The 72,089-nt window shown below is 42.2% G+C and overlaps 2 protein-coding genes across 2 annotated transcripts; one reads left to right on the forward strand and one right to left on the reverse strand.

The window, feature by feature from the left end:
* Positions 1-410: 410 nt before the first annotated feature.
* On the reverse strand, positions 411-7,479 carry ttll3 (tubulin tyrosine ligase-like family, member 3; the record flags this gene model as incomplete). Its single annotated transcript, XM_083888301.1, has 12 exons — positions 411-429; positions 1,747-2,060; positions 2,637-3,072; positions 3,230-3,473; positions 3,571-3,719; positions 4,080-4,431; positions 5,228-5,342; positions 5,427-5,555; positions 5,637-5,692; positions 6,916-7,084; positions 7,233-7,354; positions 7,464-7,479. 12 exons carry the CDS (start codon positions 7,477-7,479, stop codon positions 411-413), a joined length of 2,121 nt encoding a protein of 706 aa, XP_083744427.1.
* A 3,161-nt stretch (positions 7,480-10,640) lies between these two features.
* slc4a8 (solute carrier family 4 member 8) lies at positions 10,641-47,030 on the forward strand (the record flags this gene model as incomplete). The annotated part of the gene is made up of 25 exons (XM_083888302.1): positions 10,641-10,679; positions 30,032-30,113; positions 33,487-33,639; positions 34,101-34,236; positions 34,872-35,032; positions 36,992-37,168; positions 37,911-37,993; positions 39,638-39,795; positions 40,504-40,591; positions 40,693-40,839; positions 40,941-41,041; positions 42,344-42,518; positions 42,618-42,751; positions 42,849-43,094; positions 43,306-43,411; positions 43,787-43,948; positions 44,046-44,159; positions 44,248-44,409; positions 44,508-44,759; positions 44,860-44,928; positions 45,669-45,842; positions 45,939-46,070; positions 46,154-46,257; positions 46,761-46,866; positions 47,025-47,030. The coding sequence occupies 25 exons, from the start codon at positions 10,641-10,643 to the stop codon at positions 47,028-47,030; spliced, it is 3,267 nt and encodes a 1,088-aa protein (XP_083744428.1).
* Between the last annotated feature and the right edge of the window lie 25,059 nt (positions 47,031-72,089).

A 72,089-nucleotide genomic window follows, 5' to 3' on the forward strand; every position in this document is an offset into this window, starting at 1 on the left:
GTACTAGATGTATGATTAATGATGATGTATGATCTGTATTTCTACTCCAGCTCTATAATCTGCACGCTGCTCACAGAAGCTTATCAAAAGTATAGCATAACACATTTTATCTCTTTCTTCAACTATGAACATGTACATGTCGACTCAGCACAACAACATATTTAAACTACTTTTAAAATATTTTAATGGTAATTTTGTGGCATTCTACATTTAGTTTGTTTCTACAAACCAAGGTCGAAGAACACGGCCTGCCGTCTACATGTCATTAGTTCCTTCTGAACAGAGAGGCCTGTTGTAGGGAGTTGCATGTTTGGATGCTGTCATGAGATTCTATTTGCAAGCTGATGTTTGTGGTGTAACTCACCCATTTTCTGCCAATTTAGCAATTTTTCAGTTAAGGTTTAGATTTCTCAGTAGCCTACTTGGTTCCTGGAAGACACATGGTTAAAATGATTGCCTTATAACCACAACCTCTCCACTGATGCATGAGATACACATCCCTCCTTATTTCCCCCCCTCTGCTTCTGTCTGTCTCTGCAATTAATGGCAAAAATGTCACGTTCTGTTTGCAGCCTTCGCTTTAGCTACACATTCCAGGCTGATACCCAGAATAATACAATTGTTGAAACATAAATAACTGAATCCATTTAGCCAAATATGTGGTCATTATGTGTATCTAAATCACCCAGGGAAGCTATGTTTTCTAAGCAATTTCAAATATTTTCCATGAACACAGATGATGTTACAGCTCTGACTTTTACGGCATATTTAGATTGCAAATATTTGTTTTTATTAAAAGGCTGGAACAGGAACTATGCCATCTTCTAAGTAGGGGCTGCAAATTATTTCCTGCCCTTTTTTCTTTTTTTCCTTTCTCCCCCACCAAAGCTTTCCCATTAAATACTTTTTCAGTTTTTAACATTTAATGCCATCTACTGGAAACATATAATACATTGCAAGCATTGCAACAACTGAATATGAATATCTCTGGAGAACAGTTTCATTTGCACATTTCGAACATCAAAGTTGGCAGTTGTTTTACTCAGGACAGGACACAAATGTTTTGATGGGTAGTTCCTCACAATAATTAATTCCAGGGTTGTTTCATAAAATCCCTGTGTGTATAATTCAGTAATCCATTCATCAAACAAAACTTATTACGATCAGAAAATTAAAAAGTCCCTCAGCTTTAATGTTAACTCCTTCATAATTACAATCAAAAAAAGTATAAAACAATGCTTGTCAAAACCTCCCTAACTTCCCACTCTTTGCTTTCCGTCTTCTGAACACTCAATAACACTAGTGTTTGTGTCCCTCACTATAGTCTTTGTGTTTTGCCATGTTTTGCCTGTGAGAACAGAGGAACGAGTGATGCCTGTGGAAGCTGCGGCGAGAGGACAAAGTCAGGTTACTACTTTGGAACTATTTCCAGTCGAATTGTTTGGTTTCAAGCTAAAGATCTCCAGAGTAGGGAGGGGACCCTGGAGTGAAGGAAACACCTGGGTGGAAGTCTTGTGCTGGGCCTCAGAAACTGTCTGGGGAAGAAAGAACCTAGTAATATGGGATTCCTGTCCTCGGCCGGGCTGAGATTTACAGTGCAGCATGCTGTGAGGGGAACTGAGGGAAAAAGAAAGACTCCGTGGGGCGAGAATGGCTCTGTTTGCACAAAGACGCGACCGTTGCACTTTTCTCTGAGGTTTGGTGTGTGCCGCCAATGGCTGATCAGACACACAAGTGTGACAGGACCGGCAGACACAGGAGGGATTCTGGGTAATCTGAATGTCCCTTCTCCTTTCGTATCTTTTCTTTGGAGATGTTGATGTCAGCTGCCTCTTTTTGTCTTCAGCAGTTTGGTTCTCTTTGCCTGGATGGTGAGAAGAAGCAACTGCATGGGTCTTCTGAAATGATGATTTATGTCTTGTTTTAACCTCTTCTGGAAGTGTCTGGTCTGAGGAGAACTGAATAGCAGGAGATGCACGAAGGAGAGGTCTGGATCGCCTGACAGCAGCTCCTTCCACCAGAAGGTTCATGCCCACATAGTGAGGAACTTCAACTGCAGTCTGGGAGGGCAATAAAGCAAAAACAAAAATACATAGCATCTGTCATTTAGTGGAAATCTTCTTTTAACATCCATAATAAGCCTCTGGAAGATCTGGATCCATTATCAAGATTATTACAAACATGTACAGGTCACATTAAATTAGAACTAAAGTGATGCCAAGTAGAGACTGGCTCCCAAAGAGATTGTGGTCAAGCTTGTGGTTCAAAGCAGAGTGTGTGACCCCACAGATTACATACATGTTATGTAATCTATCTGTTAATGTTATAAAACTGATAAATTAGCAGCCTTTCTGCATGGAGTTTGCATGTTATCCCAGTGTGCGTGATTTGGGAATTAGGGAAATGCAAATTTGGGAATTAGGCAAATTGGACACTCTAAAATTGAGTGAGTGTGTGATTGAATGGTTGTTTGTCTCGATGTGGCCCTTTGATGAATTGACGACTTGTCCAAGGTGTAAACGCCTTCTACCCTATTACAGCCGTGACCCTCATGTGGAGATAGAGCCGATGGATGGAAAACAACATCAACACATAACCCTATCCATCTACTGCATTGGGTTTTATTGTATTCCCACCTGTTTGTAGATTATATGGAATCCTCCTGTGTAAGCACTAGAATCAGCCCTCCAGTCGAGCACAACCCTCAGCGTGTCCAGCTGCACAGCATGGCAGAGGCGGGCAGTCACAGCAGTGGAGCAGGCCATAGTCGGACTGGCATTGATCTCCAGGAGCCAGGGCCTCAGATCTCTGCCCAACATAAAGTCTGCTCCATAGAGCTCAAAGCTGGCCTTGCGGTGTTCGACAAGGTCCTGGGCTGTTTGCAGGGCATGGACCACTGCTTGCTGCATTCCTGGGACCACCACTGTCTCCCAATTTGCCCCACGGCCCTGCTGCTGCAGAAAAGCCTTGAACTGAGAGCAGGACCACATGTTGTCCAGAGGCAAAGCCGGATGGCGATCACGAGACGGCTGGAAGTGCTTCTGGATGGAGTTGTTGCACAGGTGAACGGAGCTGAGGAAAATAACGCACAAGATCTATGTCCAGGATTTAAATAAGGTTAAGTAAGTTGTTTTTATGGTTAATAAACCCTACAAAATGCTACTCAGTGAACCTTTAGGTAAGTTAAGCCCAAAAAACAGTATCAAACTTCTTTGTCTGATCCTCTAACCTGTCAAGATTTTTTGTTGAGTAGGGCTGAGTGGAGAACCGCAGGTAACACTCTTTGTAGAACCACACAGTCAAAGGGTTCCAGTCCGTTACGAGGAACCACTGACGGAGGTCAAACTTGGTGCCGTGGACCAGCAGAGGACGCTCCAGGTATTTCTGAACCACCCACTTACTCTCCTTAGTCATGGCTCTGTCTGTGTCTATTAGTGCCAAAATATCCTCCAGGCGGTTCATACACATAATGCCTGCATTATTGGTTGGTATGACAGGAAAGAGAAAAACAAAAATGAGCTACGGTAGATTTACAGTATAAATGTTATGTTGCTGAGGAGAAATCCTCACCGCGTCCTCTTGACTTGGCACCCGGTTTGATAATCCAGATGTTACTCAGTCCATCTGTGTCCAGCTGAGGACAACACTCCTGCAGTCTGTTCAACATTGCCTGGCAACGGCCCACAAATGCACCGCTGCCACTGATCATGGCACCTTCACTACATAAACAAATTTATTAGCTTTATAGATTGACATATTATCATTCATCACATCTATTATCATACTATATGACCTCGCTGTGTCCAGTTCCATTCATTTTTAAAATAGGACTTAGGCAGTTTAGCTCTAATCATTTTTAACTAAATTAATTCCAAAGGCCTAACATGAACTCTGGTTAGTGTAAAGAACATATACATACAATATATGTCTATTGTTTACTGACAATTGACTGTGATTATCACTGCTAACTCCTGTTTAGGGTGAGTCAGTGTTATATTATGACCAAATAAGTAGAATTGATGCAAATGCAAGCGAGAAGCATGCTGAAAAATGAACAAAAAAAACAACAACATACTCACTGAACAACCATGTAGTAGTTCTGCAGAAACTCTGTCCACTGTTGTCTCTCCACTGTTGGGGTCGTATCCACAGTTACATCAATGTCACCATGCTCTGAAATGCTAAGAAACTCTTCACACACGCGCAACGCTGTGTCAATCATCTGTGGCTCTAACTCTTTGAAAAGAAAGAATGGATTTGTTACATTATATACTCCATACTTCATATGATGCCATGCTGTGCATTTGTACTTATTTTTACTTTCAGCGGTGCTGGTTTTGGCTTTTTGTTCCCCAACCTCTGGTCCCTGTCTGCTCCATGTTTCCACCACATGCTGCAGCAGGCTGGTGCAAGCTGTCCTCCTGAAGTCCTCTTAGTTTTCATATAATTCAGAGACAGAATGGAATAATGGTGAACATAATGTAACAGGAAGGGTGACAGATTATCTTAAAGGTCCAGTATGTCACATTTAGGAGGGTTTATTGGCAGAAATTGAATAAACAACCCTTAACTATGTTTGAATAAGTGTGTAATACCTTTTTTTTTGTTTTCCGTAGCCTTAGAATAAGCAAGGGCCTTACTTTACGGAGGCTGTCATCTTGTGCTGTCTTGTTTCTCCCACAGTGTCCTGTAGTACCTCGCTTCACCATCGCATAGCAGTACAGGTCTGGACGCAGGGAATAGGACGCATTCCTATTTCCTACCAAAGAAGAAGAGAACGATGCTGCAGCTTCTTCGGACACGTCTGCTTCAAGTATCTCATCAGTTGAAAGGTCTGTGGGGCAGGGCAGTTCGAGGGTCGCCAGGTCGAGGCTTGGATGACTTTCCTTGGCGACTACCTCTTCTGTTGTCTAAATGTTTTTTTCTGCCTGGGCTGCAGCCTGTGTGTTGCACGTTGATGATGCAAATCACGTCATTGGGTCCACTCGCGCTGTGTGCGGCAGTATACCAGGGCCTTAACCGATTAAAGAAAAAGCAGGTATGCAAAGGCCACTGAAGCTCCATGAGCTGAGGATTTCTCCATTTGTTACAATCTGCAATCTCACCAATCACCAATTCTCACATACTGGACCTTTAAATTAATTAAAAATGTCATTATACAAACATTTATCTCCCTATGTTCCATATCCATGCACACACACGTCTATGATTTAAAATAAGAAGAAACCTTTGAATGCATGCTTTTCGTCTTCAGCTCCGAGTCTGTAGCATCTGGGGAAGAAGGTGTCAGGATCTGCAGCATCAAACCACTGAAGGTTACGAAGGTTCACACAGAGCCCCACCTGAAAGACACATAGAACAAGTTCAACTATGGCCACAGTTGAACAACTTTCAGTCAATCATTAGAAACTCTTAAGAGATGTGACCTTGGTGGTGAAAGTTCCCACGTTTGCATAGTGATTGGTCACTTGGTCGTTGCGTAAGCTGCGACAGTCGATGTAATCTCGGCGCATTGTCCAGTGAAAATGTGGAGTTTCATTTCGAACCAGACGCGACTAAAACAGTGAAAGGCAACGTTTACTGCACAGTTTTCATCTCACGATAACATGCTGACCTTCACGAGAATGTTCTCTTACCATGAGCTCATACATGTCATCAAAGTTCTCCTCTTTCTCACATTCATCCACTCTCTCTGGAATCAGATAAGAGCACAGTGTGTGTTCATGTGTGTGTATGTGTGTGACAGGCAGGGGTCTGTGTGGTGAGGTCCATCATTTATTATTTATAAGGGGGATGGGGTTTATTTGGTGCTTACTAGTGCTTCAGTTACATAAAGCTGAACTCCTGCACTTTTAGCTTTTACACAATAATATTTCTAATCTGTCTTCAGCAGAGGTGGAAAGTCATGAATTACATGAATTTACTAGTGTTACTGTAATTTAGTACTTTTAAAAAGTAATTTTTAGTCATTTTACTTTCACTTAAGTATGTTTTGTGCTGTACTTCACTATGTTCACATACATCACTATCATATCCATTACTGCATAAAACATATTGGACTGAATTAAAAATAAATACATTCATGCACAGGTGAATGATGGTCACAGGTGAATGAATGATGAGGACAGGTAAAAGATGAGGACAGGTAAAAGATGAGGACAGGTAAAAGATGAGGACAGGTAAACGATGAGGACAGGTGAATGATGAGGACAGGTGAACGATGAGGACAGGTGAATGATGAGGACAGGTAAATGAATGATGAGGACAGGTAAAAGATGAGGACAGGTAAACGATGAGGACAGGTGAATGATGAGGACAGGTGAACGATGAGGACAGGTGAATGATGAGGACAGGTGAACGATGAGGACAGGTGAATGATGAGGACAGGTGAATGATGAAGACAGCTGAACGACGAGGACAGGTGAACGACGAAGACAGCTGAATGACGAGGACAGGTGAATGATGAGGACAGGTGAATGTCGAGGACAGGTGAATTGTGAGGACAGATACATTTTAAACAAGCTACCTTTTTTTACTTGAACTTGAGTACATTTTTAGACCAGAACTTTAACTTCTATATTTCAGTACACTTTCCACCTCTGGTCTTTTGGATGGATGGAGACACAAATATGGATGATTGAAATAAATATGTTTTGACTGGATAACTCTTAACATTTCAGTACATTAACAACTCAAGTTGGTAATACTAAGGTAATCATGTTGTACTAGGGAGGTAATATCATGAGATTTATTTCTTGGCAATAACAAGAGTAATAGTGCAGTAAGTAAGTAGACGTTATCAATGGTATATTAGCTTTTATTCAGACGACTGGACTCACTTGAGTTAACTTTGAAACATTAAGTTTGAAACTTTTCAAATTTCACTTTGACTTTCACTTCAGCTCATTTTCTTACCAGTAACATCAGTGCAGACATCCCCATCATCACCATCCTCCTCCTCATCACCATGGTAATGAGGTGGCCTCTGAACTGGATGGGGCAAACGTCGTTCCACCCACCCTCTGGCCCATAAGGCAGTGCGAATAACAGGATAGGGCCCCTGCACTGAAAACACTCTCCTCAACTGAGAATGAATGGAAAGGTAGATTTTACTCTACAGAGGACACACATGCTGCGTTGATACAGTTCATTTTATTTATTTATTATTTTTTTTTTTAAATTATATTTATTTATTTATTTATTTATTTATTTATTCATTCATATACAATCACCTTGACTGCTTTCTCCACAAGCGTCTTGGCTGTTTTCAGCCTGTCTGGCCTGATTGCAGGTAAACTGGGCACAATTCTGCGGTTTAACCTCCCTTCCACTGGAGCCACAGAGGACTGTAAAACTGAGGGAAAAAATATGTGTTAAAAAATTGTGTATATGAAATATATTTTCGTAATCGTAAATATATATACGATATATATATGTACTGTATATAGAGTATATGCTCTTACCTGGCATTTGCTGCATTTTAATTGCTGAGGTTTTCCAGATGTATTCCTTGGTTCTTTGTCAGCAGAAGCATGAAGTTATTTCTGCAAAAGCAATATTAATACCATTATATACCACTAATGTATAATTATGATTATCATTGTATCTTAGCATTAATATTAGTATTATTAATCATACTGCTACTACTACTACTACTAATAATAATAATCAAAAATATTTAAACAGTTTTGCTATCAACATAGATGCCACCATGTTCTCTTCTGTAGTTAAACATTTGAATTGATCAAAGTGGCACGTGGCAAACACGTCTTCACTGCTTCTGAAGAGGGATGTAAATCGGGTCAAGCAGGGAACTAAATCTGGACAGAGCTGACTGAGCTCTATGGCTTCTTACTGGCATAACCCATGCGCAATAACGCAAAGTGCCTACACACACACGCATACACGGCCAGCAGAGAACATTATACACCGCAGTTTCGTGCGTAAAAATGAAGCTGATTTCATCAACTGTCTCTCTAACAGCATTCAAACAAAGAGCTGAGCCTAAATATATATATTTGAAACATACAAACCTATAACGCTGTGGCCCGTCCACTCGCTCCTGCGCCCTTCCTCACGTTCCCACATACACAGTTCCCATAACAACCACACATACTCCCGCAATATGTTTATAGTTACCATGGCAACCGCGCCGGAAGAAACAGGACGCCATGCGTCAGGTCGTTGAAAAAAAAAACACATTTGGTCACGCGCTGACGAAAGTGGATCACCTGCCTGATGCTATCAGTTGCAGTGTGACTTACACGTGATGGTGACAACAACACAACTTCACACTGACTGTGGTCATATCACTTTAGTTTACACAACTAAACTTTAAAACTTTATCTCATGCCGATATTGATTTTCCATCACTTCAAAAATATAGACGTGTGCAAATAACCTTCAGGTGTGCCCTGAAATCCCCAAAAAACAACAAACTCTGCTGATCACAAATCATCCAGACTTTCATCAGCACCACATCCAAACAACACAACAACATCCTAATTTTCAGACTGGAAAAATCAATTTAAAATTCAAATTGCATACTTGACCTTATTTAAAGCAGACAATTATCTCCACACTTTGAGAAGCACAACGCAGAGTCTGATCCTGATTAGACGCAGAAGAGGCATATACACATGGCTGTGAATGTGGTAGAGACAGAGACATAGAAGCATTTCCTCCATTTCTGCATAAAAACTACATAGAAAAAACAAAAGCCCCTGGCATTTACCCCAGAAAAGAGACTAGATATTGTACTTGGTGAAGAGACGAAAGCTGCTCTGTTATATATCTGCCAAACCCACTGCACTGATGCAGTAGATTGACAACATTTGTAATACTGTATATGAATAATTCAATATGTACAATTAAATTTACAACTGGCAGATATGTGCGTTTCCTTAATGTCAATAGAGTAATTTAAATTAGAAAATTGAATGTGATCCGAGAACACGTGCTAAGCCCACACTGTTCACTATTGTCTTTGTCTTATGTGTGTGCACATGAGCTTAATGCCATGTGTGTGGATTACAATATTTATCGTGCACTCTGTGTCAATGCCTTAATTTACCACAAGGTGGCACCCAAGGCTTTGTAGTAGCCCTCTGTGCTCAATAAGATCCATAAAGTGTTACTTTAATCTCATTTGCTCAATGCTGACTTTTCATTCATGTTCTATGAAATCATGATCATGATTACATTATTGATGATTTTACTTTATACACATTACTACCACGCACGCCTACCACATATTAAGACACTATGGCTTAAGTTGCTTTACATTATTTACAATGGACCCATGTTTCCAATCCAACTAAGTAGTAATACTACAGCTGCATTCAGTCAAAATGCTTCATCAAAATGTGGCTGCTAGGACAAGCAAGGTTTGTGGATATGTCTTCATATGTGAACAATCTCTTTATTATAGAGCAAATGAGCATTTCTATACTTACATTGTATTTGTGTATTGTTAGCTATATTATGTGCCTAAGAATGGATGTATTATGGTATACAGCATTTATAAATAAACCCATGACCAGTGCTGGCCCAAGCATTTATGGGGCCCTAAACTGAACCTGATTATGCCCCCCCTTCAAAACTTCAACATTAACAACAAAATAAAACCTAATAACTGAAGCTCAATACTATTAAGATTTCTAAATATATCTAAAGATATATATTTCTTTAATATGTTAACATGTTTTTCTCACTACACACCATTGGCACAGATGCAGTTGCTTAGCTTAGTTCACTTTTGCCCAACAGCTCTCAAATGGCAACAATCAGATGGCACCATTACACATGAACAATCAATAAAATATATCAAACAAATAAATCAATAAATAAGTAGCTCAGTCAAAATTTGCTTAAGTGCTAGTTACATCACCCAAGAGAAAATAAAATATGCTAACAAATAGATTTTTACTGTACTGCATTAAGCCTACTGTATAATTGAATAGTGGTCGTATGTTAGTATGTAAATAGAAGAAGTAGGCTTCATTTTATACCAGTGGACTATTAAAGAAAAATAAATAAACATGTAAAATAACCAAGAATAAACAAACTTGTAGTTTGGCTTGGATTGTAACATCTTTTATTCAATGTTATGGTTTGGAACTGAGATAGATAGATAGATAGATAGATAGATAGATAGATAGATAGATAGATAGATAGATAGATAGATAGATAGATAGTCCAGTGTGTAAAGTTTAATATTTACTGTATATGTTGGTCTTTCTGTGCCGGATGTACAGCAGCAGTGCGTCTCAGCACCTCGTTGCGCACCTGTGCGCTCTGATTGGCTGAGGCTGCAGTGATGCTGCCTGCATCCTGCTCCCACGGCCAGGAGCCAGGACACGAGGGGAGGGGGAGCAGCAGCAGCAGCAGTAAGTGTGGCCGGGATATCATCATAACACTCGGGCACAAAATGATCCCCTTCACTGTGTTCTTCACCAGGAAAGAGCCGCTCACTCCCTCACTCATCATCAGCTGTGGCCAGCTCGTGACTTGTGCCTCTTCAAATCACAAACAAACAAACAAACACCACCTGAAAACGCCGCGGCAAAGAAGGGACTCATCACACCGCGTGAACGTCTCACGTTTCCAGCCCGTGGGGAATGAACAGATTATTCGCCAACATGCCCGTCAACGACCCTGAGAGCATTCTGAGCTACCAGGTAAAGTGTCCTTTAAGATATTCTATACATGGCGCGTTGCTTTGAGGCGGAGCTGTGGCACAGAGCAGAGCAGAGAGAACAGCAAGCTCCAACAACTGTTTGAAACCCTCAGCTCTGAAAGAAACTCAGAATCTGCTGGTGGCAGAACGTGTTTTATATGTAGTTTGGTGATGTCGCGTCTCCCTGCAGATCTGCACCCCTATCTGCAGTGTTTTACATTTTGGAGACATTCCACTATATATATATAGATATATATATCTATATATATATATGCATTTATATATATATATATATATATATATATATATATATATATATACATATATATATATATGTCATGTAGGATGCTGTTCCTGCAGGATGCTGCTGCTGCTGTGCATGAGTACAGGATGTTGTTGATTATGTTATTGTGAGGCGCAAACACGTGCAGTCGTTGCTGTCACTTGCGCTGATATGTCTTATTAATGATGATTCAAGTCCACCAGGGCGCCACATATATCAGCCCGGTGTTCACACATTTGGGGATTTTCTCACGTGACACTGGCGAGGACGGCGCGTTACTCTCAAATGACCTTGACACCATGCGCCACACAGCGCTCATGTGTTGTGTTTGAGCCAATCATGGTGAGGGGGGCAGACAGAGGACCATTGAACACATAATGTCCAGCTGGTCTCTTTACATACTAGTTTAATAACATAGCATAGCCAACCCTAATACAGTCATGTCACCCTGGTGAGTTTTGATAACATCCTGTCTGTGAGGGCAGGAGACAGATGGACCAGGACCTGGGAAGTCTGGTTTGATTAAATCTTACTCACACACAGATGTGATTACCAAAGAGCCTCACCCTCCAAACTTGAGGGCTACTGTGTTTGTCTTCCCTCATATGTATGACAGTCTGTCCAGTCATCATCCAGCGGTGTCTTTGTCGTTTCTAAAATCTGTTTATAATTTTACAATTTAGAGTGTCCAATTTACTTAATCTCCACATTGTATGTTTTTGGACCGTGGGAGGAAGCCGGAGAACCCAGAGAAAACCCACGCTCAACCAGGGAGAATGCAAACAGAAAGGCCAGAAAGAACCCGGTTCTTCATGCTGCAAAGGCAAGGATGCTAACCACTACATGTTAGGGCTAAACAATATTACGATCATTTTGATAGGAATTGCGATTGCTATATGACTCCCTTGAAAAAGAGGTTCTTAATCTCAATGGGATTTTCCTGGGTAAATGCAGGTTAAATTAAAATGTGTGATATCAGAGTGAATTGTAATTTTTACATCATCATTCTCACTTTCATTCAAAAAACATATTTAAAATGAATTAAAATTTTATTTTGACACAATTTGGCTTTAACTGTACAATTGTACTGCAAACAATTTGATTAATTGTTGGTCAATAGTGATTGTGGACAATATAGGTAATTGTGATGTTGCAATAAAAAAAGGTTAAAGCTTTAATAATTCCATAATTATTTTGATAAATATCAGATAACCAAAAACAAAAAACAGACTAATATTTCATGAACCTGAGGGAAAACATTCTCAAAATTTGTCAAAGAGCACAATTTATGTAAAATCAATTACATTGAGCCTTTATTATATTGTTATGAAGAAAATTATACTTCCATATACTGTATATTGTTATTGAATTTTTGCTTAGCCTCATGTAGCAGAGCAGAGCTGCTGAAGTGCTCAAAAACAAGGTTTAAAGAGTGTTTCCATGGCTGAGGTGTGTAAATTATTGGTGACAGAAAACACAATACAAGATAAGTTTTAACTGGTGCTATCCAAGGTGACAGTCAATATAGTACAATGTCTTGAGTTGATAATTGGACCACAGAGAACCAGAACCAAAACATCATGTTTGAGACATGCAGAGATGGTCGGAAATCAATCACCTCTGGTAAAACAAACCACAAAAGCCAAGCATGTCCACATAGTCGTGTAGTTCAGTGAAATAAAATACTTTCCTGTTGCTGAGCGACAGAACCGATACACAGTATGCAGTATACTGGCATAAACATGCTGGTGTGAGGGTCACTTTTATGAAACATACGGGAAATAAATTACATTTGTACTACATCATTACATCATCTAGTACTTTGTTGTTATTTATAACATCATAAATCTGTCTGAGGTTTAAGTCCCAACATTGCAAAATGGTCACAGTTCCTTCCTCCCCAACCTTTCATTTTAATCAGTTTGTTGGCGTCGTCCATTTAGCGAGCATGGTCCACAGTCAACTCACTGCTGTGTTACACTTTGGCAGAAATTGCCCAAGACATAGGTCAAATCTGATTTGTAAACTCCTACAGAGTTATCTGTAGGAGGAAATCTCTCAATACCTCAAAACCACATACTTCACATTTGAAAGTACTCAGAGACCACATCATGCTTGGAAACACTCAGAGGTTTGAGCTGTTCAATCACAAGGGTGATTGACAGGAAATCCAAGGGTAGAAGCTCGTCCACATTAATGATGACATATGATATGATTGCACATTTTTATAAAAAGCACTCACAATTAGATAAACATGTTACATTTCCTTTACTGGGATTATCACGAATGAATGGGAAAGTCACTGACATATCATGTGTGTGAAAAGTGTGAGTGATCAGTGAGTGAATTTTGTAACATAAAACATTTTGTTGTGTTGTTTTTCCAGAACAGTAGGAAGATTAACTTCCTTACGGCAAAGTTGCTGGTTTGCGTCCTGGTCTGGGCAGTTCTGGGCAGAGTTTACATGTTCTCCCTGTGTGCATGTGGATTTTATCTGGTTTCTTCCCACATGTCCAAAGAAATGGGAGATTATTTGGACACTGTAAATTTACCATATGTGTTAGTGAATGGTTGTTCATTTCTATCATTATTATGTTGTCCCTGTGATGGACTGTTGACCTGTCCACGGTGTGACCCCACCTTTCACCCTATGTCAGCCTTCACGATACTCCTGCGGAGGATAAAGCAATAGACGATGGATGGATAGAAAATGATCTGTAAGATTATGGATACAAAGCAAATGAAGGTAGATTATGAACAGAAGAAAAATTATCGCAATCACATCCTGAATAACACTTATTTTGGTCAGGATATGTGGGTGAGGAAATGTTCCTTACTGCCCCATGCCTGTAGTTCTACATTCTCAGTTTCTTGTCACACATGTATGCAGTTGTAATTACACTGTTCAGGGTGGACACTGCCTCTCACCTCCACCTGCAGCCCTTAAAGGATAAGTGGTAAAGACAGTAGATAACCTTTGAGTGGGTGGGAGGATGGGGAATGAATTTGCTGCCATCTCTTACCAACAAAAAAAAGCTGCAATGATCTTTTTTGAAAGAAAACTCTCAGTGGGCATTGTGAGGGGAGGCAAAATGAAAAGAGAGGTATTGAATAAGGTGTGTGTGACTCATGCCGCCCCTGTGGGCTGAGGCAGACAAAACAGCCGCTCCTCTCATCCCCTCTCCATCAGCTCGACGCGCCTGTCTCACTTCAACATGACAACCTCCTTCCTGTGAAGCTCCCTCTGAGTGAAGCACAGTCACAGGTGTTTGTACGGCGGATTAGTGATGGTGTAATGGGGCTGCTTTAGCCCTCGGCTGTGGTCAGCCCTGGATGACAGGCAGTCTGGAGGTGACAGACCCAGTTGTCTGAGTCAGGATTTGTGTGTGACGGCTTCATCAGAGGATGAAGAGTGGAGGTTGGAGCAATCCTGAAAGTTTCCTCGGGATAAATGTTTTGTCAGAGTGAAAGGTTTATTGAAACAAGTCAGTAGTGATAGACATATTAATCATGAATGATTAACCTGTCACTTTATCCGGTACATAGAACACCTAATAAAGTTGCAGGAGTCTTGATGTCCAATTCGGACATGTTGCCTGTATCAGATTTTTTTGGAAGGTATTTTGGTATTGGTATTTTTTTAAGGAAGCACAAATCACATTGATGGGAATATTTGATCTGACTTGAGGCCTGAATCTGATCTGTTGATATCTGAATCCATGCTCACACTGTCATGGGGGTCATATCTGATTTGTACCACATGGGAGAAATAGATCAGAATTGGGTCACTTGCATCATGCAGTGTAAATGCAGCCTTCATAGTAGACTTGAGTTATTGTTGTTTCTTCTCTATATTATTGAACCAGTTTGGTCGTTCTCCTCTGACTTCTGGCAATAACAAGGGATTTTATTTTTTTGGAGAACTGCTGATCACACTTTCAAACCATTTCTATGAACCTTAGTGGTGTGATTCAACTTTGTAATTGGTGAGAAAATATTAATACCAATGATTAATTATTTTTAATAATGAATTTTGTCGTCAATTTTCTAAAAAAAACGGGCACCACTCCTCTCAAGACGAGGAGAATGACCGAAGGACTGTCAATTAACGACCTTAAAGTGTCTCTTGACTATCATTTATCACTAATTAATAATAAGTATATTTGTATTAATTAATAATTAACAAGAAGGTGTGAGGTCGTACACTGGCTTCTTTCAATTACCCTTGTCACAAGCAAGCAAGCACAAAAGACAGAAACAGTACTTTTAAAATAAAGGTTTAACATTTATTAAAGTATTAAAGTAATCAATAACAACAACAAACAGCAATCCTCTAATCTAAAATACTACTGATAAAAGGGGTTCAAATGTGCAGGAAAAGGGGCATGGATATGAGTGCAGAAATGGGCAAAAGGGGGGCGTGTCACTTTGGCAGCTGGTAACAGCGTGGGAAACAGGAAGTAAACAAACAAAGCCAAAAGGTAAACAAGAAGGAGGGGTCTCTGACGTGACGGTTGTCACGGCGACACTCCTCCCACTTCCGGTTTACAAAAGGTGGCCGATACGTCATGTAAAAATGGCGTCATTCGCTGTTACCGTGGGGCAACATGAGATGGCGCTCGTGCTTAAATTTCGCCGCTCAGCTCCTCAGTCTTTCACCAGCGGGGGCACTGAGTAAAAGAGGAGAGTTGAAGGAGGAAATGGAGTCAGCGGTGACGCGGAGAATTTAAGGGGAAGTGAGGTAGACAAAGGGGATGTGTCTGATCAGAAAACTCCTGTTAATCACACAGTTTGTCCGGCGATGACCGACTTAAAGGGACACTACGTAGTATTTATTGGTTAATATGACCCAAAATCCACTTTTTTATACATATTATGTGCTCCTGCATTGTCTAGTCGCTGTATAATAGTTTTTGTTTCATTTTTGTAGTGTTTCAAAAAGTCATGTAAAATAACATGGTCCTGGGCCGCGGTTGCATTGCCACTGTTAGCAGCGAGACGCCATGTTTCTACTGGAGCCTGTAAGGACAAACGCGAGAGAACAAATCAAGTGTCGCTTTACTTGTAGCAGAAGTCCCGCCTCCACTCTCTCCGCTTCGTCTGCTACGGCCGCGGTAACTCGCCCTCTCCCTCGCCTCACGAACCTCATCTGCTGACACGGAGAAAGACGACGAGGACGACATTTGACCGGCTGAGGATACCGTATCGCTCAGGGAAGGGAGGGGGCGAGCAGAGGAGCAGTTCTTTGTTGTAAATTTCAGCCTCTCCTCTAGATGGCACTATAAACTACTTACTTCACCTTTAACTGTGGTTTTAACGGATCACGGAAGTTTTCTTCTCAATAAGTGATCACGAGCTGTGTTGAAGGCACAGGATCGCGATACACGGGGACAATTCACAGCAACAAAAGGGGAGACACGTGGGAGGAATAGAAGCCTAATTCAACCACACAGATTGGCTGGACCGGTAAATCTGCAGTTTTACCGGTCGAATGGGGACTTCTATTCCGATCACGCTGTCAGTGCGGCGCGAAGCGAAAGACACAGAGAACAGTAAACAATTAAACAGCTGTGCGGGCGGCGCCTCGGGTTAACATCAGTGGTACCGTTATACAGTCCGCTAGTTTTAGCTTACAAATACTATTCTAAACAAGTTACAGCCGTGTGTGAGACGCACACTATGACGTTGAAAGAAAAGAAAAGCACATCAAACTATCGGGTGTTCACTACCCGTTTATAATAATCCCTAAATAAGCTATTTGCCCAGACACAATCGCCGCTTACTGTGAGTCGTCTTCTGGCGAGTAAGGGGGGTTCTGGTGTTGCCGCTTCACGCGGTTCGAATCCGTCCTTCGGTCAGTACCGGTATCGGAGAAGAGAGCGGGCGTCTCGTTGCGCGGCTCTGGAGCTGTGTAATACGTGGTCCACCGACTCACGACAGGGACAGCTGGTTGACGGTAGTTAGGACCGTGTGCAAATCACAGTCCTCTTCTGCAGGAATAACGGGGAATAACTCGCAGGGAGTTATTCACTGAGTCTCTGATCAAAAATAAAAGAAAACAAAAAGGGGAAAAAACAAATGGGGTAGGAATGGACAAAGAAGAATCTTCACAGCTCTGCCAGCAAGGATGTAGATCTTCAGGGTGTTCCTCTCCTTAAACACATACGTCCGCTCATGCTAAGAAATATGGTGGAAGAGGCAGAGGAGGAGCCAGTTTGAGGTTTTAAAGGCTTCTCCTGTGGGGTACGACCCCCAAGAATCTCACCAATGGGTGAACGGCTGCCTGCCGTGGACGTCATATGCCGCAATGGTTTGTGGGGAGTGAGTCAATCACAGGCCACACCCTGGTGGTGTGGGCTCTTTTCTTTGTTCTCAACCATGAGACCTTTTATGACCCCAGACCTTTCACCAGGCTTTATGACTTCCCAGTAGGCCTCAACAGATGACAATGGCTAGGCCCAACACTTAGGGCGTGATTTACTAAGATTCCAAATAGCGAGCGCTAAATTGCTTGCGCGAGCAGAAAGACTGCGCCCGCTACTGGATTACGTTTTGCGGGTGAACTACTAAGATTGCGGCCGCAATTGACTACAGGCGCAGAAGTGGTTAAGACCGCCCTATTTAAATGAGGATTTTGCGCGAGTCAAGAGTTGTCAACATGGAGAAAGAGCAGACTCAACGGAAGTGCAGAATTAAATTTGAAGCTACTGAACAGAAAGTGACGTTCTGCGATGAGCAGATAACTGGGATCGAGGCATATATGACATATTGTTCCCCGGGTCCATAGGACCTTTTTATATTATTATTATTATTATTATAATCCTGCGTCGGTATTTTGGACAGCTCCATCATTACCTGACGTATCAAACAAAGAAAACTACGAACTATGGATGTTGCCGTAAAAAAAAAGAAGGTGCTGCGCTCTCCTCCTGACTCACCTGCAGCTCACTGACAGCTGCCAGGGAGCGAGTTCTGCTGTTTCTATGGATCTAATGGATGAGTGACTTTCTTGTCAATAAGTAAATAAATAAATAAAGCGGATCATCACAACGGCTTTTTAGTCCCAGTCCGTCCCTGGTTTCATCTGTGTTAATTCAGTCAGGCTGAGTTTCCATTACGCGTGCCAACAGCCTTTGATCTGACGTCAGAGGCGACGGGACAATCAATATAGATGATATATCTATAGCTGATTCAGATAATTACATTAAATAGTGATTGTTGTGATTATTTATTGCATTTAAATGTGCCTTGAACTGGAAGGGTTAGGGTTAGGGTAACCTGCCTGTGAGGTTTTGGTGACGTTTGCGCACTGTGCCGCCTGCGCTTCGCTGTGCACTGAGAGTAGATCAGGTTAGAGCTGGACCCGTTAAGGTAAAGCGGGGTCTTAACCGGGTAACATAGGTACGACCCCTCCTTGAACCACAAACTGCAGACCAAGGTAAGCCCATACCAGTACAAACACGCATTTCTCCTCTGAATATCTATGTTTAATTTATTCAGATATACCAAATAAGAAATGAATGTGCGTCTTCTGTGAAAGCGTAGTTGAACATGCTCTGGAAAAGCGTAATTTCCTGATTTACAAATATATATAACTATAAATAACCGCAGCAGTGTGCGCGCCGCGCACCGCTGTGCCAGTTAAGACCTGCCTTTCAAACGTGCTAAACGACGCAAAAATAAACACCGCAATCAGTTTCAGGTTTGATAAATCACTTTGCGCGTGCTAAAATAACATATTACATTTTCCCCTCCCATCACACGCAAAATAGCGTGTAAACGCCCCATATTGCATATGCATTAAGGCAAGAACGCTAAATCGGTTGCGGGTGCTATTTTGCCCGTCTGAGGGATGCGCTCCTCGTTGCGCTCTGTTAGTAGATCAGCATTCACGCTAATCTAACGTTTTTGCACGCGCAAACCTTTAGTAAATCAGGCCCTTAGTGATGGTTGTGTGTGAAAATCCCAGTAGATCAGCAGTTTCTGAAATACTCAGAACAGCACCATCAAACCTGCCACATTTAGAGTCACTTGCTCAGTTTGAACTTAAGAAAGTTGTCCTGACAATGTCTGCCTTATTGCACTGAAGTCATATGATGGTGAGTGCTTATCTGTGGTGATGTGGTTATTATCCTCATATGGAGTGGAAATCTCCGTGGATGACTTTGCTCTAATAACAAACAATATGCACTTATAAGAAATCATTTTAAAAGGTTGAAATGGACTTATCATGTTTGACCTGTGGCGACCTGTCTACCCCACCTTTCTCCCTATGTTAGCTGGGATTGGCACCAGTGCAACCCTCATTGGGAGGTCCATCATTTTTTTAAATATATAACACACTGAATAGTCCCCCAACTTTAACCCTTTAACACCTAACCTTCAAAATGGATGCCTAGACTGTTTTTTGTTGCTTATTTTAACCATGAAATTACCAGAGAATGTCCTGTAACTAAGCGCTTTTGCCCATTTTTCCAGAATAACTTCCAATATCTGGCAGTTATTTACAATTTACTGCATGTTTAAATTCTGTTGTAACAATTTAAAATGAAGAAAAACTCTGCAGTTGTACACAAACAACAGATTTTGAGTGTTAAATTAAATTGTTTCTTTGTCTCTCAATGTGCAAAAACAGGCAAAAAAAAAGGAAAATATGTATTTATCTTCCCATTCTCTCCTATCTAGCGACAAAGACGATGATTATCCAGCTTCCTGAACCAGCGTAAGTGAAATTACCATAATAACCACACATTGGCATCGATGGGCAACTTTGCAAAACTTTACTTTCTCTAACCGTTGCACTTCTTCCGATAGCACAAAACATTGTATAATTACAGTAATGCAAGTGCGCTTGCGCTTAAAATTTCAAAAATGATATTGCTTATTAACTCAGTTGCAATGTCTGTTATAGGAATGTTACAATCAGATATGTTCCAAAAATCATTCAGCCCTACAGTCACTGCATTTCAAAAGTCTTTAGTAAGCAACAGGCCTCATTCATCTGTAGCTGGTTACACTCTGTCCCCATGGAGTTTGAGGGCACATTGATTGACCCGCTGGCAGGAGACATGGATTCTAATCATTGCTGCTCTATTTGTTCAGCATGATAACTAGTTCAATGTTTTTCACTGACGCTGACCAGAAAAAAAAAACATCTGAGAAGGGCTAAGATTACAAAACAGTTCACCAACAAAATGCTTCTCTGTAGACTTCAAAGTCCTGAACCCTGTACATGAATGAACAATATTAAGCCTTTAATTCAGGAAATTAATAAATAAGTACAAAGCAAAAAAGCATCAGCCTCGTGATTATTTCTTTATTTCTTTTAGCAGCATTATAATTATAGCCAGAACACTGTGAGCCTGTTCTATTCACATCTGCTGTGAGAATTTCTGGGGCAATGTTCCTCACCAGCAAGTGGATCTTGAGACACCAGATGAGGCTGTCTAAGGTATTTATGATGTAAGGGGAACAGGAAAGGAAGTGGCAAAACACACACACACAAAAACAGGTTAGGCAACGGGTTAGTTTATGTGAGAGCTGGATTTCTGTGTCAATAGCAAAATGAGTCACTCTCTTAAAAACTTTATTTATATAGCACATTTCTGAACAAAAGCCTAATCAAATATTAGACAAAAAAGGGAAAAAAGGAAGAAACCTCTGGCAGAACCAGACTCAAAGAAATGCAACCATCTGCCTCGGCCGGTTGGGGTGAAAGGAAAATAAGGGATAGAGTAGGAGTAACAAAGAGAGATGATATGTGAAGTTCTCTGGTTTCCTGCCACAGTCCAAAAACATGCACATTTGGGGATTAGGTAAATTGGACACTCTAAATTGACCATAGGTGTGAGTGGGAGAGTGAATGATTGTTTTCCAGAGGTGGTTGACACTACATGCAACCAAAGGACAGGAATTGAAGGAGAGGCAGCCATTTTGGTGTTCACCGTTCTGTAACGCGGCGACAGTAAACTTTCTGCAAAATAACTGATAAACCTGTGACTAGAGGAAGGTTACACGTTAAGAAGAAATAATGGTGTAGACACAGGTAGGAAAGCACAAATCATCTGCTCTGTCAGTGGAAAAACAGGCACACATGCACACTTTAAGGGTCACAGGTGTGCTCACCCACAGAGAGAGCAGGCCAAACTGTAAGTGCAATGTGAGCTTTTTAATTATCTGAAGCACTTAAGGCGACACAGGAGAGGTGAGTTGTGAATGACAGGGAGCCATTAACCTGTTAAACAAAACACATACCAGCATGAAGTTGCCATAAGAACACTTCCTCTGTAAACGGTGATCACTGCAGGCGGTGAGTTAAGTTGTGTTATAAAGAGCTGGGACTCAGGAGAGGGAATATTGTAATCGCTGCTGGGATATAAAGTTCGTCTGATGTTGTTGTTATTTGTAACTTTAGATCGGGGCACCACCCTGAAATCAGGGAAAAGCCAATCAATCTATGCCTTTCAAAATCAGTCTAAATAATCACTGTAATTGACTATATCAAAGATATCCCAATTGAACAGTAATGAAGGTATGAATCCGAGCACTGACCCTCGCAACCACCGTTTGTCACAACATTCATGTATAAAAGACACAGACCATTCCTTTAAAGGGACAATATGTAGTATTTATGGGTTTATATTACCCAAAATCCACTTTTGTATACATATTATGTGCTCCTGCATTGTCTAGTCGCTGTATAATATTCTTTGTTTCATTTTCGTAGTGTTTCAAAAAGTCATTTAAAATAACATGGTCGCGGGCCGCGGTTGCATAGCCACTGTTAGCAGCGAGACACCATGTTTCTACCGGAGACTGTAAGGACAAACACGAGAGAACAAAACAAGCGTCTCTTTACTTGTAGTGGAAGTCCCGCCTCCACTCTCTCCGCTTCGTCTGCTACGGCTGCGGTAGCTCGCCCTCTCCCTCACCTCATGAACCTGATCTGCTGACACGGAGAAAGACAACGAGGACGACAATTGACCAGCTGCGGATACCGTAGCGCTCAGGGAAGGGAGGGGGTGAGCAGAGCAGCAGGTCTTTGTTGTAAATTCCAGCCTCTCCTCTAGATGTCACTATAAACTACTTACTTCCCCTTTAAATGAACAAAAGTAACAATTTATTAAATCAAATAACAAGAATCAATTAAACAATTTGATTCATCAACATTAAGTATCCAAGGTAAATTGAATGATCGAAGTCAATGAACATTAAAGCAAAATGATAACTTAGTGATTTGAATCAATAAATCCTACTTGCTAAAGCTAAAATCACACAACTATATACAACACAAACACCAGTGTGTGTGTGTGAACAGGAAGAGATAAGATAAGAGAAGGGAGTGACGCGGTTGATAGTCACTCCCCTTTTGAGGCCAACATGGTGGAGCTTGCGCAGTAGCTGTGACTGTAACACACGCCTCCACCAAAGATGGCACCAAAACACATTAACATCAGGCTGCTGATCTTAGACCGAACACGCGACAGCATGGCTGTAGGAGCGCGTGTTCGACTCAAGATGGCGCCTGTGAGACCTTTCATTCATGAATGAAAGGGAGAGCGTTAGTGAATGAGCGAGAGAGAAAGCGGGAGTACAAGATTCAACACAAAGAAAAGTTAAAGCGGAACTAGACCGGAAGTTCCTATTATCGCTGTTTTTTTTGGTGTGTACCTTGTTTATGAAGCCTGACGGTTCGAAACAAACAGTTCAGCCATTGCTGAGAACGTTGTGTTTTATTGTAATCTCGGGGCTCAACGAGATCACTGAAAATCCCGTAATAGTTACGTAAGCAGCGGTTCTCCTGAACAACCGATCGTCCTGCTCCGGGCGGTAGTCCGGGCACATCCGGTTACGTACATTGAACCGCAGAAGAAGAATAACGTCCGTTGTGGAGGTGTTTCACGAGCAACAGTGTCTTCTGACTCTGGGTCTGACTCCGGTTTAAAGTCATAAAAGGGACTGCGGCGGGGAGTCGTGACAAAGCTATTTTTAAACACTGTTAAAACAATGTTTTGATAATGAGGAGCAGTGCATCCGCCGTTCCGGAGGGGGGCGCTGCGCTTCTGAGAACGGATGTGCTGGATAGTACTGGCCAATCACAAGACTCTGTCTTCTGGGGGTGAAAGTTCACTCTGAAATCTCGCAGCAGAAATACACTGTCAGAAAAGAGGATTTCTATCGGCTAGTTCACAGCAACTAGGAGGTTTTTGACCATAAAAACAAGTTAATGTATGTAAGTAGACCTCCATAACTAACATTTATGTGCAACAGGACCACTCTATGTGACCTTTAACAAACACAGAAATATAACCAAACTCTGCCCAGAACATCAATGCCTCTTACTGTAAGCAGATCTCAGGTTTTGTTGTCTGTCCATGGGTCCGGTCGAGTTTGTTGGAGTCGCGGAGTGTGGACGGGCCGTTATTTAGCTCACAGTGGACAGCTGTTGATCCTCTTTGTCTCTGAGTGGAAGCAGTTCGGGCAGCAGGTATGGAGGGTTGCGCCGGTGCGATCCTCACAGGCGGAGGGATGGAAGCTTGCAGCTTCTTCAAAAGGCATCATTCGTGCCGCGCCGCATGTCGGAGGGCATGGCCGGAGCCGCGTGGCCCGGTGCCCCAGGGGCGCCCCAGCCAGAGAACCAGCAAGAGAGGAACAGGAGCAGCAAGGAGAAGAGCAACCAGGAGAAGAGACCAAGGAAGAGGAGAAGAAGTTCTGTCTTCCAATTTATATGTTTATCAGTCGAGGGTCATAAAATAGAGATGGCCAATGAGATTTAAAGGATTCTGCCCCCCCCCCGGGGGGCTCTTCAATCATAAACCCCAAGGAGTCTTACAAAATGGAGGAGTGTGAAACTCAAATTCAGGCTTCAAATCATGAATACAGGCCTTAGTCAGAGAACAATAGATTACAGCCACATGCTTTAGGTCCCAACAACAGTATATATGTTCTGGTTTCTTTGGCAAAGAAAATAGTCAGTGCTTCATTTAGTTATTGATGAAGCTGCTGCAGCCCTAGTCCACAGCTGCTATGTCTGCTTTATTGTCCTTCTGTAAAAAATTAACTCAAAACCATTGCCAGTGCTGGTTGAGTGCCTTGCTTTGAGGCACTTTGAAATTTTCATCTCAACACACTTTCATCCTCTGTTTAAACATAATTAAAAAAAAACATGAGTCACAGCTAGGGGTGTCACGGTATGAAAATTGAACCTCACGGTTATTGTGACCAAAATTATCGCGGTTTTCGGTATTATCGCGGTATTTTTTAAAAAGTGTGTGAATATGTTCAGAAAGCATTGATAGTCCTAAAATCTATGCATTTTTAATATGCTGGCGGTGGGCACTGCAGCTGTACTATCATGTTAACATTATTGACACAGTATTGTGGGTCTTATAACCATAAACTTTGTGTTTGAATTAAGATCGTTTTATCGCTGTGAATCTCTCCTAGTTTGGGTGTGTCGATTTCACATTCCAGAGCTTTTGTTGCTTTTTCAGCCAATCAGCTGACGATCACGGAGAATACACATGGCTAATTAATATGCAAGCAGAGAGAGCAAGGAGGGGAGAGATAGTGCATAGAACTTTCCTGTGCTTATGTGTGCAGTGTGTGTGTGTGTGCGCGAAATTAAAGCGTGATTGTCATCAAAGCAGTCATCAACAGAAGCTTTGTTTGACAAAGGAAGGCAAGGAGAACATGACACTAATTGTCTGTGGCTGAACATCTTCACAATGACAGCAAAAGCACAGAGACTGCTGGTGTGTGGACTTATAGCATTTTAAGCTAGCGATCTTTATGCTAACGTGTTAGCAGACTTAATCGTCACAAAAACAACAAACAGATGGATTATTCAGCGGCTGAAAGAGAGCAGGACACACACGGTAGTTGTCTGAGATGATGACGTGACGCCAGGACCGCACTATAATGTTATGGGTGAATTTTCTTATACGTATATGTCCTGAAGGCTGTCGTCTCCTCCTTCGGCCATGATTCCAGCTTCGATAAAGTTTGAACATCAGGTTGCAGGCTACAGAGTGCGCCTGCGCGGCAACTTCAGCAGACGGAGACGCTGGAAAGGCTCACGGTGCCTACACCGCGGGCGCGGTTATTCAACGAGATAATAATTTTTTTTGAAATGAAGACGGTAATTATTATCGTCAAAAATGTTATCGCGGTTTACCGTTACACCGTTAACCGTGACATTCCTAGTCACAGCCTCTGTGTTTGGTTTGAGTATGACTTCATAATTGTGTTGCCCCTTTCTCTTTCTAAGTGTCCTGGGATAAAGACATGGAAACAGAGAGCAATCCCATAGCACTGATGTGATGGAGAGAAAAGTCATTGTCACCTGTGAATTAAGTGGGGATGTTAATAAATCTATTTTCAGCTATTGTTTCTATGCTGATATCAGGAGGAAAATAAAAACATAACACAACCTTTTTCAGAGTTTGGAACCATCTCTGAAAAAAACATTGATAAAACAAAGGTTTTATGCAATAAATATGACAACTACCTGGGTGTTTTAGCACAATTTATTGACTGGAAGTTGTGATCCTTTACCTTGGGTGTCAAACCACTGATAGGATGCACACTGATAGTGTCCGTAATATGCTGGCAGCTGCCTGGCAACTTCCATTTGGACACCTACCCTGCATGGCTGACTGTGAATGTGTTGCTTTCAAATAAGTGAATTAAAACTATTTGTTCAGTACTTCCTCCATGACCGGTGCACAGACTCCATCTGACACAGTCACTGGACTGAAATACAGTGGCAGGGTTTGTGATGTGGCTCGTGATCAGCAGTGCTGTCCTAAAACTCACCAGACTGAGTTTTTAGACACCCTGGTAATTGTTGGAGATTAACAGTCTTAATGAATCTATAGTTCAGCATTGTTCGGCTTGATGCTTGTGTCGGACCGTCTTGCTCATGACTCTAAGCAATCAATGGCTGGCAGTCTGGCGACGTCATGTATAGTATCGCCTCAGCTCGCTTGTTACCTCGCCAGGTCCGGGAGTAAAAAAAGTACCACGTACTATCACTCGTGGAAATGCAAAATAAAGTTCAGTGCCGTGAAATCACATAGCTCTGTGTAGTTCTGTATGTATATATATATATTCTCCCTCTCCAGGGGTCAGCACAGCAGATGATCTTCATATTTGATTTGGCAGATATTTTTCTGCCCTTCCTGACTCAATCCCATTTATCTAGGCTTGGGACCGCCACAAGCTGTACACTTGATGTGGCCCCCATGTGGCTTGGGTCAATTTACAACCTGACAACCCTTCACAAGCCAAGTGTCCTTTCCACTTGCCTATGGGCGTCCACCACAGTTATCTGGCTATATACTGCAGTTGAATTTTTTTTATTTTTTTTATCAGCGCATTGGCCCAATTTGCTTTGCCAAACAGTCTGTTTTTTTTATCCTTGATGACCACTAAAGTGCTCTACACTACATACACACATTCATACAGCACAGCTACTGTATATGCAGCATTTCACTCGCCAACAAACCACTCACACATTGCCAGAATACTTTGTGGTTCAGTGTCTTGCCCAAGGACACTTTGAAAATGAACCACTTACCTTTTGGTTCATGGACGACCTGCCATACCCTCTGATCCACAGTCGCCCACAGTTGATTTAGCATCACTCAGAGATTAATGGGAAAAACAGAAGATATAAAATGCCTCCAGTCTTCCGGGTGCATCTAAAATAGAGATAACACTCACATGCACACACACACGCGGCTTTGTCCTCATTTATCACATTTCATAACCACAGGCAGAAACTGGCAACAATTTTGTTTTTTTATGTTAATAAATGATGTGTTGTTAAATCTCCTAAACCCCAAGAGAACAGAGACAAACCACATTTTTTTCACCATAATTAATGAGGAGGCATCTCTGACAGGCTGAGAAAGGAACAAAAAAAAAATTATAATATTTGCACCTCTGTGGTTTTCATGTAGCAGCCCACATACAGGATACTGGACTGACCACAGTGCATGATATCTTCAGTCATGCCTTCAGTTTTCACCATCAGCACTGGACTGCATGCCATCATAAATTAGTGTTTCTATTGATCACACACATTGTGCTAATTAAAATCAAGAAGCCACTATAAAGATGAGATTACTAATTAATTAACTAACAGACAGTTTTATGTAACAGTTTGCCACAGTTCGTCCACTGAGTCATCTCAGATATATATATATTTGTTATCTTCAGTGATTCAGTCTCTCAGGGTTTTTTGGTTCATTTTTTCTCTTAAAGCTGTTCAACATTCTGCACTGTGAGCAGTGTTTTTTTTATAGAGTGGGACGTCACATTGATTAAGATACAGTATGTTCTGCCAGTTCTGCATCCACCACCCTCACACACTCATGGAAACATATCCTCCATTGATCATGTGTTTATCTGAGGGGGCGGAAGCATCTTATGTAGAGAGCGAGATTTACATACCCATATGTGAGTGCTCTTGTGTCTATTGCCTCTTAAGGACATTTTCTGGCATAAACACTGACCTTGTCAGGACCAGGAGGCCTCAAAACCTGCTCCTAATGAGGAGAGCCTAATTTCTGAGGAGCTGGTTTAGTTTAAATCTAAGATTTGACTTATGGCAAAGTCAAGGTTAGGGTTAGGCATTAACCCTTGGTAAAGTGCAGAGGGAATAATGCACAACTCGACTTATATGATCATCCTGGGGTGTGTGAGACATATTCAGGCTTCTTGTGTGTTGTTGAGTCAACGTTATGATTCATTTTATTTTGCCTATTTTCTTTAATGGTACAGAAGTCACAAAATAGACTGTTTTATATCTATTTACAATTTAGACTCTGTATATAGGTTTTAACATAGTCATGGACGAGAAGCAGCTCAATGCTCTGTGTTCTATGTGTTGTTTAAGCAGTCCTTAAAGATTTGTACTGCAGTGGTGCACACTGACTGCTTTTTAACAGCATGATGGAGGCCTTCAGAAACAAGAAATTGAATCTATAATGTTGCATGCACCGGTCATGATAAAAATATTTTATTTTATTTTATTTTATTTTATTTTATTTTATTTTATTTTATTTTATTTTATTTTATTTTATTTTATTTTATTTTATTTTATTTTATTTTTACTCTACTTTATCTTATTTGATTTTATTTTATTAGTGCTTCACAGTTGCACATAGGGGCTTGTTTTGCAATGTCATTTCACTGAGGTGTACTTGTACATCCACATGTGACAAATAAAAATCTTGAATCTTGAATCTTGAATCTTGAATCATGAGGAAGGAAGGGAGATACCGTAAACAGAGACAATGCAGCAGCACAGTCACTCCAGTGCCAGTGTTGGCTCCTGCAGTCCTTGGCCCTTATTAGTGTGCTTGCTGAAAGGCAGCACACTATTGTCCTTCTTAAGTTTTCTCATTCCTGTCAGCCAGATATTTGGTCAGATCCTGCTCCTAGACCTTTTGAGATATCTCCACCGGTTCAATTCTGGAATATCCATCCAGAAACGGTGTAGTGTGGAAATTGAAGATAGTGTTACTGACCCTTGTTGTTCTTCTGCCATATTGGATTGAAAGATAGAAGCGAAGCATATGCCTGTCACAGCCAGAAGAAATCGGCAGTGTAGCCGCCAAACGGCTACACGGAAGTTAGGTCATATATGAGGAACGCTTTCACTTATCGAAAATAAAAATGTTATGGATATTTCACAGACTTATTTATATGACCACACTGCATACATTTGTCACCACCCCTATACTATCTAACTGTTTACTGACACAAGTGCAACTTTGTCTTGCCACGCATCATAGGGATCATGCCATGAGGTTGTATGGGCTTACAGATAACAGTGATGTAGAACCATGTGTTATATAATATATAACACATGGTTTGATTTGCTGGGTATATTATACCCAGCAAATCAAACTTGTTTAATTGTGATGATAGTACAAAGGTTGATAGGAGAGTAATATTCCAATGTTTACACTATAAAAGCATACAAATTAATATATTTACAGAAGATGATGTATTATCGTGCTGCTTTGCTGTGTTTAAAGACTAGTAATGGATTCTGGGTAGGCAGCGGCCATTTCACCGAAGCTGTAACTTAAAATTACCCATACAAACATTATTAAGTTGCTTTGCAACAACTGGGTAAAACAGGCATATTTATATATCCATAGACATCCTTTCGTGTTGGGCAAAATTAGAGATTTTGCCCAACACATTAGAGATTACATGTTGAACCTGTCAGTAGCAAAAAAGAGGTTCATCTCACACTTTTAATGTAAAAGCATTTATACACGAGGTGGCAGTGTTGTGCTACATTTCACATCTAAATTCGGTTAAATCATTACAATTACTGTAGACATTATGGTATACAAATATGTTCTGTGTGTCTGTAAATCGAGAAACAGCTGTCACAAGAATGAGTCGGTAAGTTTAGTCTCTCATTGAATTAAAATATCTAATGGACACCCAGAAGTAGCGAAAGTAAATCACACCAAATACACGGGTGTATTTTTTAAACTGGAGAGACGCCATTTTTTGGTTGACATTCTGAGAGAGCGCTTCTGACACTTTCTGACGATTCAGACTATTTCTACAGTACTTACGCCATCAACAACACCCTATTCTACTAGCTGCTCGCATTAGTGAAATGCACCCGAGCAAGCACACTCTGCAGTTCCCCCGGAAATGCATTCCAGTTTTAAGTGTTTATTTACCTCTGGCATGTTTGTGTATGTGTGTATGTCCTTGTTCTCTCGGTGCATCTGTCCCAGACAGTCTGAAAATAGAGTGTCTGGAATTTGACGCCCATTGTTAAAAAGCTCTCAGTAGTTTGGCCAATTAGTGGTTCTGTTACCGTGTGATAAACTGCTGGTAATGAGACACTTCAGGACCTTTACTTTTCATTTCATTGGACTGACCCTGAAAGGCTGCAGGAGTCCTACAAGTTTGAACTTCTCCTGCTGACGAAAGAGGCTGTTGTAAAGAAACTTCTTGGTTGCACTGAAGGTCACACTGTCATGCTTGACAACATTATCCTTATACATGTGTCTGTGTGTGTTCATTAGAGGCCAGATGAAGAGGTGGTGGTTGACCAGGGAGGCACAAGCTCAGTGTTGAACATCCACTATGAGGAGGAGGAACTAGAAGGTGAGTAACCTGCACAGTCAGAAAATGTTTTGTTTTTCACTCTTGTAACACATTTTATTCTACATCCTGGGAGTCATAAACAAATAAATTTGTCTAGAGGGGAAAAAAGAGAAAACAAACTAATGTGAAGTAGGCATCTGGAAAAGGTCACTATACACTCTTAGAAATAAGGGTTCCAAAAGGGTCCTTCTACAAGGGCTGAGGTTATACCTGGAACCATTTGCTGGAGCCCTAAGGGTTCTTGGTAACACTAATGGTTCCAGTAAGAACCATTTTAATCCAGAGAACCCTTTAAAAACCCTTGAATAAAGGGTTTTAAAAGGGTTCTTGGTGGACCCCTCCAAAAGGGTTCAAAAATGGTTATCCTATGAGGACAAGCCGAAGAAACTTATATGGTTCTACTTAGCACTTTTATTTCCAAGGGTGTAGCAGACTACACAAAAACCATCACACCCTTCCTCCTCGTGTCTGTCCTGACATGAAAACCTTACCCTCATAACACAGAGTACACACACTGGTCAAAGATAAGTGGAGGAGAGAGCACTGGGTGGCCAGCTTTGTTTATACTGACTACATCATGTTTTAGGATAAAAATGATCATAACAATGAACCATGCAGTTAGAGCAGGTAGGTAAACCAGTGAATCAATTAGTTGGGTCCAAACGGCATAAGTGGTTGTGTTTATTGCAGTATTGGGCTACAGACGGTGCATTTGTTATATTTAGACAAAGTTATTTATTAGTGCATTTTAGGACATAAAGAACAGTTTGCCAAAGAAAAGTGTTAGCTTAATAGCTTTAAAGCCCCAACTATACAGGAGCATTTCAAAAGTCTTGAAGGGTTTCCCTAACTAGGGCTGAAACAATTACTCGATTATTAATTGGTCATTGGGGCTATTTCGGTTTGGGGTTGTTTTTTTTCCATTAGTTTTCAGCTTCTTAAATGTTAATATTTACTGGTTTCTTTACACTATATAACAAAGAAATCATGAAAACTGAATCATTTTGGTTTCCACGTTTTAAAAACACAGATCAACATTTTTCAACACTTTCTGGAACAAACAATGACATACTATCCCTAACCATGAATTACAATCTCATCTACAAAGCGAGAGATTGTAGATGAGATGAGATGAGATGTGAATGAGTGAATGTTAAAATTATTATTTTAATGACGTACTTATTAAATGATGGATTGGTCACAACATATGCAGAATGAAAAGTAAATTGAACACTCACTCAGCAATCAGTTAATGAACTTACATCAGCAGTTTGTATGTTGGATGGGATTTTTCATTAATCATACTCAACAGATGTTTTTTTATGTACAGTATAAACCTTTATATATTATGTAATATTTCCCCTCTTGACTGTAGCTAAGAAGAGAATTCATCTAACTAATGCTGTGCTTGAAGATCACACACCGCATCTAATTATCTGACTCAACAGGTGAAATGACCTCACTGCCTTCAGCACATCTCCAAAGACCACTTATGCTCTTATAAATATTTTATTAAAGCCAACAGTAACTGAGTCATTTCCAGTATGTTTTGTAGTTGCACATGCATTATTCGGCTCATTGTTGCCTCCCTGCAGGGATCATTACATAATCAACAAAGAGCTGCTTTGTAATCATTGTGATCTTTGTATATATTTGTGATGCTAATATAATACACACAAGATGTCTGTCTCTTAAAAAAGGTCTTTGAACACTAATTTGCTATTGTTTCATCTTTGGTATTCAAGTTACACAAGCAAGACAGGAAGTAGAATATTGTTCCTACGCCCAAAAAAATCCTCAGCAAAATGGATTTCACTTTCCACGACTTTACCATCTGAAGACCATGTACAAGAATGTACACATTTCCCAATGATGGGGAAATTAGATAAGTGAAATAAAATTTACACGAAGCACCAGCTTTGAAATAGGTCCGATGATCAAACATTTTAAAATGATATATGAAAGACTGTAGTCTTTCATATATAAAAACTACCAGAAAACTAAAACAGTCAGCTTACACATAATAGACAGGTACACTCTTAGAAATAAAATTGCTAAGTAGAACCATATAAGGTTCTTCGGCTTGTCCTCATAGGAGAACCCATTTTGGCTCCAGGTAGAACCTTTTTATAAAGGTTCCACCTGGAACCCTTTTGGAGGGTTCCACCAAGAACCCTTTTAAAACCCTTTATTTAGGAAAGGGGTTTTAAAGGGTTCTCTGGATCAAAATGGTTCTTACTGGAACCATTAGTGTTACCAAGAACCCTTGAAAACCGCTTTCTTTGGGAAAGGCTTTTTCAGAAGCAAATGGTTCCAGGTAGAACCTCAGCCCTTCCGGTACTTTTCGGTGACGCTAACTTTTTCCGATACTTATTCAAATGACAATGTGATGCCGAAAAACTGCACAAAGAAATAATGTCATCACTTTGCAGGCCTTTCTGGGCTTTCAGTAACCCTAACCCTAACCCTTCGCCACCGTTGAAACGCAACACAGATGTTCACTCTTGTCTTGGCTCGCTCTACATCAGCCTTTTTCAGTTGATTAATGCCTCACGATCCAATTAATTAGTTCCGGCTATTCAATATGATTGGATGGTGTTTTTAAAGGCCTGTCTGTTTCACAGCTGACTGACATTTTTTATTTTTCTAACAAAGCATTAATTAATTGGTTACAATCAGGGTGTGAAGAGGATTTTAAGCAATACAGTAAAAAAAATGCTCCAGAAAATGATCTCCCACCCCAACTTTAAATCATACATAATAGATTATACTGATCGATGAATAGATTAAATCAAATGCATTCTGGTTTCAAATCATGTGATGCATTATAAAACTGAAACTGAAGCGCTGACAAGTCTCAAGGTCAAAAGACAAATTGTCTCACCCTTAAGGAAACTGGGCTGAGAAATAAAAGACAAAAAAGTAAACTAAATCATCAATGGTTGATGTCGTTACAAATCTCTGGTGAAATCTACCTTGTCTGTGTGCAAGTGTTTTACAAGTGTTAATGTTGTTTATTGTTTTTAATGTAGTTATGCTGCTGTGTCTCAATGGGACTAACCTGGTTAAATGAAGGTTATTGGATATTTTCCATGTTAGTATTTAAATGCCTGAAGCGCATATGAAGACAACAGACAACATTATTCCTTATTAATTTAGAATTATATAATTAAATACTATTTATTTTATCCTCTGCTGTATCCGCCTCAGATAGTTACTGAAATCCCCAAGGGCAGTTCTGACCAGTTCTTATTTAATTCAATATGAGATGATGTAATTATGTAATTACATTATGTCCACTTGTGACCAAAATGACAACGACTGCATAAAAGCATCACATTAATGAAAATAAAGCTCTCTCTCCTCTGCTCAGGCCATAGGGCTCTGTTTGTGGGGGTGCGGATGCCCAGGCAGAGCCATCGTCACCACAAGCCCCACGGTTCCCGCCACCGCAGGAGAGACAGAAGAGCAGGAAGTAGCTCAGCACAACAAAAGGAGGGCTCGGACACAACACCTTCCAGTCATGGTGATACACCGAAATCAAACAAAACCTCTTTGTAGTGTTTTCTTTTGCATACAGTGTCATGTGTGAGTCTGATACATAGATGCACGTCAAACGGCCACATGTGAGCGAGTAGTTGTTATCAATATTTAAGGCGCTTCAAACATGCACAGACACATGGGCACGGGCAAAGTGCACTCCAGGCTGAAATTGACATGCCCACTAATTGGCTACCAAAGAGCATGAACTCAGTCAGCATATCAGCTTTGTGTGTGTGTGTGTATGTGTGTGTATGTGTGTGTGTGTGTGTGTGTGTGTGTGTGTGTGTGTGTGTGTGTGTGTGTGTGTGTGTGTTTGCATGTTTTTGGAAACAGTGGGTACATGAGAGTGAGTCCTTATGCACGAATGTTTGCTTTGTTTTGTCTCGTGCCAGAAATACTGTAAGAAAACAAAATTTTCATCCTCTCTCACTTTCACATGATCAGACACGCCGTCCCAGAGGGTCCAGTTCATTCTGGGCGGAGAGGGAGACGCTGAACATGTCGCTCACGAGCTTTTCACTGAGCTGGATGAGATCTGTGTGAAGGATGGCAAAGATGCTGAGTGGAAGGAAACAGCCAGGTCAGGATCTGTCCTCTGGGAGCGGGTGGTAAAAAATGCCTGACAGCATATGGCATCTCTGCAGCTGTGCTGCTGTGGAAATCGAAGTGTACAGTGTGTTTACATTTAGTTGATCTTTTGTGGATTGGATAAAGAAAAGAAGCTGCTGTGATCTTTGTCATGATCTGTAAATGCCAGATTTGTTTCTCGGGATGTGAAAACCACAATGATTTGTGCTCGTTTGTTGCAAAAACACATTTCTTATTCAAGTTTAAATCTCTAAGAATTATCTGTTTGGTCTTTGTGACCAGAAATTATATCAAATAACATAGCATTCTTCATCTGAGTATAGGCTCTGTCAAGCAGAACTATCTGAGGGAGCATTTGTGTGTATACAGCTGTGAATCAATGGCATTACCTGAGTAGAATTCCCTCCAACTCATTTAAACCTGAACTCATTTAACAAAGGTTTGAATGTAACGAGCATGTGTTTGTATTCCAAATATGTGCACTAAAATTTTAATCAAATTTTTCTTTTCTTTTTCAGCAACTTCTGTGCATGAAGTGTACATTTAACATTTTACATACAGCTAACAGGACTAGCAAGGCATTATTCAGCGGAATTCTCACAAACATGTGCTTCTATTGTCTTGCAGGTGGCTTAAGTTTGAAGAGGACGTGGAGGATGGCGGCGAGAGGTGGAGTAAACCTTACGTTGCTACTCTGTCACTCCACAGCCTGTTTGAGCTCCGCAGTTGCATCATCAACGGCAGTGTGTTGCTTGACATGCGTGCGGACTCTATTGAGGAGATTGCAGGTGAGAACTTTACAACACCTCAGTAGCAGAGCGCTTTTTTTTATAAAGCCGCATTTTCACCTGAAAAGTATTGTGACCCATAATCTTATTACAACAGATCAAGGTGGGTAAAAAAGTCACAATGGCGTGTCTGAACTATCCTGTGTAAGAAATCCCTTTCTATTATTATGTAAGTAAGTGGTGTTGTGTCTAAAAGGCTCAGTATTTCTGTTACATGTTTATGTGTTCTGATCATAGAGGATATACAGTAAATGTACAGCACAGGTCTGCTGCCATGCAGAAACACACAAAGAGACACAGCAAATACCAGCTTGTAATTCATAGAAGAATCCTCACGATGGTATTAAAAATGTATATCGAACGCTGTATTGTGCCTGAACTTCAGATGAACCTGATTTGCACTGAGTCTATATTTAGACTGCGCCACAGAAAGTGTTTGTATGAAAGTGTGAAATGAACTACACATCTGCTTTTTTCGTGTATGAATGGATAAGCCTTGTTCGCATGCACAGTGCATGTATGAATATTAAAATGAGAACAACCTTCAAAGAAAAACAACAAACATTTTAACATACAGGTTTGCACGGTTTTGGACAGCCTATCTAAAGCCATATACCAAACTTTAACCATAACTAGTTAATGCCAGACCCTAAGCTTAACCTAAACACGATTAAAATCTTAGCCCAAAACTTAACCAGTTCCTAGGAAATCAGGTTCTCTCCCCATGAGGACTACTGGTCCTGACAAGGCTAGTGTTAAAGCCAGAAGACGAGCTAACACACACACACACACGCACACGCACGCACACACACACACACACGCACACACACACACACACACACACACACACACACACACACACACACACACACACACACACACACACACACACACACACACACACACACACACACACACACACACACACACACACACTCTCCCCTCTCTTTGATGTTATTACTGTCAGCAGCACCTGGACAGCAAATTGTAACCAACATTGTTAGACAAAACAGAGTGAAAGGTTTATTTGATTTGTTTTCTCTGTTTGTTTTTTTTAGATGAGGAAAAGTGAAATGAAAATATTACAGTGCATAATCTAATCTTAACTATAACAATATAATACCTTTATGGCAGCAAACCAACATTTTAAAGATGACAGAAATGTATATATTAAAAAAAAAAAGATGCATTCATGTGGTTGTTTTCCTGCTATTTACTTTAAATTCATGTTGGTGTCTCAATAATAATAAAGTCACACCGAAAGTTTTATAAAATCTTTCTAAGGATGTTGAAATTACGTTACTGACTTGATTAAAAGCGCAATTATCTCTCGATTAGCAACAATAATGTGCAGTAGTGACAGTAAGCCTTTCTTCGCCTGCATAACATGATAGTATTAAATGTCTAATTGTGAAATTAAATGAAATCAATTTAAAATGAGTCATTATTATTGATGACTCATTCTTATGACAGACTGGAGTAGGCATAGCTGCTGCTCGCCTTAAATATGATAATTAGATCCATCTCAAACGTGCGATGAGTGGAAGTTATGTTCGCTGTGAGATCTTATTTCAATTCAATTTGAGGCTCAGCTTTATTTCTCTGTCCCATCAACATGGCTGATCACATCATGAGTGCGACATATTACCGCCGACCTTGACGTGTGTTTAGAATGAATGCAGGCACTGCAGTGTTTGTGTGTTTGTGTGTCTGAGTGACTGTGTTGCAGGAAAGGAAGGAAAGAAGGGAAACTTCCGAGTGCTGAGGGACAAGAGATGCTGGTGATTATCTGCAGGCCCACATGACCAGATGTGACAGACACATACTGACCCAAGTGTTTCAACATGCATCTCCTGCCTTTATATGTCAACACGTCTGAGCAATGAATGGAAAACTTGCAGCACTGAGGGTTTTAATGTCATCATACTCACTGTTGATGGCTCTGTCTGTGTGTTGCAGACATGGTGCTGGACCACCAGGAGGCGTCTCATGAGCTGGACGACAGCGTCAGGGTAAAAGTGCGTGAGGCGCTGCTGAAGAGACACCACCACCAGAATGAGAAGAAGAAGAACCTGATTCCTATTGTGCGCTCGTTCACAGAGGGAACCCGCAAACAGTCGGAGCTGCATCTAACAGGTGGGATTCACAGTTTTCCGACAAGGAACTCATAATAATTGTAAGTGTAATAATTGTAATTAAAATAATTGTTAGTATCTCACCGTGTCAGATTATCTTTTATTACAAACACGTTCCAGAAAGACAGTGACTCCAAACCTCTGTCTACTTTTGATCAATTGAACTGTCGCTCCAAAACTCAGTAGCCAATCAGCAGGCCCCGCCCCGCCCCTGATCAAAACTGCACACAAAAAGCCAGGGAGCGCAAAGAACAAGTTTGCAGCACAAACACAAAAGAGTCAGAGCAAGCAAAATTCTGATCACTGCTAACAAAAAGTGTATTTTCAAACAAATGCAATACAATCATTTTGAATAATTAATTCCATATTTTATTTGCAATATGTGTATTTTATTTTTGTTTGCTAACTTCATAAAGTGATTTAAAAATGTTCTTAAAAAATGTTGCTTACTTTGTGAAAAGTGTTGTTTGATAATATTGACATAAATCTAAGTCCATATCAAAGAAGATGGGAAAAATGAAAGCAACAAATCTAAGGAGTAGACAGAAACTGAAAAAACCTCAGTCAACAGCAACAATCACACACTGAATCCAGGGACAGACAAATGATATACATATGAGCAGCACTGCCTTCATCATTTGATGATGATTACATGCAACGACCTCTCTCTCTCTCTCTCTCTCTCTCTCTCTCTCTCTCTCTCTCTCTCTCTCTCTCTCTCACACACACTTTTGTTGTCACAGCCTCGACTCCACAGCCTCCTCCAACCCCAGAACCAGCTAAGAACGGTGCTGGACAGGACAGCAATCAGGTGGACCTCAGCAAGGTAAACATGCACACTGTGTTCTCCTTTACCAACAACAGTTGTTATGTGTTGATCACGTGTACATGTGGATGACTAAAACAATCTCAACAACAGTTGGATTACATGTCCTTTCCATTCACTGTTGCAACAGCTCTGTGCATGTAGCTGTAGAAGAATAGTGTAATCAGTGTTTGATGTGCTAACAACAATATCACAAAATTACCAGGTCATATAGTGCCCCCTAGGAAATAACAGGGAACTACAGAATGTCAACCTGTACCCCATTCCCCACTGGTCACAAACCCTGTTAAATCCATCCATCCAACCATTTCCTACCACTTTATCCTCCACATGAGGGTCATGGGGGTGCTATGCCAATCTCAGCTGACAGAGGGCAATAGGCGGGGTACTTTATGGACAGTTCACCAGTCCATCACATGGCCACATATAGAGACAAACAACCATTCACTCTCATTCTCACGGTCAATATAGTGTCAAAATTGCCTAATCCCCATATTGCATGTTTTTGGACTGTGGGAGGAAAGCCCATGCACATACAGGGAGAACATGCAAACTCCATGCAGAAAGGCCCTTGTTCTTCTTGCTGCAAAGGCAAAAGTGCTAACCAGTACACCAACTGTGTGGCCCTCCTGTTAAATCATGGGTTGAAATTATATGTAATTGGCTTCACTCCCAGTTCAAATGCCTCTTCAGTGCATGCAGGTTTTTATCAGCTCCAGCTGGGAAAGTTGTAATGCACCAATTCCGGTTCAGCGCTACACCATGCATTCATCTTCTTGTTCTTAGCTTTGCAGATACCATTTGTAGCAAACTTTTTAAAACTTAGGACTGCACACAATGTAATAATGCTATCAAACAGATAATTTAAAGCAGGGGTGGGCAAGAACATTTTTTCTGACAAATTGAATATCAGGTCAAAACATATCTACATCAGGCAAAACCAAATTTTTTTCTTTCCTCTACTTAAGTTTTTTCTTCTAATTTTAATAATAAAATAATTAATTCTTGTGGAAAAAAAACGACAAATTAAAGAGATGTGTTGGTTTAAAAAAGTAACTTGAGTTCGCCACTAGACATGTGTCTGTTACACATGTCTTAAAACAGATCGTTGACTTTGATCGACATGACTCCGTCATATTTGTGAAGACAGATCATTTAATCATTCAGGGTTGTTTTAAAGAGAAGATGCAAAATAGTCAACACTGTAACAGTAACACTGTTGCTCTCTATGTTGGTGTTGTATGTTGTTTTTTCCTTTCCCTAACTCATTTCCTTCACTTTCATCTCATTCCAGTTGACACATGAGTAAGGGAGGGGGAAATTAACACCAAAGGGCTAAACAACCACCGGCAGTGGGAATGGTGTTTGTCACCTTTTTGTTTAAAAATCCCAGGTATACTTGCTAATTTTAGTGTTAACTAGGCTCTAGAGAAGGCAGAGTCCCTCCGCAGTGGAGGTATTAATTTGCATCAGGGATTGTGAGTGCATCTGTCTGTTACACTGAAAAGCCAGCGTGTTTCTCTGGCCTTAATCTGACACCAGCAGAGGGAGAGTTACATTAAGCATTAGACCAGTGATTCCCAAAGTGACTAATGATATTTCTATTGTAGTAATAATAATTAGTAATTTTTGTTGTCTCACCAGGTTGACATGCACTTCATGAAGAAAATCCCAGAGGGCGCAGAGGCCTCTAATGTGTTAGTGGGAGAGCTGGACTTCCTTGAGAGATCCATTGTGGCATTTGTGCGCCTCTCTCCTGCTGTGCTGCTCACTGGCCTCACTGAGGTGCCCATACCTACCAGGTAGACGGCCACTGCTCTATAAACAACCCTTTATATGATGAAATATGTAATACCAGGTATTCAATGTGAAGCAATTGTTGCAAATTCTTTGGTTCTGGTGAGAGAATTTCAAAGGAAGTTGTTGTCACAGGCTTGCAACCAAAGATAACCTGTGGAAATCTAATGACAGAAATGTAAGATAAAAGAAAGACTGTAATATAATGTTATAATAATTGTGGAATATGTAATAATATTTTATTTTCTTTTTTATCTCTTTCCATATGGAATGGGAGGGATATAATATGCATCTTAAATTAAAGTGCTTCATTTTAGAGGGAAAAGTGAGTTTAAGTGTAATAACACATTATCGCACATGCAATTTATGTGCCTTTCTTGGACCTTTGGTACAATGAAGAGTAAAAGAGCTGTGCTTGTTTAAAGACAACGTGACAATTATTATCTATATTTTTATGTCCCAGTCACGATAAAATGGTCCAGATTTGGACTGTGGTCTTTTAGTGAGCATTGTTCTTTACTAACTTGAATGGTAACCGATTCAGTACGTATCATTATCGTACTACACACATCATACTTGTTCCTTAGTTATTTAGATTCAGGTTGCACACTTTGATTTGTCATCATCTTATATGATTGCTGACATTGTGCAGTTATCAGAGGCTTTTCAATAATCCAGTCGTGATTACATACATGACATTTTTCTGCCGACAGATTTCTCTTCATTCTGCTGGGTCCCGATGGAAAGGCTCAACAATACCATGAAATTGGACGTTCAATGTCGACCATCATGACAGATGAGGTCAGAGCTCTGTCATATGAAATATAGCTTTAGGCACCTTCAGCGTACAAATGTAATATCAACATTTGTCTGTGCTTCACTGCTCCCTCTCTCGACTCCAGATCTTCCATGATGTTGCTTACAAGGCTAAGGACAAAGGTGACCTTCTAGCAGGCATAGATGAATTCCTTGATCAGGTGACTGTGCTGCCACCAGGGGAGTGGGATCCCTCCATCCGTATTGAGCCGCCTAAGAATGTCCCCTCTCAGGTACACGGCTACGATGACATTCAGAGCGAGCGTCTTCTGGTTTCTAGTTGGTAATGTGAGCAGCTATTGTTTGATTTCTGTCTGTTTTTGGGTGTCTGAAGGAGAAGAGAAAGCTGCCAGGAGTTCCTAATGGCACAGCGTGCCAGGTAGAGGAAGAACTACATGCTGAGCACCATGGGCCGGAGCTGCAGAGAACTGGAAGGTAACCGGTCACGTCAGATCATTGCACAGGCAATGATGTTATAATGCATGATTAGAACTAAAGAGCATGATTAGAACCAAATTCAAATGTCAAAATGTATGATATAAAAATAGAAATTGTGGATTCTTGTAGGCTTTATGAGGATCTGTTGCTGAGTTTAGTGTGCAACAAATTAGCCAGTTACTAGTTGGCAGCAGTTGTGCACGGCTAGGACAAGTCTGTGGGGAAAAAATATGTAATTTATTTAGGTTTATTAAAGAGTAGCATCCCCTGAGTATCATTCATGCTGGTCCTCAGGTGTGTAATTACTCACCTTTTGGCAGTGATGGAGACATTTAGAATCTGAAAAACAGGTTTGAAACATGTACCAAGACTGACAGCAGTCAAACTGGTGTGAAGTGGCCATTAAGATAACTCAGTTTCAGGGAGATTCTGCAGTGCAGAGAAATATATTAGGATTTACGATATCATTAATATGTGCTAGAGGAGAGTCAGGGAGATGTCACAGAGATGTCTGTGCATGCCCACACAGAGTAATGGCCAAAATATGATAATGTAAGTATTGACACATGTGCTGTATGTATGTGGTAGATCTTTACTATGTGGGGTCATTGTCCTCTTAGTGCAGAGATGTCAAACTGCCAGCCCACGGACCACATGTGGGCCACCAATTGATTACATGTGACCCACCATCATGTTATAATAAGAAAAAAATGGCCGGCAACCTCCTCTTTTCTCAAACACAGCGAGTGTTGACTGAGGCAAAACAAGCACTTTTACTTTAAAATTCTGTGAAACATCATCATAAATATCTTTATTGTGATATCACAATAGAATAAATGGTTATCATTTTAAGCTCATATTGTCCACCAGCTACTGAATAGTTGTTTTTTTTACCACTTTTTTTCTCCTCTTGACCAGAGCCTCAAGGCCATTATCTTAGCTTGGTATGAAGAGTGGATGAAAACACCTATTTGGGAATTTAAGTATCAAAAACACAAATGAAATGAGTGAAAGCACTCAGAGAGGCCACTCAGGCTCCCACAGCATCAGTTAACTAAAACATATTTGGATCCCCAACAACAAAATCTAATTTATTTCTTTGATCACAACCTAGATCTCTTTTGAGATATGTTACAGCAGTTATTTAGCAATTTTTCCTAAATACAATCATAGGATTGCTCTAAGATCTAGTGAAAACATCCTTCAAGTAAGCCAGTTTCACATAATCATGTAAAATATCATGTGCCAACGACATGACACTATTCTGTCAAAATCTTCTTCCCTGTGTGTTGTGTTCAGGTTGTTTGGGGGTCTGATACTGGACATCAAAAGGAAACTTCCATTCTATTTGAGCGACTATAAGGATGGTCTGAATCTCCAGTGTGTGGCCTCTTTTCTCTTCCTCTATTGTGCTTGCATGTCGCCCGTCATCACGTTCGGAGGACTGCTAGGGGAGGCCACAGAGGGACGTATTGTAAGAGCAACGATGGCCAGCAAATGCTTTACCTCAATATTGCAGTGTAATGAGATCATTGTGAATTTGTCACTGAAGTCTTGACTATTTCTCATGTAGAGTGCCATAGAGTCTTTACTCGGTGCGTCTATGACTGGAGTAGTTTACTCTCTGTTTGCCGGCCAGCCTCTCACCATTCTTGGCAGCACAGGTCCTGTGCTGGTTTTTGAGAAAATCCTGTTTAAGTTCTGCAAGTATGTTCATTACTGCAACCATTTCTTTGAGATCTGTACTACCAGCGCACCAAGATTCATCTTTGCTGATCAGTCTTCTCTTCTCATCTTCTCTCAGGGACTATAACCTGTCCTATCTGTCGCTGAGGACTTGCATCGGTCTGTGGACAGCCCTGCTGTGTTTGGTGTTGGTTGCCACAGATGCCAGCTCTCTGGTGTGCTACATCACACGGTTTACAGAGGAAGCTTTTGCTGCACTCATCTGCCTCATCTTTATTTTTGAGGCCTTGGAGAAGCTTTTCCACTTGGGAGAAATCTACCCCTTCAACACACATAGCGATCTGGACAAACTCACACTGGCATAGTAAGTGCTTAACAGTCCGAAATTTTCTATTTGTCCTGCTTTTATCTGCACATTCACCCTTGTTCATCAATGTTTCTCTACCCGTGCTCTCATCTAATGCAGTTTCACTTCCTGTTTGGCATGTAAAAGCCCATAATTCTTTTGTCCTCCACTGTGCTCTAATGGTTTTGTGTGTGTGTGTGTGTGTGTGTGTGTGTGTGCTTCTTTGTAGCTGTAGATGTGCAGAACCTAATAATCCCAGTAATAAGACATTAGAGCTGTGGAGTAAGAGCAACATCACAGTGTCCTCTGTGTCCTGGTCCAACCTTACTGTCAAGGTAACTACCTAGAAATAAACACACTCCTCGTGACACCCAGTCACAGAAACTTTCACATGACTGAAAATTTCCCCACTGTCTGAAAATATCCCCACTGCGGGACGAATAAAGGACTTCTTATCTTATCTTATGATAGCGTTTACTGCATGTGTGTGCACTTTTGTTAACATTTAACTAACCCCTCTCTTGAGGACTTTTTCAAACTCTACTGGTGACATATGTCACCAGTAGAAGCCTTTCACTGTTGTGTGCATAACCGAGCAAACCAAGACCTCATCTCTTTTAAAATGTATTATTCGATCTGCCTGCCACATCTTTTAGATAAAACAGTCCTTTGATCTATTTTGTTTTGATGAATCTGATGAATCTCCACAGGAGTGTGTCAGTCTGCAGGGCCAGTTTGTTGGGACGGCGTGTGGGCACCATGGACCCTACACCCCAGATGTTCTCTTCTGGTCCTCCATTTTGTTCTTTTCAACCTTCTTCATGTCTTCTTTTCTGAAACAATTCAAGACGAGCCGTTATTTCCCTACCAAGGTAATCAAACACTGACTGTTCTCCAAGGTAGTTTCACTGACATACAACATTAGTAAGCACTGATTTGTGAGTGTTGTTATTACCTGTGTTATAATAGGTGCGGTCCATGGTCAGTGACTTTGCAGTGTTCCTCACCATCGTCCTCATGGTTCTGCTTGACTATGTCATTGGAGTTCCCTCCCAGAAGTTGAAGGTGCCCAGCAAATTTCAGGTATACAAAAGAGCTAAGGATCAGGTAGACTTTGATGTTAATCTCCAACTGAATCATGAGCACATTCCTCTGTTATGCGTTCATACAGCCCACCAGAGATGACCGAGGCTGGCTGATCAATCCAATAGGACGTAACCCCTGGTGGACAGTCCTGGCTGCTGCTATCCCTGCTCTTCTCTGCACAATTCTTATCTTCATGGACCAGCAAATAACTGCGGTCATCATTAACCGCAAAGAGCACAAACTACTGGTAAAGAACATCTTGTAAATCCAGATCGTTCTGTTTTGTTCTGTTCTGCTTCAGTGACTCTATGAACCAATATATATCCCTGTCTCTGTGTTTTGTAGAAGGGCTGTGGTTACCATATGGACCTACTGATGGTGGGCTTGATGCTGGCAGTGTGCTCCATCATGGGCTTACCGTGGTTTGTCGCAGCCACGGTCCTGTCCATCTCTCACGTCAACAGCCTGAAGCTTGAGTCTGAGAGTTCAGCTCCAGGAGAGCAGCCCCGATTTCTGGGCATTCGAGAGCAGAGACTCACCGGCCTCGTCATCTTCCTGCTCATGGGCTGTTCTGTATTCATGACGGGAGCCCTGCAGGTAAGTCAGATGATTGCTTCCCCCCGTAGTTACCTAATCAGTGAAGCAAGAGTATGAAAAATCGATAATGTTCACTGATGTGTATGTTTTTTTCTTGCAGTTCATTCCTATGCCAGTGCTCTATGGTGTTTTCCTCTACATGGGAGTGTCTTCATTAAAAGGCATCCAGGTAAAATTAATCTGATTTAAATAAATAAACACATTTAGCACAGATATCATCTATTAGTTGTCAAAGGGAAGTCAATGTATTTTTTTTTCAATCAGAAGCTTAAACTTATATTTGAAGTTGTCAACTTTTATTCTTCTTTATAGTTCTGCTGGGATTAAAGGTCCAGTGTGTAACATTTTGTGGGTTTGCTGATTGCTGATGCCATTTTTAATTGCTTCAAAATTAAACTAATTTGTTGTTGTTGTTGTTTTTAAAGCCTTTTAAATGTATGTTAGATGGGAACCTTGCTTTTAAGAGGCCACTATCTTACGCTGCCATGTTTTAGCCTGAATAGATACATTTGCGTTTTGACGCAAAACCTTACTATGCAAATTAAGAAAATTGTCTCATATATCACATAAACCTGAGTAAATTCATAAACCAAAGAAAATTAAGGAATAACCAACAGAGATGGTGGAAGAGTGGAGACATTCTTTCTGGTTTGCAAAAGCTAATGTAGCTCCCTGAAAGAGAACTTGACTCTTGTCTCTTCTGTGTCTTCTCCTAATCTCATTAATTCTGTCACTGTTCAGTAAGACCTAACTGTTAATTGTCCTAACTAAAATTGTCATTAATAATCACATCCTTGCTCTTACCATATTGCCCATCTGTCTTCATGCTCTGCGCTCATTAACTCTCTTCTTTCTCTCTCGCCCTGTCTCTCTGACCTCCCACCTGTTTTAATCTTTATCCCCACACAGTTCTTTGACCGTCTGAAGCTCTTCGGCATGCCAGCAAAGCACCAGCCAGACTTCATCTATCTGCGCCACGTCCCCTTGAGGAAAGTGCACCTTTTCACTCTCACCCAGCTCACCTGTCTCGTGCTGCTCTGGGTCATCAAAACTTCACCTGCTGCTATCGTCTTCCCCATGATGGTGATGTGACCAAAGCCAAATCCTGTCTCAGGTTCACTACCTCCTCCATGGCTTCCACTGACAATAATAGTCTTCTGTTCCCTCCTTTGTCTGCAGGTGCTGGCTCTTGTTTTTATCCGCAAACTCTTGGACTTGTGCTTCTCTAAGCGAGAGCTAAGTTACCTGGATGATTTAATGCCTGAATGGAAGAAAAAAAATCTTGACGACGCCTCCAAAAAGATACAAGAGGTAGTAGTTTATATAGGTAATAGAAATATATGCTCATATTAATAGATTTTTTTACTATAATTGCATGCATGTGTGTCTTTTAGGAATCACAGATAATGCTCGGTGACAAGCAGGAAGATCCAACTTCTGATGAGCTTCAGATGGAGAGCAGAAAACCTGCTCAGACCATAAAAGCACATGACCCCAAGTGAGTAGACGCCTGTACCACTGTGACATTGATACAACATCGTAAAGGTAAGATAAGAGAAATATTTCACCCATGAACTGTGCATAAGAAATTTGTACGGTGCCATTTATACGGTGCTCCTATTGTAGGGTACCAGCTCTCAATCACACTGGTATCCACATATTGTGCTGGCTGTAGTTATCTGTCTATTTTCCTGTCATTTCAAACACAATTTACAAAGTTCACATGTGGTTTTGAGCAAGACATAAAACTAGTGACTGAGATCAACTCCTCAGGAAAATGTTTGCTGATAAATTATAAATCAAATGAGTAGGTTCATTTTGGGCTTTCCTTTTCAAAGTGAAAGACTATAAGCCCAGTTACAGTCTGTGGTTTCATCTTCCTTGTGTTTGTATATGTGTGCTGGCTTTATTTGAGAGACTTCACCCTGAACCCCAACTGTTCCCTTTCTTTCTTTTCATGCTCCCTGATCGTACTGTCCCTCTCCTCTCACTGCTCCTCAGGTGTGACCCCTCTGACATTAACATATCTGATGAAATGTCTAAAACCACCGTGTGGAAATCCCTCAACTCCAATCAAAGGGACACTCGTCCTTTGGCTGCTAAGAAGGCAAGGCCACATCCTTACTCTTTCCTCCTCCTCCTTTTCCTCCTCATGCTTGCATTGTAAAAAAAACATTGTTGTCACTTGCAGTTGATGCTGCTGACTGATTTTTAAACGGTGGTCTTTGTTGTTATAACTCTGGGTTTATGTGTTTCCCTGTGCAGGATTGAAGGGATCATGTTCATAGACGAGTAAAGGACGTCCAGATCGCTGGCAGATTTCACTGCGTCATATGAATGTAGCTCTGGACCTCAGGATGCTGCGGTTTGGCTGAATAGATCAACCGCCACTTCAGAGAAACAAGTCTCAAAGATTTGTACCAGCAACCTGCAAACACAGTCCACACACACACACACACACACACACACACACACACACACACACACACACACACACACACACACACACACACACACACACACACACACACACCACACACCACACACACACACACACACACACACACACACTCAAAGACAGGAGTATATTACATTTGTATAGACGGCGTTATGCATACACTTTGCTTTTGCTTTGTGAGGACTGGACATAAACTACATAAATATTTTATTCCCCTTAGCCAAAGCCCCAAAATGAAAACCTTTCTTAACTGATTATATACTACATTACCAGTTGAAGAATGACCAGGAAATAGCCCTTACCTCAGCTTCCCCGCCCATCATTACCATTATCATTTTAGCTTAAGATGTATATTTATTTTATTTATTTTTTTAAAGATTATTAAGGCCTCATGTAAAAAATAATAAACTAAAAAACCCAGCTTGAATTCTGAGAAAAATTCAGAATTCTGAGAAAAATTAAAAAAAAAAGTCTCAGAATTTTGCCTTTTTTCAGGCCACATGTAAAAAAAAATGAAAGCAAGAAAAAAGAAAACAGCATAAATTCTGAGATTAAAGTCAGAAGTCTGTACATTTCACCAGTCAGCTGAGATAGGCAAAGCACTCCCCGTGACCATCCGGTGGAGGATAAAGCCATAGATAATGGATGGATGGAAGTCAGAAATTCAACTTTTTTTCCTCCGAATTCTGACAGAATTCTAACTTTAATGTCATAATTGATGTTTTATTTTTTCAAATGTAACCCAATACTCTTCCTTAGGTTTCTTATCTTAGTTGTGAGGTCAAAATAAATATAAAAATGAATGACAAAAAACACATTATTTTCGGTAGGAATGTGTTCCTGTGAAACTGTGATATTATGAAACGGCTCCTCTCTTATTTCTTTGAAGGAAGCTGTAGCTGTTGCACTTTTTCAAGGGCTTCTTCCCAAAAAAATCATCCAAGATTTTGAGAGAATAATTGTTCGATATGCTATATAGAAAAATTGGATTATTGGATTATTGAATATTCATTCTGGATTTTATATGACACTCATATAAAAGCCTGAAACTCGTCACAGAAATAAACCAGGAAGGTTCCCCAGTTGCCATTTTCATTTTTATTAAAGTACCAAGCATAAAAACAAAAATGTAATGGCACTGCAATAGATCCATTATTAATGAAACTTCTAATACTTTAAACGTTATTCAGTCAAACCATATTTGTACACATTTTTACTGACACAGATTAATACAGACTACAAACAGGTTATTCAGAATAAATTAAGACAGGAAATCGCTGAAAAGGGTTACAGAGCACACACAAACACATGGACACACAGAGACAGACATTATTATTACTCTTCATTAGATGGGCTATAACGGAGTGCAAATGCTCATTTAAAAACAAATCAGGTTTCTTTTATTATCTTAAATCTACCGAAGTCTATTTTTTTATGTGCCATAGATTTGGTAAAGAAAAGAAAAAAACATTGCATTGGTAGCATTGGTTGAGTAATATATAAAATCCTTTATGGGGGTCATAAGTGTTGTGTCAGTTGTGTGTGATGACTTTGAAAGGGAAAATTGTAAATATTAAAAGACTCACTTTCAGTTCAGGCAGTGGCATCAATAATGTGTTTTTCGAGGTGTAATTATTTCCTTTATGGATGTGGATTGTATAAGATAGAGGTTGTTCGATGGCGTGTTTGTCATTTGTTAGTACGGTGACTTATTTCTATACCTCAGACCGTGTTGTGGATGTTAATGCAAGGCACTTTGGGTGAAGTCAGAAGTCAGAAAAATTATATTTGAGAGACAGAGTGTGTGTGTGTGCCTTTGAGTATGAGGCAGTACAAAGCTTTCTTTCTTTCAAGCAATACTTTTTCCTTCTTCTAATGCAAAACTGACCTGACCACAACTCTTTATTTATCAGGGTTCTTTTGTACCAGTGCAACCTTGTTTATCTGTTCATCTATGGTAGAATAATGGCTCTTCAGGAAAATATAATAATTAAAGCCTAAAAACACTTGTTACATATACCAAAAAAACAACAAAGACATGTCACAATTACACTCCAAGGAAAGACAGTGTTTTTGACGTTATCATTTCCATTCTTTATTCTGATTTTGGAGACGTGGACACGTTTACTGTCAGAGTCATGTGTGATGATTTTAGTTTCACACACTAGTGTCACCTCACAACCTGGAGAGCAGACAGTAATGGTTTTATATTTTAAAGAACAACCCTCCATAACTACCAATATTATTTTTTTATTTTGGCACTTTCTGTAGATAAAGACTTTATTTGCACTAGATCTACTACGAAATTAAACCAATTTACTAACATTCATTTATCACAGTCATTTACTTTTTTACAAATAATGTTCACTTTATGTTTATATACTGAAACAAGCAAAGTGAAGCCAAAAGAATGCAGCACATAAACAACGACGATGAATCAACTTTATATAATGATCACCACAGACGTCAGCAGTTTGTTTACATGCATGGGATCAACACGTACTTTAATGAAGGACTATGAGTATCTTCAAATTTCAAATAGTAATTTTAGTCACACAGTAATTTCTATTTGTTTACTAACACTATACCACAGGACATAAGGCTGCAACCACATAATTGGCCACATTTTTTTTTGTTGCTTATTAATTCAGTTTTAATTATAGTATATTATAATTAATTATTATATTTGATTTTCTTCTCCAAAATCCCACTTTAACTTTAAAAAGACAAAATGATAATATCCATGTATCGATCAACGTGTTTAAAAATCCATCTTGTTTTCCTGTCCAACTCAGTGAGCGAGTTGTTTGAGTTATTCTCCACGGTCTCCATCCCTTCTATTCACTATTCACTATTCATGTGACTTCAAAGCAAAGCACACAGACATCGTCTTCTACCATACTAACATAAGCTGAAGATGTAATTCCTCCTCAAACACGAGTGAACGTTTCATATAAGGGGTTTCTTGTCATGTGCTTATTTGTTGACTCTGACTTTTGAATGTGAATAGTCTACATTTATGTCTGAGGACCCATAAACAAACAGTGGAACGGCATGACTAAATATATATTCAAAGACATAAGAGGGACTGCAAAAAGTAGCCTAAATAAAGGTAATATAAAATAACTTAGTAGGTCACTATTAAATTAACGTTATTGAGCAACATGTGTCTAAAGTTGAGTTGCAATGTGTGGAAAACACTTTTCAATGTAGAATGTGAGTATAAATGTGTGTGTGTTTCCTGACGTGCTGATCATTTGACCTTTCTCAGAAAAAAAACAATCCTTTTAGAAGTCAGTATGGCACAGTGTGTAATAGCTGCAGCCCATTTTTACACAAAAACACAGCAACCCCAATAATACAAATGTCCTCCTTCCCTGCCGACTTCATTTTATGTGTAGATAACAGTGAAAACTGTGTACTTAACTGTAAAAGTGTGTGTCCTTTGAATGAATATAAGCCTGACCTTGAAACAGATACAGGTCGTCACCTGTATCTGTTTCAAGGTCAGGCTGACTGAAGAGAAGGGGGGAGAGAGAATGTGTTCAGACGAGCATCTGCAAACCTTATTCCTGTAGTCATGGAGCCATAGCAAAAGCAATGCCTTGTCTCTTCAAACACTGAATGATTAGTCTGGAACACACAAACACACAAAATAAATCTGTGTTTTATATGTATGTGTAATTTCAGTTTTGATTATGGAAAAAATGGAAAATAAATCAATACAATTGAAATGGATGGCTTTTTGTTATTGCATCATGTTGGATAGTGTTTTTTTGTTGTAAATACTGAGTGGTACTTGAGTTAAATGTTTATGTCTAAGCTACAGTATAATTACACTCAACACAAATCTAAACGCACAAAACAAAACTTGTAGTTATTGTTATGTGACAAAACAGAGTAACTATCCAAAAATAACAGTACAACTTTATCAATAAAGTGGCTTTAATTTGTGAGCATTAGGATCCATTTCTGCTGGGCTGCTGTGAGGTAGAGACCCTGGTGTGGTTGACGTGCTCGGAGATTCACCTCCTACAGGCGGTTCCTGACTGTCTGCGTTGAAATCCACCTGTTGTGCAGACCAACAGTCTCACCAGCAGTTCTGGTCACTGGGCGGAACCGATCACGGAGGTGCTGGAGCCTCATGTACCGGTCCTGAGCGGGCATGGTAACACGTGGCCGGCGGGAATTTGCACGGTTTGCTGTCTTTCCAGTCTCTCTGAAACGAGCCCACAGGCTGCTGACAGTGGAATGATGCACATTCATGTATTCACGTTCACGTGTAACTAGTTGTGTTGCCACAGCTGTAGAACACAGCACTCCAATGGTACGCTCCCTCATGATTTGTGATCTGTGGCATATTGACAAGTGACAAAAGTCCACATTTTGGTGTGCCCTTTTATTGATCAGACTCTGCCATGCTCCATGATTCTCGTGAGTTGAAATACTCAATCTGAGATTGTAGTCAATAGGAGTGGCCAAGTGACAAAACAAATCATTAAATAAACAAATGCATCAAGAATCTGAGCAAATGTCATGACATCTATTTTTGTTCACCATTTCAAATTTGTGCGTTTATATTTTTATTATAGATGAGTATAATTATAATGTTTCTCATCTGTTGTCCCACTAGGCAGCAGCAGTATCACAACTATTTGAACCAGATTCAGTGACCTGACAGTGAACCTGTATTCATGCAGTTTCCTTATTAAAGGCACATTTTCACTGAACTGTCACCTCTGAAAAAAAGTTTCATCTGTCATCTTGACCTCTTGAATTTATTTCCATTTTCAATGGAATCACAAGGTGGAGTGTTTGGTGTGTACATTTTTGGGTGCTTGGGTTGGTGTAACTGTGGAAAATGTTCATCTAATTCACTGGGAACTTAGGACTTGTCTTATTTTTCTGCAAAAAATAGCGTGCAGATTAATGTAATTTGTATTGCATGACGTCTTTGTTACTACAGTATGATGTTTTTTGAAATTTTGGACAACATTCTATACTATGACGTTTTTGTCACATTTTGGACGACTTACTATATTGTGACGTTTTTAATCAAATTTTGGGTGGCATACTATACTATGACGGTTTGACAAATGCTGGACAACATACTATACAATGATGATTTTTTTTACTTTTTGGACTATATATTATCGTATGACTTTTTTGAAAAAATTAGAACGACATAATGTCCATGACTGTTGTGCCGAAATAGATTAGTTGGGAGAGCGTCAGACTGAAGGACACTGGTTCAATCCCAGGTTTCCGCATCTACAAAGGTTTATCCAGCAGCTGCATAAGGGCGTCCAGCACAAAAATCTCTGCCATGCATCTGCTGTTGAGTAGTGTGCAGCCGAAAGACTTGCACAATCCTCTACTTAGATGTTTAGGATGACATACAATACTGAGGCATTTTGTCAAATTTTAGACGTTGACTGTACTATGACGTTTTTGTCACATTTTGGACAACATACTATTGTATGACTTTTTGGTCAAACTTTGGAAGACATACGATACTATGACGTTTTTGTCACATTCTGGACGACACTATACCATGACTTTTTGTCAAATTTACTATACTATACGATGACGTTTTGGTCTATTGTTGGACAACCTACTATACAATTACCTTTTTTGAAATTTTGGAGAACATACTATACTATGACATTTTTGTCAAATTTTGGACGACATACTTTATTATGACGTTTTTGTCAAATTTTAGGCAACGTACTATAGTATGACATTTTGTCAAATTTTGTGCGATAAACTATAGTATGACTTTTTGGTCAAATTTTGGAAGAAAAACTATACTATGACGTTTTGGTCAAGTTTTGGGCAATATACTATACTATGCCGTTTTGGTCAAGTTTTGGAAGACATAATATACTATGACGTTTTTTGAAATGTTGAACGACTTACTATACTATGACGTTTTTGTCACATTTTGCACGACTTACTATATTATGAAGTTTTTATCAAGTTTTGGGTGGCATACTATACTATGACATTTTGGTGAAGTTTTGGAAGACATACTGTACGATGTCGTTTTGACAAATGCTGGACAACATACTATAAGATGACGTTTTTGTCACATTTAGGACGACATACTATCATATGACATTTTGGTCAAATTTTGGACAACACTTTACAATTACTTTTTGTCAGATTTACTATACTATACGATGACATTTTGGTCTATTGTTGGATAAGCTACTATACGATGACTTTTTTGCCAAATTTTGGACGACTTACTATATTATGTCGTTTTTGTCAAATTTTAGGCGACGTACTATAGTATGACTTTTTTGTCAAATTATGGGCGATATACTATAGTATGACTTTTTTGTCAAATTATGGGCGATATACTATAGTATGACTTTTTGGTCAAATTTTGGAAGAAAAACTATACTATGACTATTTGGTCGAGTTTTAATAGACATACTATACTATGACGTTTTTGTCACATTTTGGGCGATATACTATAATATGATTATTGCCAAATTTTAGGCAACGTACTATAGTATGACTTTTTTGTCAAATTTTGGGCGATATACTATAGTATGATGTTTTGATCAAGTTTTGGGCAATATACTATACTATGACGTTTTGGTCAAGTTTTGGAAGACTTACTATACTATGACGCAGAGGCGTCACAAGGTTTTAAGGACAGGGGGAGGCTTAGCCCCCAAGAGACACAGAGATGTGAGCGAACATAGCGCTCAAACACATTTCACAAACAGCTTTATCATTGACACTTTCTTGGCCTGTTCGCTCTTCTTCTTCTCTCTCTCTCTCTCTCTCTTCTCTGCCTCTTGATCCATATCCCCTTCCTCTCTCTGACTTGACCCCGTCTGTTTATCTGCCTGACCCTTCAAGATACATTGAAACAAAATGAGTTGAATTAATAACTGATCAACATAGAGGCTAATGCCATGACTTTAGCTCACAACGAAGTCATTGTTTGCTCCCAAATATTTTGAAGTTGCACAGATTATATTTTGGGCACATATGTAACTAAAATGTTTGCAATGTCAAGCCCTGACGTGCACCTTGACTGAAATGTTTCATATTTCATATTCATTGAGTTCCATAAAATTCCAAGACTGTCTGGATCATAAATTACTCCATCCTGTGAAATCCTTTAGACTCACTTTTCCAGTAGAGGTCTCTCTCCTCTCACTCCCTGTGCTCCTCTGCCCTGACTCCTACAGGTCAATAGTGATTATTATTAGTGTATTATTATTATCCACTGATGATAATCATACATGAATGAGCTCAGCTCCTGACGCACGGTGTGTTGTGATATGTTAAGAGGTAACTAGAGTATCGCCGTAGGCGGAGCAATATGAGATCACAGGCGTGAGCTACGTAATGTACGTGTGTATGTCTATGCTGTGCCAACTCCAACATACCAAGTAAACTAAGTTGAACCATAGAACTAAGCCTCATCATTGACTCCAGGGATAACACAACATGGTGGCAGCGGTAAAGGATCGCCTATAAAAAGAACACCGCTCTTCACACGGAGTGATTCTCAAGATAAGTTGTCCAAGGATAACTTTCTGATCGCCAAAACTACGTGTTGAGTGAGTACCGAGCTAACGCTAAGGGCTACGGGCAAGCTAGCGGGAGCATAACATATGCGATGCCATTTCGTTCTCTCCCTTTACACGGCTGTGTAAAGAGAACGAAATGGCATCGCATATACCAGCGATGAACTGTTCCGAAGCGGAAATGAGTGAAGCTATTTCATTGTTCAAGCAGGAAATGTGTCTTTACCTGGACGATGAGGGAATAACAGATGAAGACAAACGAGCTAGGAAGATCTGCAGAGGCATCGGGGACGAGGGGCTAAGAAGACTGAATGCTAGCGGACTCAGCGATGATGAAAAAAAGAATCCCATGAAGCTGTGGAGTTTTTTTGAAGATCAACTCAAGTTAAATGTAAACTTTAGAATTCACAGGCTCCAATTAATGCAGTTCAGACAGAAGACAGACGAATGCATTGATGACTTTGTGACTAGAGCCAGGACCATGGCACTGAAATGTCAGTTTACAGATGTAGAGCAAAACGAGCGTCTCATTGAGCTCATAATCGCTAGCACCCCTCATGATGCCATAAGAAAAGACTTATATGGGAAACCTCAAGGCTACTCTCTGGCTGTTGTATTAAAAGAAGGAAGGAAATATGAAGCATTAGCAGCGGGAAATGAACAGTTAATACAACTTGGGCTGTCCAACTCTGAAAAAGTGCATGCAATACAGAGGGGTCGGACATGCTATAACTGTAACAGGAACCACCAACCGCGCCAGTGTCCTGCATTCCATGACATCTGCAAAGCATGCGGCGGGAAAGGACATTGGGCAAAGTGTTGTAAGAAAACCAGACTACAACAACAACATAAACAGGACTTTGATGAGAAAAGTCCCGCCCACCCCAAAGCAAGTATGTCAAGCATCAAACATATAAGAAAGGACATAAGACAGTATGAATCCAAAATCGATGCTGTTGACAATTACGACCCAGACGAACATTTATATCAACAGCAATTCCATTCCATTACTATCAGTGAAGAATGCACAGCATAAACAGCAGACCACCCAGAGAAGAGGCATATACTGCACTGAATATCAGACCACCTGATATATAGACACAGGAGCATCAGGGAATACCCTCCCACTGAGGACATACAGACAAATGTATGGTAACGAGGCAGGAGCATACAAGCGACTAAAGAAAAACAACATGAGGTTGTCTTCCTATAGCGGTCATGAGATTTCCTGTTTCGGAACAATAAACATTCCATGTCAATACAAGGGCTCCAAATGGATCAGTGCAAAGTTTTATGTTGTGGATGTGCCACGGCCAGCCGTAATTGGACTACCCACAAGTGAACTATTAAATCTGGTGACATGTAGACAGCATAAAGGATGAAAAGCATGATAAGAAAAAAGACAAACCACAGAAGAAAATGCTGAAAATAACGACTTGTGAGGACCTTAAAAGAGCATATCCAAATCAGTTCGACAAAATAGGTAACTTCACAGGGGCGGCAAAACGCATCCTGAAAGAAGATGCAGAGCCGTTCATAGACGCTCCGCGGAAATGCAGCATCCACATCAAAGATAAACTTCAGGAGGAACTGAATAAACTTGTTGAACAGGATGTACTGCGGAAAGTCGAACAGCACACTGACTGGTGCTCCAGCCTGGCATTCACTACTAAGAAAGACGGGTCCCTACGGATACGTTTAGACCCACAAAAACTGAACTCCAGCCTGAAAAGATGCCCACACAAAATACCTACTGTGCAGGAACTGAACCCAAAGTTTGCAAACGCAAAGATATTCAGCAAGCTGGACGCAAAAGCAGGATACTGGTCAATACACTTGGATGAAGATTCCCAACTGATAACAACATTTCGCACTCCATTCGGCAGATACTGCTGGAAGCGTTTTCCTTTTGGTTTAAGTATCACAAGATTTCTTCCAGGCTAAGATGGACCAGATCCTTGAGGGACTGCACGGCGTAATCAGCATAGCCGATGACATCGCAGTGTGTGGAAAAGATGAGGAAGATCACGACAGAAACCTGATCAACCTGATGGAGCGAGCTGCAGAAGCCGGTATGGTGTTCAACAGTGAAAAATGTGCCATTAAACAGAAAAGTATCTAATTTTTTGGAAACCTGTACACAGACAATGGTATAAAACCTGACTCTGCAAAAATAAGAGACATTCAGAAAATGCCAACCCCCCAAAACAAAGATGAACTGCACAGATTCATGGGGATGCTCACATATCTCGCAGCCTACATACCAAAGTTTGCTGAAAAGGCACACACCTTGAGAGGACTGCTAAAAAACGACTCGCTGTGGATCTGGGAAGCAGATCGTCAGCAATGTTTTGAGGAGCTAAAATCAGTCATTGCAGAGGATGCATGTATGAAATACTATGAAGCAAGCGCACCTCTGACACTCGAAGTGGACGCATCACAAAAAGGTCTAGGGATAGCACTAGTGCAGAACAACAGACCTATTGCCTTTGGATCAAAAACTCTGACAGACTGCCAGTCAAGGTACAGTAACATAGAAAGAGAAATGCTCGCAATAGTGTATGGCATGCAGCGATATCATACTTACCTGTATGGAAAATCATTCACTGTGATAACAGATCACAAACCTCTGGTCACCATCTGTGCGAAGCCTTTGCACGCAGCACCACCTCGTCTCCAACGTATGCTGATCAAGACCCAGGGATACAACTATGAAGTGAGATATAGACCTGGAGCAGACATGGTCTTGGCAGACACTCTCAGCCGTTTGCCAAACCCTGAAAACGACAGCGACGCACAGCTGGACGAGCGCATAGATGGAATCAATGCTGAAATAGAAGACCCAGAGAAACACACCATTGCCGTAGTAAATTTCTGACCTGAGAAACAGGACGCGCTGCGCAAACAGACTGCCGACGACCCGAAACTCAGGGAGCTAGAGAACTTAATACACCAAGGATGGCCAGACAATATAAGGGACCTGCCCACAGACCTGCGTGCATATTGGTCTTTCAGAGATGAACTTGCGATGGAGTCAGGAGTTATATTCAAGGGTAGACAGATACTCATCCCAGATTCTATGTGCAGAGACATCTTGACCCAACTTCATGCAGGCCATCAAGGTATAGAAAAAACACGCAGGCTGGCAAGAGAAAGTGTCTACTGGATAAAAAAAGACTTGTAGGTCATGCAGCGTGCATGCAGAACATCAGGACGCAAATCCAAAAGAACCTCTCACACCACATGACACACCCTCAAAGCCATGGCAGTCAGTAGCCCTCTGACTTATTTGAGATCAATGGTCGTCAGTTTTTGTTGACTGTGGACAGATACTCCAAATATCCACTTGTGGATGAAATACCCACTCCAACATCCAGCCATGCAGTTGCACAGACAATTCAGATGTACATGTCTTTGTTTGGACGTCCAGATGAAATACTGACCGATAATGGACCACAATACACAGGACAAGCTTTCAAAAAATTGATGGCAAAGTGGGGAGTAAGACACATCACCAGCTCACCCCATTATCCGAAAAGTAATGGTTTCATAGAAAGGCATGTAAGACATATCAAAAGCATTGTAAAGAAAACAATCCAAAACAAAGGAGACCTTCACATTGCTTTGCTGCAGGTAAGAGCGACACCTGTTGACAGTAAAATGCCATCACCTGCAGAACTTCTCTTTGGCAGACCAGTCATCACCCTATTACCGAGCCGAACTGATCCAGGACAAGAAAGACACCGACAACATCTGGTTCAGAGCAGCTGCAATGAAGGAACACCATGACCGCAGCTCTCGCAGAGAACTCCCTTCACTCCACCCTGGACAGCACGTAACCGTATGGAATAAGGAGAGACAGACGTGGCACCCAGCAGTTGTCCTGCAAAAGTGCAGCGAGCCACGGAGCTACATTGTCCAAACACCAAATGGAAACAAGATAAGACACAACCGGAGCCATCTATGTAGTCCATATAACACACAAATGCAACAGATAGAGCCTATAAATAAAATGCAACAAACAGAATCTGTGAAAAGGATCTGCCTTGCGGAGCCAGCAACACTGGATGAAGACCACGGGAGTCACAGTGAGCAAATACAGGACACACCAACCAGTGGACCTGAAGTCTAAGTGCCGATGCGGACAAGGTTTGGAAGGCCTGTAATTAGACCAGCTCACTACAAGGACTATGTCTAACAGTGCCCCCATGACAAAGAATGAAGAAAGGAAAATGTATCCAGATTGCGTTTATGGAAGTGTAACAGCCTTAGTCTGGTTGCTTCCAAAATGAATATCACCACTCAGTCCAGGGATCAGGATCCGCATATTTATTTGTGCAACACACACCTATAAAAGTAGCGAGGGACATAGTCAGTACACACACACAGGCTGTCGGGCTCTCTCTCAGTCTCCAGTGTAAGCGCTTCCCGATTTCTGCCTTTCATAATGTAAAAGAAATTCATTTAAAAAAAACTTCTGGAAATAAAAGGTACACACAACAATAATGTATGCCCTTATAATGTATGCAATATTGAATAGAGGCTAACAAAACAGACAACATATCACACACTCATAAAGTGACTAACATAGGAATAATCTCTTTATATAAAAAATAATAAACTACACCTCTAATAGCTGACTTATGTTCACTCAAACTATGCAGTCCTTGATAAAAACACACACCAAAATTCAGATTAACAATTTCATACCTTAACATACCTATAAAAGTAGCGAGGGACATAGTCAGTACACACACACAGGCTGTCGGGCTCTCTCTCAGTCTCCTGCAGCGGATCATTAAATATGCAAATGAGGGCAAAATCGCCGCCAATATACCGATCCAAACAGTGGTTTTCGCCAGCCAAAACGAGCGTAAATATATTCAGCAGTACATTAGCAATGATATTTACGTTTATATTCAGTTTAAAACAGGATAAACTATGCTAACTTAGCCAACAGACAGAGAGCATCACAACACGTCTTACCAGTGTAAGCGCTTCCCGATTTCTGCCGGGAAGGTAAAGTTACGTCACTATCACATTGTTGTGTAACGTTAATTAAAGTCCTCCGCTACAACAGGTAACACGGAACAAAAAAACGTAATAAGTTTAACACTGCTCTTTTTTTACAAAAACATAAAGAACATTGAGAATTTTATACACTGGTTTTGAGAATGTTCACAAAAATAAAAAATTAGAAATAAAGATAAATTATATATGCAACATATTGGCACAGCTACATACTCCCCTCTGAACTTCTCAAAACTGCTCTACCATTGGAACATGTGAAACGTGGGCAACATTAGCGTAAAGTGTTACTACTTCTTAACGTACATCACCTTGTGCAACATAAATGTCTCCCAACAAAAGGGAAAGTAGGATAAAGAAACTGGCCAGACTTCTAATATTCACTCGCTGAAGAAAGTGCCGTATACACAATCTCATACTGATGACTAAATAACTGATACCCTGACTCAAATTTACCTAAAAGACTGCACATTCAGAGCGAACTTAACATTACTCTAGTGACATGCCAACTAAATGTCGCTAACATGAACATATTGTTTGCAAACTCACTGACCAAATTGGTTACTTGTGCATTTTTCTGCGTCATGTTCTGGATCAACCTGTTAACCTCTTCTTCACGGTTGCCCCCGGGATCGGGGGCAGCGTCAGGCGCAGCGACAAAAGCGTCATAAAACCATATCTAACTTCAACAAACACAGACATGCTGCATACCCACAGAAAGGTCAGAAACTCAGCTAGAAGCTCATATAAATCATTCTTATGTTCACGAAACACAGTTAAAACACCGATTGATCAAACAGCAGGATCGGAAAAAAACCGTCACAGCGCACACATTGAAAAGCGGCACCGGAGCGCCAGCGTGATAATGTAAACAAAAAAAACACGTGTCGGCTGGACAGCGGAGAATCTACAGATTCCAGCGGTACAATTTTTATCACTCTACGACCAAGATTCACGGATCCAGCCCCAAAACAACTGACTTTCAAGAACTACAACCAGAAATATTGTCTTACCTTTGCTGTTTATCAAAACAAATTATTTACAAAACCACTTCTAATGAAGAACTACACTTTCCAGCATGCTTTGGTCACAAATCCCCGTCTGATTGATCATTACAGAGCGACATTAGATCATTAGAAGGGAGAATGTCCGCCCAAATGCGTCATATGCATTTATGTCCTTTTGACTCGCTAATGAAGTGATTCACACGCATTTGGAGACCGGGGTCTGATTCTACCGGTTTAGAGGTTTAAAACGAGCTGTCAATCTCCCTAATTGACCAAGGTAAGCCAGAGCTATGGCGCTGCGTAACTGAAGCACTTCAGAGCCACAGAGTTATTATTACGCACCGCACAGGGAGCATCGATTTTAGGCGAGTTATTATACTTTTTTTTTCAAAACAAGTTCTTTTTAGACCTGTAATGACATATAAATAAAATGTAATTGGTTTTTAATAATTTGGTACCTAAGAAATCTCAAATGGCACAGATGGTGCCAAGCTGAGCAAAAAGTGAGAACGCCCAGACATCTCTTTACTAAAACTGCTGTAATTTCACTCTGCTTTATTTCAGCAGCATCAGACTTTGCACAGCTCATGTCCACATGTTGTTACATGACCTCCATGTGTTTTTAAGCTCCTACTGCGGATTTAAAAGGTGATATTTGCTTTAAAATGCAATATTTTTTTAGGCGAGAGAAAAAAATCCTTCATTTATGCTGTGTTCCATGTACATTTACTCTGACACAGTGACATCTACAGTGAAACTTACACCTCTGGTGGAATCTCACAAGTGTTATCTTTATTTTGATACCAAGATAATCCACATAGAGCTTGTAACTGCATAGGTTTACTCTATTTAGTTTGGGCATGTCATTTTCGAGCAGGGACTCCAAAAGGAGGGTCAGGGAAGAAGAGGTTAACTGGCCTTAGTATCCTGCCTACTCTTGTCCTGGTGTGGCTCACTGAGCTACTTCGTGGCAAACTATCAGGTTTTAAAGCTGCCCTGTTGGTGTTTTCACTGGCTGCTGGACTCCTTGGTTTTGACTGTGCTCCACGGTTCTCAGTCTCCGATTCACTGCTGTTGCTTCTGTCCATTACAGTGTGGGGTCCCGACTCATCTCTCGCATCATCACCAGCCATAACATCTGTTTCAGTAGCCCAACAAACACTGTCACTTAACTGCAGCTCTGAAACAACTGGGTCAGGATTATCAGAGAGCACTTCTGAGAGTTCTAGAGGTGTATGCTCTCTCTTTGAGAAGCCTTCCAAGGGAGCCGACTCCGCTACCCAGCTTGCAATGCGTTCTGACCGGTCAAACTCAGATTCAGCCACCAGGAGGCTTCCGACCACTCTACTGTGTTCTTGACTTGATTCAGAACCACCATCAAAGGATGATTCCCTTTCACGCTCCACCTCCACTGGAGCGTGGAGCGGAAGATAGCTTGGAGAAGCAAATTCCTGTGGACAACTCTCTCTTGCCCAGTGCTGGGATGTCTGATGCGGTAAGTGTGACACTTTGAGTCTTTGGAGACCACTGTGTAGAGGGTAGATTCCCACCTGTCAGCAAGTTTCCTGCGACCACGTCCACACCTGTTTGCCAACAGAACTCGATCTCCCACATTGATGTCTGTGCCCTTTGTTCTCTTATTGTACAGGTCCGCCTGGCGCTGCTGGCTGGAATTAGCATTAACCTGAGCCAGTACAAGGGCCTCCTTTAAGTCGTCCCTCATCCTCTTGACATTGACGTTATAGTCTGTGATGTCATTGTCTCTCATCACATTGTGAAACATAACATCCACTGGCAGTCTGGGAATCCGCCCATACATCAGAAAGAAAGGAGCAAACTCAGTCGACTCATGAACTGTGCAATTATAGGCGAAGGTAAGCGTTTGCAACATCTGCGGCCATCTGCTTATCCCTGGGAGGCAGGGCCCTGACCATATTCCCCAAGGTTCTATTGAACCTTTCGGTTTGACCATTTCCCATGGGATGGTAAGGTGTTGTCCTCGATTTCTTAATACCAGCAATCTGCAACAGCTCCTGAACCAACTGACTCTCAAATTTGCGCCCTGATCTGAATGGATCCTCTGTGGGTATCCATAAACACAAAAATATCTATCCCAGAGCTGACGTGCGACTTGTTTAGCTGACTGGTCAGAGCACTTGAAAGCATGGGCCATTTTGGTGAAGTGGTCTGTTACAACCAGCACGTCCACACTGTTTCCTTTGGAATCCTCTGCAGACCAGACATCCAAACAGACCAACTCCAACGGGCTGGTGGTTTTGACACTTCCAAGCGGGGCTCTTCCCTCTGGTTCCAGTGTCTTACTGACAACACAGCGCTTGCAGCATCTCACATATTCTCTGACATCACGCTCCATTTCAGCCCAGAAGAATCTCTGTCTGGCCAGGTACAAAGTCCTGATCTGACCCTGATGGCCAGCATCATCGTGGATGCCTCGCAGAACATGACTGATCAAGGAGGAGGGTGCCACGTACTGCTCACGTTTTTTTCCAGTAAGAGAGTCCTTACACACCCTATACAGGATGCCATCAAGCATTTTCAGCTTCTCCCACTGTTTAAGGGTTTTCAACACTTTCAGAGACAGTCCAACTCTCTCTCTTCTTGACGGCCGTCTCCCACGGTTGACAAACAGGATGGCCTGTGACAGTGTGGCATCTGTTCTCTGTTCGTCTTGGAGTTCTTGGAGAAGACAGGGAGAGCACTCTGACCAGGCGGGACTAGCCTCTCCAAGTCTTGAGCGAGCCAAGAGACCACTCTTTGTTTGGAACCATGGTGCCACTCAACATGGCCAGCCAAAACTGCAGACACCTCACCGTCAGTCAGAGAACGATGTTCCAAGTCTTCTGATGAAAGTGGGCACTCAACACTTTGGTGGTTGGCACTAACTCTAAATACCTCCTGGACCATACTCTCTTGGACCTGTTGCGACTCCTCCAGTAGTATCTCATATGGCTCGTCCATGAGTCTCTGGCCAACACGACCGTGGACAAAGGGACGCTCATTGCCGCTTCGTCGCTGGTAGCCTTGCGACAATCTGTCGGAGCTGCGAGCTGCTCGCCCTCCAAGGGCTGCGACGAGTGGAGACGGAAGGTTCGTCCCGGTTCGCAGGGGACACTCCGAAACAGAAGTTTGGATCAGCCAACGCTACTACTGGCTGAGTATACTGAGATCTACTTTGTTAATAAAGTCGGTGAAGGCGTTGTACGCTCCCACTCCCGACATTTTTCTTTTGTCACGGCGCTAGCGGTTTAGCATTGCCTGCTTGAGCTAGCGTCTGTATTATCGGTACACAGTACCCGCTTTGTGTTGTAGTTATAAATCACGGGCGTTCTGTACGTCGGTGAAACCAGCGTACTCGCTGCCTCTCCCGACATCAGTACTCCTGCCGTATCCGTGAGTAATCTTACAAGCGCTTACGGCTTTTTTTTGTTTACTTTTACCAGGTCGGTGAAGACAGTGTGTGCACTCTCTCTCCCGACATTAAGGCTTTACGGCGCTAAAGGGTGATTACCTGACTTATCGCCTGTGTAATCGGTACACCGCCGGGGGTACCCGTCTTCAGTAAGTACTACCGTATCCGTGAGTAAACGTACAGTACCGGTGTGTTTTCTACTGTTTTGACCGTTAGCCTTGAACAACCTACCATAAGCTAACTGTACTAAACGCCTGTTGGTGAAGGCAGTGTGTTCGCTCCCTCTCCCATCACAGGTGTATACACTACCCGAAGAGACGGAAAGAGCAGTAACAGCAGCATATCGAGCTGCGTCTGCTCGGTGGTGACAGTCTGTATTCGGCGCAGCAAGCTGACCTTTGCTGGTGACGGCAGTGTTCTCGCTCCCTCTCCCAGCATAGGCGGACGCCGTTGGCCTCATAGTTAGTGTGAAGAACCACTAACCCTAACTACATTCGGCCGTGCGACACCTGTTGGTGAAGGCAGTGTTCTCGCTCCCTCTCCCAGCATCTGTTGCTTCTCCCACTCTACAGCCGCCGACTGTCACCATGCTTGGGGACCACTCCTGTGTGACCTGTATGGCCTCCCTGCAGCCGGAGGACGGTCATGATAGGTGCTCTCCGTGCCTTGGCCTCGGACACCTGAGGGAGGACTGTCGGAGGATCCGTGCATGAACTGCAGCTTCATGCCCAAGGCAGTGCGGGTTGCCAGACTGGCTGAGGTTGAACACCTGCTGGGTCATGCTCCGGAACCGGACCAGCTGACCCCAGCCCAGCGACTGCCACCAGCACAGCCTAATTGACCTAAGCGTCGGGCTGCAGAGGCTGTGGGCGCCTCCTGCGGGAAGAGGGTTAAGGAGTCTAGACTGGCCTCCAAGGTGGACCAGTTGACAGAGGAGTTAAAACCAGATGAAGACCCTCTTCCTAGCCATCCAGTCTGGGGCCAGTGCAGTGGACGTGGATGTTCCCGCTCCCCCTGCCACAATGTTCAAACCAGATGAGGCCGTGCTCTCTGTGGCAGCTTCAGCCACCGAGTTCACAGACTATGGGGCAGACCTGGTTCCCCAGGATGCTGCCTCTCATGCCTCTGGGGGGAGCTCCTGTTCCTCAGCTCGCAGTCGTGGTGCTGGGTCAGGGGATGACTCCATGGGTGCCATCATTCGCATGGCCCTTGCCCGCCTGCAGGTGGATATCCCGCAGGCTCAACCGGCTCCCGCCAGTGCCTTTTTCAGGCGTGAACCAGCCCCTACCACCTTTACTGTGCCTCCGTCGGATGAATACCTGAGGGAGCTGCATGCATGCTGGAGAGATACCAGAGCGCACTCCCATACAACAGCCGATGCCCGGGCCCTGGCAGCCATGCAGGACGCAGCCAAGTTCGGCTTGGCCCACATGCCTGCGGTCGAGCCAGCTATAGCGGCTCTCATCGTTTCACTCGATGAGGCTCTGAGACCGGACGCCAGATGCCCACGTCCCCAGTGTCGGGCTACAGATGACCTGCTCTCTAGGGCCTACGAAGCAGCAGCACGCATGGGACGCATTAGCAATTCCCTGTCCCATCTGATGCTGGCTCTCTCAGCATCCCTCCAGGAGGCTACACTGGACTCTTCCATCCACAGCCTTAGCGATGCTTCTCTACAGGCGTTTGCCCTGGTGTCCAGAGAGCTGGGGCGCCTAATGTCCACACTAGTTCAGGCTCGCCGCCAGGTGTGGCTGGCACAGTCACCTCTCACTGAGGCGTGCCGGAGAACCCTCCGCAGCATCCCAGTGGAACCTGGTGAGGTCTTTGGGTCAGCTGCCGTACAGGCGCTCGAGCGTACAGTTCAGGCCAGGCAGACTCGACAGCAGCTCTCTGGGCTTCACAGAAGTATGCCTCCTCCAGACAGACCTAGGGTCTCTCCAGCTCCCCCCAGGCGCCACTCCCATCCACAGTGGACAGACTCTACCCAGTGGCTACCCCAGGTCTCGGCGACCGGTTCAACAGCCAGCTCAACGGGGGCCTCAGGCCTTTCGAGCCCCCGAACGATTGCCCCTACCTTTGACGCTGCCGTCGTCCCCCCAGGGCCCCTAGAGGCCGGGGGACCAGGCGCTGAGAGTCTGGGGCCGGTCGTCGGCAGTTTTTTCCAGCAGCAGCTCAGCTACTGCTGTGGCCGGGTCAAGATGACAATCATAGGCGACCCGGCAAAAGCCCATGCCCTCAAACAGGAGTTGTCCGCCCTCCTGAACAAGGGTGCCATCGAACCAGTAGACCCCCTGTCATCGGGGGGCCATATCTGGACGACTGGCTGGTCTGTGCACCATCCCGGTCTCAGGTGACCAGAGACACGGCGACTCTCCTCTCACATGTGGCCCAGCTCGGGCTCAGAGTGAACTTCACGAAGAGCTGCCTGGTTCCCTCACAGAGAACACTTTTCCTGGGGATGACCCTGGATGCCGTTGCCATGAGGGCCTATCCATCACCTTGGCGTGTAGACGATGTCCTCCGCCTCCTTCTCCTCTTTCAGAAGGGCCGCCGCTTGCGCTACGTCCAGTATATGCGCCTCTTAGGCAAGCTGACCGCTGCTGCCACTGTGGTTCCCCTAGGGTTGCTGTCACTATGCCCCCTTCAGAGGTGGCTGAACAGTTTCCATTTAGACGCCAAGCGACACCGACACAGGATACTCAGGCCGTCACGGCGCTTTCTCATTGCTCTGGCCCCATGGAGGGATTCATTCATCATTTCTCCTCAAGGGCATGCCCATGGGCTCCATCGCATCCCGTCGAGAGACTGTCACAACAGATGCCTCCCTCACAGGGTGGGGCGCTGTGTGGCAGAACAGGACGGCTCGAGGCCTGTGGAACGCACAGGACCGCTTGGACCATATCAATGTCCTGGAGCTACGGGCAGTGCACATGGCGCTGCAGTTTTTTCTCCCGTTCCTAAGAGGGAGGCATGTGCTGGTGCGGTCAGACAACGTCTCAACCGTCTCTCACATAAACCACCAGGGGGGAACCAGGTCCGCACGGTTGCTGCAGGTGTCCCGGGACCTCCTGTCGTGGGCGGCCCCCCGCCTAGCCAGCGTAAGGGCAATGTATCTGCCTGGGGAACGGAACTGGGCCGCAGACTCCCTGTCACTCTGCAAGCCTCCACCAGGGGAGTGGCGGCTTCACCCAGAGGTGGTGCTCAATATATGGGACGCGTTCGGCAGGGCAGAAGTGGATCTCTTTGCCATGGTAGAGTCGACCCACTGCCCCCTCTGGTTCTCACTGACGGAGGAAACCAGCCCTCTGGGTCAGGACGCTCTCGGCCACGATTGGCCAGAGAGTCTACTCTATGCTTTTCCACCAGTGCCTCTGATCCTTCAAATTTTGCAGAGGGTCCTCCAGCAGGGCCACAGGCTGCTACTGGTGGCCCCCTTCTGGCCAGGGAGGGCATGGTTTCCTCTGCTGCACAGGCTCTGCCACGGCTCACCGTGGCGTCTCCCCGACAGGTTGGATCTCCTGTCTCAGCTAGGGGGCCAGGTCTGGCATCCCGAACCTCATCGCCTCCAGCTCTGGGTTTGGCCACTGCAGGGCCCGACCCGCTGCTGGCAGAGTGTCCAGACACCGTCCAACACACCATACTAAATGCAAGGGCGCCTTCTACCCGAGTACAGTATGAGAATAGGTGGAAACTGTTTTCTGCCTGGCGTTCAGACAGGGGTGAAGACCCTCTGCACTGTCCAATTACAAAAATTCTCGAGTTCCTACAGTCACTCCTGGACAGCGGACGGTCCCCTGCTACTCTGAGGGTCTACGTGGCGGCCATTTCCTCTAGACACACTCAAATCAATGACAACACCGTGGGGTGCCACAGACTTGTGTCCCTCTTCCTAAAGGGAGCCCTGAGATTACAACCCACAAGGGCACAGAGAATCCCAGCCTGGGATCTGCCCCTGGTGCTGGATGCCCTGTGCCTGCCCCCCTTTGAGCCCCTGGCGCAGGCGGACTTGAAGTGGGTGTCTACTAAGACTGCCTTTCTCCTTGCTATCACTTCAGCAAAGCGTGTCGGGGAGCTACATGCTCTCTCTGTGAGCGACTTGTGTCTGAGGTGGAACCCAGATGGCTCAGGGGTGACTCTGTGGCCGAATACGGCTTTTCTTCCTAAGGTTCTGTCAGCGTCAAAACCTTAACCGACCTATTCACCTGGCGCAGTTTATTCCCCCAGCAGGGGAGGAAAGGTCAGGACTTCTGTGTCCTGTCAGGGCCTTAAGAATCTATATAGATCTGACCACAAGCATAAGAAGTTCAGAACAGTTGTTCCTCTGTTACGGAGGCCCTAAGAAAGGCCATGCTCTTTCCAAACAGCGACTCTCGAATTGGATCGTGGATGTCATCACCCGGGCGTATAAAAACAGCGGTCGCCCCCTGCCAGCTGGGGTGGGGTGCCACTCTACGAGGGCCGTTGTTACATCATGGGCGGCGCTGCGCGGCGTGCCCCTGGGTGACATCTGTGATGCAGCATCGTGGGCATCACCAACTACCTTCTCCAGATTCTATCGGGTGAATGTGGCAACCCCCCACCCACTGGGTGTGGCCCTGCTGCCCGCCTCTAACGTTCCCTCCCACTGAGGTACGTACTGGCATTCCTTGTGACTTTGTTGTTATGGTCATCCAGTGCTAAAGCACCGCCTCTAGCGGTCAGTAAGGATGAAATAGAACGAAAGTTACGTATGTAACTACGGTTCTATGAATCCTAGATGACCACCAGAGCGTTCCGTCACTCAGAATCCTCGTGGTTTCGCAAGAAGATTCTACAGGAACAGATCCTCTGATGTCACCGGAAGATATAGGCTAGCCGGCGTCATCAGGGGTCATGGGTGACTTTGTTGGTATAAACACTCACTGCATGCGCAAGATGGATACATTCAGTGCTAAAGCACCGCCTCTGGCGGTCATCCAGGATTCATAGAACCGTAGTTACATACGTAACTTTCGTTTTATTGATGAGAACTCACTGCCAGTCATCAACATTAACATAAAGTTACCAAAGAATAAATAAAAAATAATTTTTCATCATCACATTTTTTACTGCAGCTCCGCTTTAATGTTTGATGCGTTATCAGTCATCGCACAAACCTGTTGGTCCTTCTTCAAATCCCAGTCTGCTAACGCACCTCTCATCTCCTGCGCTATATTATCCCCTGTATGCTGCCCGGGGAAGAAGGACGTCTGCAGACAGCGGGTCTTGAGTTCGGAGTTTGTTGTGATAAAATGGATCGTTAAACTGATGTAAAGTTCGGTTGTCCGGCGTGACCACAGGTCCGTGGTTGTGGCGAAATGATCGATGATTTATGTTTTGGCACAAAATCGCCACCGGCCTCATTATCTTCCGCACTCATGTCACTTTTCTTTCTTTTTTTTTTATTTTCCCACTGTATGTGGTGTGTGTGAGTGTGCGTCTCAGTCTCCGTCTCCCTCCCGCCCTATGTTTGTCATTGGTTTGCTTCAGCTGTCGATCCACAGCAAGTATGAAATAAGGTTTGTGATTGGCTGGCCGTAGTGGTGCATTCAAGGGCAATCGTAAAAAAGATGTTTATCTCGACTGCCGGAGCTGTACATGCAGGGCGAGCGCGGGGGAAAATCTATATCGTTTATATCGTCGCTTTTTTGATATTAATACATTGAATGTTCATATCTCGATATCGATACGATGACGATATATCGTTCAGCCCTATTTCCAATGGTCTGACACTTCACAAGAATCGATATCCGGATCATCCAATCCCAGGCTATATAGGCTGTCACGAAAGCTGGAACAAGGAGAGGGGTTTGAACTATTTCTGCAGCTGGCTTTCGTTCTGGGGTCATATCCAGATCCTCAATAGCTATGCATGTGGACACATTTGCTACTTTGGTGTGACGCTTCAAGGTGATGGCCTTGTTAGACGTGTTCAAGATTCTGACTGGAACCCATCTGTCACCATTCATAGAATTTACAGACCTGCAGACTATGATGTTTTTCTTGTGTATTTGTGTTTTTGATGGCTCAACCAATATGGCACTGCCTTCAGAAAGAAGCGAGGATGCAGGTAGCTTAGCCCAAACCAGGTGTTCTTGCTTTGGTAGGAGAGTTACTGCTTGCACCAGCTTGACAGTACCAATAAACTCTGGCATTGTATCACCCTTCCATCTGTCGATACCTGCCAACATGTTAAGGAACTGTACGATCTCAGGTACATTTGCAGACTCAGGTTTGTTCAGAACCTGCCAGAAGAGAGGAGACTGTTTGAACTGCTTTAAGAGGTGTTTAATAGCATTTGTGCCCAGGGACCACTAAGACAGGTACACTGAATGTGCACGCATACACTTCCATCTTCAAATGGTGAATGCATTTGGGCTTGACTTGGATTCCACCACAACCACAGGTACAATATCAGTGTAGACAGTGCTGGGTTCTGATGCTAATCCCACATTCTTAAGCATCTGTTCAGCCTCTTCACTAATGGTGCAGGCCATGGAGCCAGTGTCAAGTAAGGCTTGCAGTGAAACTTAACTGTCCACCTGCGCGTCAGTGTAGAACAGACTGCCAGCTTTATCAAGCTTGGTTATATTCTGGAACAGGACAACAACACTGGGTGAAGCAGATTTAAGCCTTTCTGCATAAACAGACTGTAGATCTTCAGTAGAGTTGAGGGTGTAGTATTCAGTTGGACCCAGTAGTCTACTGGCGTCTCCTTCGCCGTTGGCTGTGTGGCGTAGAAATCGGCTAGTGGTAAACAGGACCCAGGGCTCTCGCTAAAATAGCGTCTCAATATACTATAGATTGTCTCAGGATTGACGACGGTACAAGATGTTGAACTGCTTTTCAATCCTACTTTGACAATACTTTTTGCCCTGCCGAGAAGATGGTTCAGGATCTAATTTCCTCGATCGTCCCTTGACAGGTTTCTCTTGTGCAAATACACCTCCATCATGTCAATCCACTCTTGTATGGTGTATTTGTCATTTCCATCACCACGAAACAAAGGGGGTTCCTTGATGTCGGATCTGACTACTAGACTAATTTTCGAAAGGTCAATGGTTGTGTCTGATAACTCATTCCCAATTAATTTAGCCGATGGAGACTGTTTTGGCATAGATGGCGGCTGACTGGCTAGCAAGCGGCTAGCTATAGATTCACCTATCTGGCTGCTCAACTCACCAATGAGATCACGTAACTGCTGTGTGGTGTCCGCATTGCTCAGAGCAGGGCTAGAAAACTGAGGCTCAAGTGGGGGGATGTCAAAGATGTCGTCTGAATACTCACTAGCTAACACTGTAGTTCTATTCCGGACTGCTCTATCTTTGTTTAACAAGCCCCTGCCTCTCCCAATAATGGGAGTGAACACATTAAAAGTGTCCTGACCTCTGCCTGCCATATTTAACATATCATATGGACATACAGTAAACAAGTGTAGCAAACAAAACAAATGAAAGCAGTGTTAAAGATTTCACGGAGAGTTACAACATGTGCTGATTCAATCCCTTTTGTAGAGTGAATGTGTTATTCTGAGCGCCTGTATCTATACAGAATATATATATATATACACAGAATACTAGCAACCACTTCGGCAGGTAACTGAATCCAAAGGTCTACCAACTCGGACGTCACAAGCACACAGCTGAACCTCGGAGATCGGCGGCGGCTGATCAATGGATCCGGGTCACGGCACCAGTTTTATGTAACAGTCTGGTTGCTTCCAAAATGAATATCACCACTCAGTCCAGGGATCAGGATCAGTATATTTATTTGTGCAACACACCTATAAAAGTAGCAGGGGGAATTAGTCAGTACACACACACAGGCTGTCGGGCT

Source organism: Microchirus variegatus (assembly GCF_963457635.1).
Source record: "Microchirus variegatus genome assembly, chromosome: 4".
Lineage (NCBI taxonomy): Eukaryota > Metazoa > Chordata > Actinopteri > Pleuronectiformes > Soleidae > Microchirus > Microchirus variegatus.